The sequence below is a fragment of the Aegilops tauschii genome, chromosome 7, assembly GCF_002575655.3.
Source record: "Aegilops tauschii subsp. strangulata cultivar AL8/78 chromosome 7, Aet v6.0, whole genome shotgun sequence".
NCBI lineage: Eukaryota > Viridiplantae > Streptophyta > Magnoliopsida > Poales > Poaceae > Aegilops > Aegilops tauschii.
The window spans coordinates 523,115,638-523,187,191 of record NC_053041.3 but is presented as its reverse complement, the minus strand read 5'-3'; the positions used below and the strand labels follow the sequence as shown (position 1 = coordinate 523,187,191).

The following is a 71,554-nucleotide window of genomic DNA, read 5'->3' as shown; positions in this document are numbered from 1 at the left end:
AGTTGACGGGGACGAAGGGCTTTGTCAACTTAGTCAATATGAACGATTCTAGCTCCAGTGACCGTACGATGTCCATCCAACGGCCGTAGTGCTTCTTCAACCTCTCGTCTTCTTGCTCCAGCCGCCCAAAGCAGCGCCGGTCGTGCCGCAAGCTCCTGCCTCCCATGGCCGGCTATGCTGCCACAGAGGCCTCATCGCCCCTACTATTCCCACCGCTGGCCAGGCCCTGCGGCGACGGTAGCCTCACACCGCAGCCGAACCAGTGAACCCTCGTACTCCTCTCCGCGCGGGCTTGCACTGCCGTGTCTTCCCCGGCTCCGTGTCGTCCCCTTCCTAGGCCTCGCTGTCGTCCACCGCGGTGGTGCTCTTCGCGCGGTGTGGTCAACGTGGTCAAGGAACGACTTCCATCGGAAGAGTACTGTACGTGGAGAGGCTGACAGCTGGGTCCACGGCCACAGCCCAGTTTTTTTGTGATTTGCCAAGTAAGTCGCTTTGTCAGGCCTGTTGGGCTGCAGATCTTTCAAGACGAGGAGAGCTTTCATTCGGCTGGCCGAGAAAATGGCCCATCAGTAATGAGAAATGGGGTGTACATTTTTAAAACACATCAAACCGGCAATTAGTTTCAAATATCTTTTTTTCATTTCAAGATTTTAAATTACATTAATTTTTATGCGTAGAGAATTTGTTGGATTTTATATTGATATACATTTATTTTTAAATCAGTTTGAATGTGAGTCGAAATTTTAGGATTAAAAACAGTTCCGACCGCACCGAAATATGCAAAATTTCGTATAATTTTTTAAATGTGGCCACAATATGGGCTGTAATGCTAACAAAAAGAATATGGGCTCCAAAAAAACCTTAAGAATTAGCAAATGGGCTATAAATTATTAAAAATAATGGCAGATGGGATGTATGCTGTTTTCCACAGATTTGAGGCTTTCCTAAAAAAAGGTTGACGCACAAGCAGTGACTGTTGGATGTCCATCCAACGGCCGTCGTGCTTCTTCAATCTCTGCTCTTCCTGCTCCAGCCGCTCAAACAAGCGCCGGCGGGACTGCCTGCTCCCTCCTCCCCGCGGCCGGCTGTGCTGCCACGCAGGCCTCACCGCCCCACTGTACTCCCATCGCTGGCCTAGCCATCCCTCTACTCACCCACACCTGCTGTTATTCTCCGGCGACGGCAGACGAACCAGTAAACCCTCGTACAGTCGTACTCCCCTCCGCATGGGAAACAACTGCCGAGTCTTCCCTGCCTCCGTGTCGTCCCCTTCCTAGGCCTCGTCGTCATCCACCGCCGTGGTGCTCTCGGCGTGGCGTGGTCAATGTGGTCAACGACCGACTTCCATCAGAAGAGTACTGTGCGTGGAGACGCTGGCAGCTGGGTCCACGGCCGCAGCAAGGAAGTGCCTCCTTATTACGTGCAAAATAATTATTCCTCCACCTGACAGCGGGGACCCACCAGACGGGCCACCGTATTTTGCGAAAAAACGTTCCCCCCTGACTGCTGGGACCCACCAGCTACACCTTCGCACGCAAGGAAGTGCGTCCGGGCAAAAAAACAAAACGATTCGCCCCCCTGACTGCTCGGACCCACCAGCTACATCTTCGCACGGAAGGAAGTGCCTGACAGTCGGGACCCACCTGGTCGAAGCGTACGTAGCGTTGTCATTCTGGTCGCGAACGTGTACGTACATATATACTGGTGGATGTAGAGGCGCGCACGTGTCGTAGTAGAGGCGCGCACGTAGCATGTACACGTACGTACAGTGGCCAGGGTGCAAGAAAGAAAATACGGCCACGTATGTGTACATACGGGCGGGGTCTCGAACGCCTACTCACGCATACGTACGGCGAGGGCTCGTTGACATGGCTGGGTCGGAACATAGAAACAGCGTCGTCGTCGTGTTCATGGGGAGGCAACGGAATGCGTCGTGTTCATGGGGAGGCAACGGAATGCGTCGTGTTCATCGGGAGGCAACGGAACGCGTGGGAGCCAACCGGCTAGGTCGGAACGGAATGCGTGGTCGTGTTCATCGGGAGGGCTTGGACGGAACAGGCGATGGAAACGAGGCCTGGCGTACCGCACAACGGAGGAAACGGACCTCCTACGTTCGGAACAGGGTCCTGTTGATCGGGAGGGGTGTGGCGTACCGCAAAACGGAGGAAACGGACCTCCTACGGTCGAAACGGGGGTCCTGTTGATCGGGAGGGGTGTGGCGTACCGCAAAACGGACGAAACGGACCTCCTACGGTCGAAACGGGGGTCCTGTTGATCGGGAGGGGTGTGGCGTACCGCAAAACGGACGAAACGGACCTCCTACGGTCAAAACGGGGGTCCCGTTCATCGGGAGGGGTGTGGCGTACCGCAAAATGGGACTCCACGGGATACTGTTCATCTCCACCGTCGACCTCCTCCATCCTCCACGGGCTCCTGTTCATCCAGCCTCCACCGCACGCTACACCACCGGCTACTGTTCAACCACCCCTCCACCGTCTACTGTTCATCCAGCCCTCCACACCACGGGGTCCTGTTCAACCACCCCTCCACGGGCACCCCTCCACTGTCTACTGTTCATCCAGCCCTCCACACCACGGGGTCCTGTTCAACCACCCCTCCACGGGCACCCCTCCACCGTCTACTATTCATCCAGCCCTCCACCACACCACGGGGTCCTGCTCATCCAGAGGCAACGCCACCACTCACTATTCATCCAACCCCCCCCCCCCCCCCCGCAACGCTCACTGTTCATCCCAGAGGCAGCATCGATCGGCTTCAGTTAGCAGCAGTAGCGAAGGAATCGCTCAATCGGGTTCAGTTAACAGCCATTGATCGATCGCTCGGGTTCAGTAACGCGTAGCCTGCAGTGCAATCGCTCGGGTTCAGTTAGAGCCCAACGCCTCGCTCGGGTTCAGTTAGAGCCAACGCCTCGCACACACGCGCGTACGTGTATGAGAGAAACGCGCATCGCTCGGCCCCCGACCTCCCACCGTAACCGGGAACTCCCCGAAATTTTCCTCGCCCTCGCTTCTACCACGGGTTTTTTCGTCATGGACGGCCCAAAGAATGTCATGCAGCTGCGTCTCCGGCCCGCCCAGGACGAAAAGCCCATTTTCTGTCATGATATTTTGTCATAGAAGTAGGATCCCACCACATCTATGATGATACCGGGTTTTGTCACAATTATCGTCATAGAAGTGTCATATGTATGACAGAAAAAAATTTGTTCGGCCCAAAATGTTACGGATCTGTCTTTTTTTTGTAGTGTTTCCTTCCACTCCAAGGAGAGTCCCATCCGGACACGGGACGAAGTCTTCAATCTTGTATCTTCATAGTCCAACAGTCCGGCCAAAGGATATAGTCCGGCTGTCCGAGGACCCCCTAATCCAGAACTCCCTCAGTAGCCCCCGAACCAGGCTTCAATGACGATGAGTCCGGCGCGCAGATTGTCTTCGGCATTGCAAGGCGGGTTCTTCTCCAAGTCCTGAGTACCTGTCGAGTAGTGTCCGGCTTCCCATGAATGTTGCACTCCTCGGCTTCTGCGCCTAATAATGGCTATCCTCCACGTGTCGAGCGAATGCGAGAAGTCGGGGCATTTTTGCACTTGCCACCCTAATCGTGTGAGTAAATCGTCTATTTAAGGGACCGGGGATCCTCAGATCTAGATCACACCATCCTCCCTTAGCGAGTATCCATCGGAGCGCGCCCGGAAAAATCCATCCTATCATGGCCGATCGTCGCAGCTCCTCCTCTCGCTCCCGTAGCCCTAAGCCAGGCAACTGGAAGAAGTGTTTCGTTTCCCACAGACAGTTAGTAGAGTTATAGACCCAGGGGTTTCTTCCTCCTGCGTACATGGTCCCCGTCCGAGCTGGACTAGCCACTTACAATGGCGGGGAACAAGCGGAGAGCTTTCCCAACCCGTCTATGGGGGAGCGGGTATGCCTTGTCCCGTACTTGTTAAGGGGACTTGGATTTCCAATCCATCCGTTCCTCCGCGGGCTCCTGGAGTTCTACGGCCTCCATCTGCATAATTTTACTCCTGCCTCCATATTACACATCGCAGGCTATGTCGCCCTTTGCAAGCTGTTTTTGGGCTGTGAAGCTCATTTCGAGCTATGGAAGAGGCTATTCTGCCTCGTACCCCATACACAGGAGGGGTCGATATATCAAGTGGGCGGAGCTGAGATATGGCGCATCGCCGGGACCAGATACATGTCCGGTACTCCGAAGAAGACATCCGAAGACTGGCCTTCGGAGTGGTTTTATATGGAAGACGTCCCCCTTCCGGACCCTGTTCGGATGGGCCTTCCTGAGTTTAATAACGCCCCTTTGAAGAAACGCCGCAGCTGGCGCCCTCGGAGCCCCCAGGAGGAAGATAACAGAGAGGTCCTTTACCTGATGGGCCGGATACAAACGCTGGCCAAATCAGGATTGACAACAATCGAGGTTATGTCAATATGTATAATGCGGGGGGTGCAGCCACTTCAATATCGGGGACAACCCATGTGGCACTTCAATGGAGAAGACGATGCCACCCACTGCGGTCGTAAAGGTCCGGACTCCGTCGATGCTCTAGCGAAAATACTGTCCGATTTATATAAAGGAGAGGAAGAGGAGTTCATCCGTATCAAGCCACGGGATGGATTCTCCATGTACAACCCCCCAAACTGGGTGAGCTGCTACTTTTTACTCTAGACCTTCCCGCATTCTTTGTCAAAAATATTTACCTTGCTATTTCATAGCAGGAACTGCGAAAAGCTGTGAGGGAGATCCACAGCCCGCCTCCACAACCAGAGGACCCTGACCGGGCCCTCGACGCCGGACTCGAAGAGGATCCGGACACATTTGTGGAGCTTATTGACAGGACGTTCTATCAATTGAGTTGCGACGATGCCATGGTGGCCATCATAGCCGATTATCCTGGACTACTCCCTGCATCGCATGTAAGTAAAACCGGAGTCCCAACTTCCGAGAAGGATCCCTTTTTTTGCACTTCACCTACCACACACATATGGTGTCTTACAGGGAAGGCCCTCGGGACGCCATGCCGAACCCGCAGTGACTCACCAACAAGGGGCACCGAAGCCGGGTAGGCTTAAAAGGAAGGCGATCAGGACTGAGACGCCGTCGCAGAGGTATGAAAAAGAACCCCGCTCCGTGGTTGTCGTCTTTTAAAATATAATAATGTCCATGTTTCCTAGTAGGAAAAACGCTCGCCGGATTATATCCGGAGAGGTTGCCGGCCACGCCTCCACCAGCTGGGCTCCAGAGCCGGACTTAGAGGCGGATGCTAACATGGGACCAACACCGGATGTTCCTCCTACAGAGGATGCGGATAGGCTGTCCGCTACGAATTCCGAAGTGGAGAGTGCCATGAATCAGAGGCGTCGCCGGGCCGTACTCCGCGACGCTTGTTTCTCCCAAGAGGCGTTTGATGCCTTTAACTCAGGAGACGCGTACATCTGAGCTGCTCAAAATGGTCTTGCCAGAGCCACGGACCAGTATGTAAAGGATATACGGGTAAGAAGATCAAATAATTATGTATATCAGTAGCCCCTGAGACTTGAAACAGTTGGCACAACTGATTTAAGGATCATTGTTTGCATAGGTTCTTACGGAGAAGAATACCCTGTTGTCTCAAGAGCTGGAGGAGTGCAAAGCCCAGCTTCAGGCCGCAGTTGCCGCAGTGAAGGAGTCCGAGAAGGCCCCATCTGGTAACACTTATTTCTATTGCAAAGAAAGACATGTACCGGGTAGTATGCGGCGTACATGCAAATCTAACAATAGATTCTGCAGATGACTCCGGAGTGAATCCGGGGGTCGTGCGAGGGGATGAGCAACATGCTCAACGACAGCTAAAGGCTGGTGAGCGTGTGCTTACACGGGTTAGGCGGGAGAAAAACGATCTCCAAGACGCCAATACCCGGCTGGGCGTTGAACTGAAAGATGTTCAAGCCCAGCTTGCTGACTCCGTGAAGGAGAATAAGAGGCTTCGACGCGGCATTTTCAGTAAGTGCTTGAACAAACTTTTAAAGAGTTTGGCGAAGAAACCGGCTAACAGAGTTATGTCTGCAGGTATGCTGACGGGTCGTCCCGCGGAGGAGATGCCCGAGTCTGCGGGTGATCTTCTCCCAGAGCTCTCACAACTGCACGAACAAGTTCGGCAGGTGATGGAGGGCATTGCCCAAGCCTTGTGGCCATCCGCCTCCCTACCAGGAGGCATGGGGGAGCTTGTAGAGAAGCTCAAGGGAGCGCGGCGGCGATTCCGATTATGGAAGATATCAGCCTGCCGACAAGGTGCGAGGGAAGCCTGGGCCATGGTGAAGACGCGATATACCAAGGCTGACCCGAACCACATGGCCAAGGTCGGACCTGTGGGGTCCGATGGGAAAGAGATCCCCGTCAGTTTGGTGTATGACCAAGTAGAATTAGCCGCAAAGTATTCCCAACAGGATTGTAGGCTAGACAGCCTGTTGGATGGTATAGTAGAAGAATTTAGTCAGTCTAAGTGACTGTGTACTTCAAGTGACATGTATTGTCCCTAGCCGGATTGTAAATCATTTGTCATGGCGGACCTTTTCGCTTCGACCTCTGGACCCGACAGTCCAGAGTGTATCCGAATACCCGCTCAGTTATGTAAAAACTGGGGTACGCGTGGAAACCAGGCGTAGGGGTCATAAGTGCTTGAACAGACAAGTACCCAACTAGCTATGTTACATTACATGGATAGTAAGAAACATCTTCCAGGGAGAATAGTTCCGTTAGGGGTTCCTTTCCCTGGGTATGCATGCATTAATGTGCATGTCCGAACTGTGAAAAGAGACGCAGGATATAAACATCTGGGGGCATGTATTACAATAAATAAAGGTCATCTTTTGTTCACCGACCGAATATCCCTTAAGAACGCTAGCTTTCGGCTTCACCCAGTCTGAGGTACACATCCAGCTGACCCGGCAGTAACAATCGCAGAGGTGCTCCCCTTATGCCCTAGCCGAATTAACGGGAACGTAGGGCATAAACACAAGAGCCAGGCAACCCAGTTTGGCCAAAACTTAAGTCATATCGATGCATATAATGGCGAAAAAAGGTACATGTGGAAGAATAACACATGTGTGGGGCATAGAGCCCAGAAAATAGATATATTAAGCTTCTGTATAAAAAGCCCCCAGGTATAATGAGCGCGGCTAGCGCGCCAAGATTGTGTAGTCAAGACACATTTTAGCCTTTTAAGGCCTTGAAGAAAAAGGGAAGAAAGATAGAAAGAAAAGACAGATAACGGATATATAAAAAAATTGACGGAGGTAAGGAGACGAACATAGAGTCCGGCACTAGGCGTAGAACCTTCGGAGTCTGGCTGCGTTCCATGGGTTTGGCTCGAGTCGATTGTCCGATGCATCCCGCAGACGATACGCTCCACCGGTCAGAACTTGGTCAATAACGAAGGGACCTTCCCATTTGGGCTTGAGCTTGTTCTTTTTCTTCTCCAGTAGGCGTAGAACGAGTTCGCCAATGTTATAAGTTTTGGCCCGTACTTCTCTGCTTTGATACCTTCGAGCCTGTTGCTGATAGAATGCAGAACGGGCTTTTGCCATGTCACGCTCCTCCTCCAGGGTGTCCAAACTGTCCTGCCGATCAAGCTCGGCTTCTTTCTCTTCATACATGCGCACTCTAGCTGAGTCATGAATTATGTCGCAGGCAGTACCGCCTCTGCGCCGTATACCATAAAAAAGGGTGTGTATCCGGTAGTGCGATTCGGCGTGGTCCGCAGCCCCCATAGTACGGAGTCGAGCTCCTCTACCCAGTGCGCATCAGATTCCTTCAAGGATCGCACTAATCTGGGTTTAATGCCGCTCATGATAAGACCATTTGCTCGCTCGACTTGACCGTTAGTTTGCGGGTGATAGACAGAAGCATAATCGAGCTTGATGCCCATGTTGCTGCACCAAAGTTTTACCTCGTCGGCTGTAAAGTTCGAGCCGTTATCGGTGATGATGCTGTGGGGAACGCCATAACGGTGTATAACCCCGGATATGAAGTCTATCACTGGTCCGAATTCGGCCGTTTTAACTGGTTTGGCTTCTATCCATTTGGTGAATTTATCCACCATGACCAATAAGTATTTTTTCTTATGGCTTCCCCCTTTAAGGGGTCCGACCATATCAAGCCCCCAGACCACAAAGGGCCAAGTGATGGGGATTGTTTGGAGAGCGGTAGGCGGCATATGGCTTTGATTTGCAAAAAGTTGGCAACCTACGCATCGTTGAACGAGATCCTGTGCGTCTGCTCGGGCCGTCGGCCAGTAAAAACCTGTACGGAAGGCCTTGCTTACCAGGGCCCGGGCTGCGGCGTGGTGGCCGCCAAGTCCAGCATGAATTTCTGCCAAAAGTTGTCGTCCTTCCTCGTCGGAGATGCACCTTTGAAGGACTTCGGTAGCGCTTTTCTTATAAAGCTCTCCCTCGTGGACCTTGTAGGCTTTAGACCGCCGCACAATGCAACGTGCCTCGTTTGGGTCCTCAGGTAGTTTCTGCCTAGTTAGGTAGGCCAAGAAGGGTTCTGTCCACGGGGCGATGACAGCCATAACCACGTGGGCGGAAGGTGTTATTTCGGTGGTAGAGCCTCCGATTACGTCAGGGTGTTCGGGATCTGGCGTTGTGTCCGGGTCCGGACTATTATTTCCGGCCTCTCCTTCCCATACCACGGATGGCTTAAACAGCCTTTCCAAGAAGATATTAGGTGGGACCGGGTCGCGCTTAGCGCCGATGCGGGCAAGGATATCTGCCGCCTGATTGTTTTCCCGGACCACATGGTGGAATTCAAGCCCCTCGAACCGAGCTGATATTTTGAGGACGGTGTTGCGATAAAAAGCCGCCATTTTTGGATCCTTGGCGTCGAAGTCTCCATTTATTTGAGATATTGCAAGGTTCGAATCCCCACGCACCTCTAGGCGTTGAATGCCCATGGAGACTGCCATCCGGAGACCATGTAACAGGGCCTCGTATTCTGCTGCATTGTTGGAGTCTGTGTATAGTATTTGGAGTACGTATTGGACTGTATCTCCGGTGGGGGATGTCAGGACGACACCATCCCCCAGACCAGCCAGCATTTTAGAGCCGTCAAAGTGCATGATCCAATTGGAGTATGCGCCGTACTCTTTAGGGAGTTTGGCTTCTGTCCATTCGGCGACGAAATCAGCCAGTACTTGTGACTTAATGGCTCGCGTGGTTTGTATATTATGTCGAACGGGAGGAGCTCAATAGCCTATTTAGCAATCCAGCCTGTGGCCTCGCGGTTGTTTATTATGTCGTTGAGTGGTACTTCAGAGGCCACCGTAATTGAACACTCTTGAAATTAGTGTCGTAGTTTCCGGGATGCCATGAAGACCGCGTATGCTATCTTTTGATAATGTGGGTAGCGTGATTTGCATGGAGTGAGGACAGTGGATACATAATATACCGGCTTTTGAAGCGGGAACTTATGTCCGTCCGTCTCTCGTTCGATGACAAGCACTGCACTTACAACTTGGTGTGTTGCCGCTATATATAACAGCATTGGTTCGCCGACATTTGGCGCGGCCAAGATTGGGTTTGTGGCCAAAACGGCTATTATTTCCTCTAGTCCGGCCGTGGCCGCATCCGTCCACTCGAAGTGTTCGGTGCGTCGAAGAAGGCGATAAAGAGGCAGTGCCTTTTCTCCTAATCGGGAGATGAAGCGGCTTAAGGCAGCCACGCATCCAGTTAGTTTCTGGATTTGCTTGAGGTCTGTTGGGATGGCCAACTGTGACAGAGCTCTGATTTTAGCCGGATTTGCTTCGATTCCTCTGTTGGAGACGATGAAGCCTAAGAGCTTTCCGGCGGGCACGCCGAAGACGCATTTTTCCGGATTGAGCTTAATGTCGTATGTTCGGAGATTGTCGAACGTGAGCCTCAAGTCGTCTATTAACGATTCGACGTGTCTGGTTTTAATGACCACATCGTCTACGTATGCCACCACTGTTTTTCCGATCTGTGTCTCCAAGCATGTCTGAATCATGCGTTGATAGGTTGCACCGGCGTTTTTGAGCCCGAAAGGCATGGTGTTAAAACTGAAGGGGCCGTATGGAGTGATAAATGTCGTTGCGGCTTGATCGGACTCCGCCACCTTAATTTGATGGTATCAGGAGTATGCGTCGAGGAAACACAATGAGTTATGTCCTGCGGTAGCGTCGATAATTTGATCGATGCGAGGGAGGGGAAGGGATCCTTGGGGCAAGCCTTGTTAAGGTCCTTGAAGTCGACACATAGGCGCCAGGATTTGTCCTTCTTTGGTACCATCACCAGGTTTGCTAGCCAGTCCGGATGTTTTATTTCTCGGATGAATCCGGCCTCAAGTAACTTGGCTAGCTCCTCTCCCATGGCTTGTCGCTTAGGTTCAGAGAAACGCCGAAGAGTCTGCTTGACCGGCTTGAACCCCTTTAGAATGTTAAGGCTATGCTCGGCTAGCCTGCATGGGATTCCTGGCATGTCTGAAGGATGCCAAGAGAAGATGTCCCAATTTTCACGCAAGAACTCCCGTAGTGCGGCGTCTACTTTGGGTTTAATTGTGCCCCGATGGATGCTGTTTTGGTAGGGTCCGTTGGGTGGACTTGGAATTTGACTATTTCATCCGCTGGTTTAAAAGAGGTGGATTTGGATCTTTTGTCGAGTATCACGTCGTCCCTGTCCACTGTGGAGCGCAGCGGCGTCAGTTCTTCGGCCGCGAGGGCTTCGAATAACGCCTCGAGGGCTAGTGCGGCGGTTTTATTCTCGGCGCGGAGTGCTATGTCCGGATCACTAGCTAGAGTGATGATTCCATTGGGCCCGGGCATTTTGAGCTTCATGTACCCGTAATGGGGTATAGCTTGGAAGATCGTGAATGCCTCCCGCCCAAAAAGGGCGTGGTATCCGCTACTGAACGGGGCCACTTGGAATGTGATTTCTTCGGACCTATAATTCTCCAGCGTGCCGAATACCACGTCTAGTGTGATTTTTCCCGCGCTGCTTGCCTTCCGACTAGGGATGATTCCTCTGAAGGTCGTGCTGCTTTGCTCAATGCGGCTCCTGTCTATTTCCATTTTGCTAAGAGTTTCTTCATAGATGAGGTTTAATCCGCTGCCGCCGTCCATGAGCACTTTAGTAAGCCGGAAGCCGTCCACAATTGGACTAAGGACCAAGGCAGCTGGTGCTCGGGCTGTTCGGAATTTAGGTTCGTCACTAGCATTGAAGGTGATAGCCGTATCACTCCATGGATTTATTGCTGCCACGTGGTAGACTTCGGCAAGGCTGCGGAGTGCTCGCTTACGCCTATTATTTGAGGCGAAGGTATCGAAGACGGTCAATACTGTATTACTGTTTTCTGCGGGATGGTGCTCTGCGGTATTGTTGATGAGGAGATCCTCACCGCTCTTGGCCACCTGCCGGAGTACCCAACATGCTCTAAGGATGTGTGTTGGCATGGTATCCGCTGTACTGTGAATTTTGCATGGCCCATTAAGCCATCCCTCCAATACGGTTCCGTGTCCTGTAGTGGGCTTTTGTTTTTTTGTAATTGGATCGGCTGACTTACGAGAGTACACCCTTTTAGTTCGAACGGGGGGTTTTGTGAGAGCCGGAGGATCCCAAAATTTTGTTTGGGTTTTCCCGGCGCTTTCCATCGCACAGTACTTCCGTACTATGGCCGCCAAGTTAGCGAAGTGTGCTATGTCACGGCGACTTATGGCGTTGAGGATTCCCTTGTCCGTGCAATTATTGCAAAAGAATGAGATTGCGTCTTCCTCGCGACAGTCCTTAACCTTGCTCATTACAAGGAGGAATCTGGCCCAATAGTGGTGTACTGTCTCTTGGGGCTCTTGTCTAATGTGGGAAAGATCGCTTATATCTGGGTGGGTGGGTGGATTTAAGTCCAAACCCTGACCCGATCAGAGACCTAGGGGCGGAGGAGTTTCCGAGCTTGGCAGTTCGGGCTCCGGGATGTTGCTCAACAGGTCTGGCCTGCTGCCTGATTCTAGGTTCAAGGTTTGGGCCATGTCCTCCCGTAAACGGGTATCCGGCTCGGAGAGCTCGGGAATCCGGACATAGTTTGTCCTCAAGATAGAGGAAGAATTGCTGCATTGCTCCTCCACCACCGCTATCTGATGGGTGACCGGCGGGGACTTAATCTCCCTTTGGTCGGGTTTAAGCCCGATCTGATCATAGTCCGTAGCGACTCCCAAGGCAGCGATACGATCCAAGAGCTCGTTCAAGGAAGAGAGCTCCATTGGATCCATCTGCTTGGCGAATTCCGAGCCGACGCGGAGGCTGTTTTCAATGACCCGAGAAGTCATCGTCGGCGCAACGGCCGAGCGGGCGGTCATGACGAAGCCGCCTAGTCGGAGAGTTTGGCCTACAGCCAGGGCTCCCCCAGAGGTGATGTTGTCCTTGACAATGAGACGAGCCATCCAGCCTTATGATGACGACACAGTGGAACTCTCAATGAAAGAACCAATGTCGATGTCAAAACCGGCGGATCTCGGGTAGGGGGTCCCGAACTGTGCGTCTAAGGCGGATGGTAACAGGAGGCGGGGGACACGATGTTTACCCAGGTTCGGGCCCTCTCGATGGAGGTAATACCCTACTTCCTGCTTGATTGATCTTGATGATATGAGTATTACAAGAGTTGATCTACCACGATATCGTAGAGGCTAAACCCTAGAAGCTAGCCTATAGTATGATTGTTGTTGTCCTACGGACTAAACCCTCCGGTTTATATAGACACCGGAGGGGGCTAGGGTTACACAGAGTCGGTTACAAGGGAGGAGATCTACATATCTGTATTGCCAAGCTTGCCTTCCACGCCAAGGAGAGTCCCATCCGGGCACGGGACGAAGTCTTTAATCTTGTATCTTCATAGTCCAACAGTCCGGCCAAAGGATATAGTCCAGTTGTCCGAGGACCCCCTAATCCAGGACTCCCTCAGCAGGGGCGACGGCCGGCAAGGTCGAGGGTGGGCGCAGGGGCGACGGCTGGCGAGGTCAAGGGCGGGCGCAGGGGCGACGCCCGGCGGCGGCGAGGTCGAGGGCGTCGACCGCGGCCGCAGGGCGACGGCCGGCGACAGAGGAGGGAGAGGTGGAGATTGGGGGATGAGACTTGGTGAAATTTTGAGCCCACGCGGCGGGGGGTTAACTCAACATAGCGGTAGCGCTGGTTTGGAAACAAGTGCTATAGCTAACTTAGCTATAGCGCTGGATCCTAAACAAGCGCTACTGCTAACTGTTCCAATTTTTATTTTTTATTCTAAAATACAAATAGCAGTAGTGCTGGTTTGGAAACAAGTGCTATAGCTAACTTAGCTATAGCGCTGGATCCTAAACAAGCGCTACTGCTAACTGTTCCAATTTTTATTTTTTTATTCTAGTTTTTAGTTTTCTTTTCTTTTATTATTTTCCTTTTCTTTTCGGTTTACTTTTATTTTTCTTTTGTATTGTTTTCTCCCTTTTGTTTTTGTTTTTTTGTTTTTCTCCCGACGACGGCGTCTCCCTCTCCCACACTGCGCGAATATCACCGGAACCATGCATGTGGTGGTAACATATCAGTTGACCGATAACGGTTACTTAAGTGCGTACACAAAATAGATACATATATAAAAATGATGGTTTCTCAGTTGCGTCGACGACGTTTCACATTGAGCTTCTTCCCTTTCTTGTTTGTTGCCGAATAACTGAGCCCCTCCTTGTGACTTTTCCGAAACCATGGAGTACGATCTTTCTTAAGTAATGTAGTATTGATTTTTGTTTTCACGTATGCTTCATCGTCATCGTCATCTTCCCTCATTGGGTTGCCGTATTGGTCGTAGAATTCCTCGTTGGTGACTCCATCCATTCCGACGATGCTCCTTTTGGATCTCCTCACGACAACAACACGACTGGGATTGGCCGGGTCGGTTATGAAGAAGCATTGTGTCACGTGCTTAGCGTGTACCCATGGCTCATTTTTGGCGATGACGTTAACGTTCATGGGAGTGCTCTTCGCGTCGGGTATAGACATGGTAGTGAAATACTTGTTTTCTCTTACGACATCCTTGCCCCATCTAACACGGAACATCGTCGCATCGTGCATTCCAGCATAGTCAAGCTCCCAGGTCTCTTCGACCCTTCTGTAGAATCTTTTGGTTGTGTCGTTGGCGTCGGTCACGCATTCAATTGTCACCCCGGAGTTCTGGTAATCACTGTCCATGTCTTTGGCCTCCGTGTAGAACGTGTACCCGTTGATATCGTATGACTGATAGGTCGCGAGCTTGGGCGTGGGGCCATGTGCTAAGGCGTGTATGAGCAATCCGTCCGAACTGCCATCTTCCGGGGGATTTTCAAGAACTTGCTTTTTGAACCAATGCAAGAAAGTGGCGTTGTGCTCTATAGTAACTATGTCGTCCGTCTTGAGCATCCCCATATCACGGTACTTCTTTGCGATGCTTTCTTTGTGACGTGCCACATAATCATCTACCACTCTGGGTGTTGTAGCACTACTAAGTTAGCCCTGTCAAAGTCGTTCCGTTGATCCGAGTAGTCCACATGCAATTCCCTCCGGCCGTTGTTGTGACCATCTCCTTCGAGCTTCCCATCGTGCTTCTTGACGGGGAAACCAACAACTGGGTCTCCGGCGCCTATATAATTCTCGCAAAAGGAGATGCACTCATGTGTCGGATACCCCTGGACGATGCTCCCATCAGGATGGGACATGTTATGAATGAATCCTTTGATGACCCCATTCATCCTCTCGAACGGCATCATGCTGTGAAGGAATGTCGGCCCGAGGTCGATGATGTCGTCCATGATGTGGACACACGGATGCACCATGACGTCAAAGAACGCGGGCGGGAAGTACATCTCAAGCTCACATAGTATGACAACAATCTCATCCTGTAGCCTTCAGAGTTGCTTCACACTGATGGACTTTCGAGAGATAACATCGAAGAAGTTGCAGAGACCAGTAAGCGTGTCACACATGTGCTTCTCCATTATCCCTCTAATGGAAACCAGGAGTATCTGCGTCATCATCACGTGACAGTCATGAGACTTCATCCCGCTAAACCTCTTCTTGGGGTCTAGAAATCTGCTTATCTTCCCACAGTAACTGGAACTGACATTGATTCCCATAAGGCACTTGATGAATTGATCGATCTCCTTCGCACTTAAGGTGAAGCAAGAAGGGGTACAATAATTCTCCTCCTTCTTGTTGACTTTTCTGTGCCGCTTTCCCCCTCCTCCGTCTCCGTCTCTGTCTCCTCCGTCAGCTTTTTACGGTGGAGATCTTTCTGATCTTCAAATCTTCCAAGTCTTTCCTTGCCTTCGGCCCATCCTTGGTCTTCTCCGGCATGTTCATCAGTGTGCCAAGCAAGCTCTCGAGGACATTCTTCGTGATATGCATTTGATCAAGGAAATGAGGGGTCTCATGATTGGGCCAGTACTCCAAGTCCCAGAAAACAGACCTCGTTTTCCATACCTTCAGCAGCGGCTCCGACGCCTTTTTCATCTTCCCCGGCGCGGGGCACTGTTCCCAGTTTCTCAACAGCTCGTCGATTTCGGCGCCGCTCCTCTTACGTGGAGGTCCTCGATGCTCAGCCAACCCATTGAATAGATCTCCACGCTTTCTCCACGGGTCATCCTTCTCGAGCCATCTACGATGCCCCATGTACACGATTTTCCCGGACTCACCATCTTTCGTTGACGTAAGCTGCTGAGACGTTGTATCATCCATGCACCTCGTGCATCCACAATATCCATGGCACACCTGGCGTGAGGTGTACCTATAACCGAGATAGTCATGCACCGTCATCATCAGCGCGGCTCTCGTATGGAAATACTCTCCTTTGCTGGCGTCCCATGTCCATGCCGGTGTTTTCCATAACGTGTCTAGCTCCTCTTGTAGAAGCCCCATATACAGGTTAATACTATTTCCCGGTTGTTTCGACCCTTGAATCAGCATGCTCATGTGTATGCACTTTGTCTTCATGCACTTCCATGGGGGAAGATTGTACATCCATACAAACACGGGCCATGTGATGTGGTTGGTGTTCTGGTTTCCAAACGGATTCATGCCATCGGTACTCGCACCAAGCACGATGTTCCTTGGATCTTCTACAGCAAATCCATATAAGGCGTTGAATGCTCTTCACTGGCTACCATCTACAAGGTGTCTCGGCTTCGGATCATCTCCATCGTCGGGCTCCTTCCTCTTCACGTGCCAGCGCATGAGCTTTGCTTCCTTAGGATCTACGAAATACCGCTGCGGACGAGGAGTGATCGGAAAGTACCATACAACTTTCTGAGGAGCTTTCTTTCCTGTCTTCTTGTATCGAGAAGCATTGCACACTAGACAGCTGGTTTTTTCCGCGTGCTGCCCCCGATAAATGATGCAATTGTTGATGCATGTGTGGTACCTAATGTGCAGAAAATCAAAAGGGCAAATGATTTTCTTGGCCTCCTCGACACTATTAGGACACAGGTTCCCCGCGGGAAGAACTTTATTATGTAGATACTTCAAATGCTCATCGAGGCTTTTGTCTGTCCATTTGTTTTTGGCCTTCGTCTTTAGAAGTTTGAGCGTGAAACTCAAGCGGGTCACCTCGGGATCGCAACCGTCAAACAATGGAGTCTTCAAATCTACTTCAAGTTGCGCCAGCTTGGCCTCCTCTCTAGAAGCAGCTCTCTCGCTAGTCGTACTCTTGCGAAGGAGGTCTTGAATATGAGGGTCCTGCACGACTGCACTTAGTAGCGTCGAAGACTGCGGCGTGGTCGCCGCCTCTTCTCCGCCATGTCCAGACTCTTCTTCGCCGTGTCTGGAATATTCTCCGCCGCCGTCATTTCTGGACTCTTCCCCGCCGCCATGTCCGCCGCCATCGTCTTCGTGTCGATCGGTCATCTCTTCGTCTAGCCCCGCCGCCATGTCGTTATTCCCTGCCATGTGGACGTCCTCATCATCATCTTCTTCTTCACTTATCCACCAAGTATAGCCATCCATGAAACCATTCATCAGCAGGTGCACCTTCAAAGTGCCACGATCAAAAGGGTCCAAAAGGACTCCTTCTTTGCATCTTGCACGCGGACATCTAATCCTAGTCCGATTATTTGTATACATGTCCATCACCGCGGATTGCATGTATCGCTCCACGATCCATCCACACCTTCATGACCGACTGCACGGTATAACAAGAAAAAGGGTTATAAACAAAATGCATGCATGCTTCAAAGTCATATAAAATTTTGGCATGACCTTGCCTAAAAATAGGACATATCGAGTTTGCTCGAAATTCACCGAAACGGAAATAAATCGACATTTCGGTAAAACATAAGCAACTCGGGGGCATGTCACTCGCACAAATCTCTCCATATCCCAAACACACATATTCTCATTCACACACATATTCCCATTCTTGAAATGAACAACTTTTTAGAGCACGGTTCGATGATGCGGCCTTTCGCTACCTATATGGATCGATAGTGTGGATGGCTAAATAGCTAGCTAGATGAATCTAGCTAACTAATGGAGAGGGAATTATGGTGGAGGGGGCATTAATGGGGAGAAAAGAGAGGTAGGAGAGGAAGAGAGAGATGAGAGGCCATTTATGAAGGAGAGTTATGGTGGAGGGGGACATTAATGAGGAGAGAAGAGAGGCAGGAGGAAGAGAGAAGAAGAGCAACAATGTTGGAGAGTGGAGAGGGGAAAGGAGGGGGGAGAGGGCAAAGTGGAGGGGGAGGGGGAGGGGGAGGGGTGAAAAGGTGGCACCAGCTGCAACTAGCAGTAGCACTGCTTACCAAAACGCGTTGCTGCTATGGGACTTGGTAGTAGTGCTTTCCAGGAAAAGCGCTACTACTAAGTGAGGCCAATTAGTAGTAGCGGCTCAATAAAATAAAGCGCTGCTACTAAACTGTTAGTAGCAGCGATGGATTCTGTACAGCGCTGCTACTACAGCTACCGTCGGTGGCCTCGTCTAGTCCCACATAGTAGTAGCGTGTTTTTGTTTTCCAGCGCTACTGCTATAGGGTTACTGCTAACTAGCAGCAGCGGTGACTATTTTCCAGCGCTACTACTAAGCTCTTATGTATAAGTATTTCCCTTGAGGCACATGGCCTACGACCCCCGCGTCGCCCTCCTCTGGCGACACGGGGGGAAACCCTAGCCGCGCCGCCGGGGGGGTCCCGCCCTCCTCCCCCGCTGCGCCGCCACTGGAGGGGGCGCCGGCGAAGCCGGGCGTGCCCTGGGAAGGTGGCGGCGGGGCGATCTCGGCCTGGTGGACTTGGGCAGGATCGCGGCAGTCCAGCCAGGCGGCCCGTGCTGCTCGCGGGGCAGTTCCTCTCGCCGCAGGCTGGGTTGGGGCGGGGCCTCGCGACGGCGGGGCGTGCGGCGTGCCTGAGAGTTCGGCCGTGAGGACGGCGAGCCGCAGGCGTGCCAGATCTGGAGGTATTGCCCCCTTCCCTTCCATGCGTCCCTTCCCAGTCCCCGGTTCGGTTTGGATCTTCCGGATTCACCTCCGGTGTGTTCTGATGGAGCAGATCGGTGTCCGGGGGAAACCTTGGCCGCCTTGGCTGGCCGGCAGCGGCGACGCCGATTTTTGGCGCCGTTTTCCTCCTTGGGGGCGCTGCTGAGGGCACCATCTCTCCTCTCCGAACCATGTCCGGGTGAAAGCCCAAGATCCGTTGCGGATCGGGCGTCGGCGGCGCCCTATGCACCGTTACCTTCCTGGAGGCGACGCCAAGGACATTGGGATCGGATGGAAGGGTCTGTAGGTGAGGGGTGGGGGTGTGCTGCCTCCCTTTCGGTGGAGCGGTGTTTCTTTATACATATTCTTGGCGGCGGCTCTTGGCGGCATGGAGCAGCGGAGGCTTGGCGTCAGATGTGTGGTGGCGGACACGCGCAGGAGGTCGACGTTGTCTGGCGTCGTGGTGGCGTCGGCGGCAGCGAGACCGGGCAAGGCCGTTGCAACAGTACAGCTCTGAAGATGGATAAGTGGTAGGTGGTTGTGGCGGCCTCATACTCGGCAGGCGGCCTGGTTGAGGAGCACGCCGGACTGGTGGGTGCCCATACCCGGCAGGCGTCCAGGTTGGGACCTCAGGTCTTAGATGTTAGGTTTGGCTGCGAGGTCTATTTGGTATTAGGCCCAGACCATCAGCGCCCCTTCATCAGTTAGATAGGAGTAGCGACAGAGGTTGCGAAGATGGTGGCTTTGGTCTTACTGTTGTACGACTTTGTAAGGTTTTGTGCTAATAATTAATAAAATTGGCCGTATGCATCGATCAGATGCAGAGGCCGGGGGTATTCCTCCTTTTCAAAAAAAATAAGTATTTCCCTAGTAGTGACACACACACATCCTTGATCCTTTAGTGACTCGTTGTTTTCTTCTAACCATACCGTGGGACGCCATCCTGATGGGGGAACTGATCACATGCTTTTATCGTGGTGTTGGAGTGGTAGTTCTGAAGTTTACTCAGAAAAGATCAGGCATCATGTCCCTTCAATAAACAAGTGTATTGTTAGTCGTTCTTTGTTTAATTTTATATAAAATCTAAGTAATAAACGAGGGCCTAAATGGGCATATACCTAAAGTGGATGTCAACATGAGTATCAAACAATCCCTACAACTTTGATCATCCGCATCGGTTAGGTTGATGCATGTCAGTGTTTTCTACAGATGGCAACACAACATGTTGAAAACATTTCAAAAAGGAAGTGAGCCTATCTTACTTGGTTGGGGGAGTGGATGTGCAATCTCACCACCCGTGTTCAATTCCTCGTGTGCGTGAACTCGAGTCCCTATTTGTACTTTGGATATCTCCATTAGTTTTTGAGGAATCAACAAACAAATACAAAGAAATTAAAACAAACAAAAGGGAAATCAAAACTAGAGAAAATATAAATTATATAAAAATACTCCATCTGTAAAGAAATATAAGAGCATCTAAACACTCTTATATTTCTTTACGGAGGGAATAGTTTATAAGCATTCATGAGAATCTGGAATTATTCAGGAGTATTCTCTAACTTCCAGGCTTCCCAGATATTTATATATATTTTTTCTAAATTTCCTATCTTTAACTATAAAAATCTCATATTCTCCCTAAGTTGTTTGGAATTTTTCATTTAAAATCTCCTATGTCTTTTTCATTTATTTATTTTTCACAAAATTTTCAATTCTGATTTGTTGACTATGCTACCACGAGTGGGAAACCATCACCCTCTTCAATTTCGGGGAGGGGCCTAATTTGTCATGTTCGAAATGTCGAGGGTGTATTTGTCTATCATTATAGGTTTACATATACATGTCGAAGGGCTAAGTAATTACTCGTTTCATATATGCTTTTTTTAGCAAAAGAGGGGCATCCCTCTCAGATTTTCATATGAATTAAAGAAACCATATGGTCTGCTCACAAACTACTACCAAACGCCCAAACTAGACCAAAAACTAACATGAACCGGCAGTTCTAAAAGCAAGGCTAGCCACTTCGGAACCGCCTCTCTTAGTTAATAAAAATGACAAATCTTTGGCCTCGTTTCAAAATAAATACTCCCTCCGTTCCTAAATATTTGTTTCTTTTAAGATTTCAAATGGACTACCACATATAGATGTATATAGACATATTTTAGAGTGTAGATTCACTCATTTTACTTCGTATATAGTCACTTGTTGAAATCTCTAGAAAAACAAATATTTAGAAACGAGGGAGTAAATAAGTACAACAAGCTAGCAAATTAGCATGGCCAGAAGGGCTCCACCAGTTCTGGCCTGCATGCACCTCCTAGCTCTGATCCTACATGCACCCACAGCTGCATGCATGGACGGCCTTTGCCACTTTTGTTGGTTAAGCTAGACGGTAGCCTGATTAGCTTAGCTAGCTAGGTAGGTCTCTGCTCTTTCCCTAGGGGGTCCCTATCAGCTCTTGGCAATACAGTGCGCGTCTCATGCACGATGCTGATCACAAACTCAACCCGAGTCCTTTCGTGCTATAGCTGCTAGCCGGTGCGCGGAGACCAAAGAACGAGAGCGTATGCACGCGGTGTTCTGCCTAATGAAAAGACGCAAAGCTTTTACATGTTCTCGAAAAGAAATACGCGGGTATATAGTATCATAGTATCAGAAAGCGTCTTACATTTTGGGACTACTCTTGCTGTTGTGCAGAAGTATTAATTCCAACGGAAAACATATGGACATCGTTGTGTCCTCGCGTGTTGCTGTGGATTTCAGTTTGTTTTCTTTCTTTTTTGAATTGAAGTGTTCCTTCAGAGTTAATGTACTGACATCTTTGTGGTCATATGATAAAGTTCTATGGTTTTATCGCACTATTAGAGATAGGCCAAATAATCGAGATTTGGCTTGTTGATTACAACATGCATGGTTGATCTAGAGGTTAATTTGTGTTGAGCTTATAGTTGTACAGCTAAGTGCCAATAATCTAAATGACAATGTGGACGAGAACATTTATGTGCTGCCCAATTACACAAGAGCGGTTTGGTCTAAACCATATATTCTGCAGGTACTGCAGAATATCAGCGCATATATTCGCTTGCTGCTTTTTGAGTGATTAATCATGACGTAATTCACATGTCTTCCTTTTTTGGACTCAAATAATTAACATGAAGGGCACACCTAGGATATCTGCATAGCACTGCGTCTGTAAGTAGGCCAAATTCCAAACTCCGTATTTGAAATTCTTTTGAATATTACCGCTGATTCTGAAACAACGATAATTGTGTACTATTTTCCCAGCTTTAAATTGAAAATGGTGGATACTTTCTTTATTATTTTCACATCATGTAGATTCGCTTTATAAGCTGGTCAAAGCATAAATCAGTTTTCCTCGAGAGCACCAAGTAAAGGACCCCGTGTGATAAGAAGCTTGCCTAACTTTTCTTTGTTAGTGCACATATGGACAGTGTCACAGTGCTCTACATGCAACAAACAACAAAGAGGCATCATGGGTCATTCAGCCAATGTAAAAGGAGAAGAGAATATTGTCCACTTTATTTATCCCCATTTCATGTGATGAGAATTATTACATATGCAGCATATTTGTGGTTGATGTCTTCCTCATGATGAGAGATTTGCGGTGTGACATTCAAAGGAACTCTTGATGCCCAGTTATTTAGCTATCTAGTGACTGTGGGATAGCCCCTATAATTCCCTCTTCTTTTCATTATCATTATTCCTCCTCCAAGATATAAATGCTCATCTTTTGTATTGAATATTTTCCTCCAAGGTACTGTAAGTCTTCTTTTTTTAGGAGGCAAAAGATTTGGCTCCTCCATTAATTAAGAGAAGAGAGAGACACTGGCATAAGGTATTGTAAGTTACTCAGACTCCTTGTGTCAGTGTGGTGGATTCTGACAAATTTGTCTGGTCAAATCAATTTAGTTTAGGTATACAATTGGGTGTTTGGTTGTTAAAATGCATGCAAATACGAGAACCAAGTTTATCCTTGGAAGGTCAGTGGAGTTAGTTGTACCCTTTGTGTATTATACAGGATCGGCTCTTGCCTTCATTTTATTCTTTGATTTTCTCTAGGATCTTCTTTATTTTTCTCCTTTGCTTTCGAGACCCATGCAAATATTACATGTAAATACTACTCCCTCTGTAATGTGATGTAAGACGTTTTTGCAGTTGAACATTAATGTACAAAGGTAGTACTTGTTAATACATGTTAATGAAGGATTAGCAGGTGACTCATGCATATCTTCAGTAACGGATCGCAAAGTGACTTGTGCATGTCTTCAGTGAAAAGATCAGTGTTCCCCAAAAAAAAAAAGAGTACTAGGCGAATTATTCATATCTTTTATTTAGTGGATGATTTATGCATATATCCAAAATCATTAAGTATGCAGGCTTGGTCTTTTTTACTACTCTCTCCGATGCATATTACTTGTCACAACTTTAGTACAACTTTATACTAAAGTTAAAGTTGTAGTAAAGCTGCAAAAAGTACTACATTCACTACTCCCTCCGTCCCATAATGTAACACGTTTTTTGACACTACACTAGTGTCAAAAAACGTGTTACATTATGGGACGGAGGGAGTAGATCTTTAGAAAAAATGATAATTCTGTCAATTTTCAAGCTATGCAAGCGCTGCTTTTGGTGTGCGAATTGTATTTGGTGGGTTTTAAAAAGAACAGGCACAAAATACCTTTGTTTCCACATCGAAGCGTGTAAGTCAAATGCGAGGGCCAGATCATTGGATAACTACTAACCATTAGGTACATGTGCACAGACATAGGAGAGGGAAAACCACACTGGGCAACCAACGTCTAGAATGTTTACCTGATCCCCGGAAAACCAAACTGGTTACCGTGGAACTCAAGCATTCCAAACCAACGTGCCCAGAGAAATACGGACACCTTGTGGCTCCATGGAACTTGCACCGGGGAAAATGTCTGCCGTAAAAGCAAGAAGCTGAAGGCCAGAGCTTCTCTTTTCACACTAACTAAAGCATTTGCATATATAGTATTTATTTTTTCCCTCATGCATGGTGTTGGGTGCAGAAAGGATTAAAAGGAGGCCCCTTAAAATTTGACGTTGACAGTGATGTGGGTGAGGCCCCAATAATTGAGTACTCGGCCGTGGCCGGCCCTTTGGCCTCCCTCGAGCCCTGTGCAATACACGAGTTGACTCTTCTTTTACTCCCTTTCACTCATTTCAGTCCCTTTCTGTCCCCATCCCCAAACCACATGAATGTGCCTTGTACGTATCTACTCCGCCTCCATGTGCGCGTATGCATGTCTCTACTGCTCCTCTTCCGCTTTCACATATGCAAAGGCATGGCAGGAAGGAGGAGAAAGCAAAAGCTATAGAGAGAGAGAGAGAGAGAGAGAGAGAGAGAGAGAGAGAGAGAGAGAGATGATGATGATGATGGTGATGATGCATGGAGGGGAGACGATGCCATAATGCCCAAATCCCCATGCTTAACTAACTCATTCTCGCCTTTGGGGTCTGGGGGAGACCTGGGATGAGAGGATGGTGCATGCCTAGAGAGGTGTGCCATTTGGTTCTTGAATGAATGACACACTTTGGCTAGCTAGTGTAGTGTGCTTGCTATGCGCTGGAGATGCCGCGTGCGGGTGCAGTGCAGGCCTCCGAAAATCAACCAGTGATTATTGTTCTACGTTATACGGCTTGTTTGAAAGGCGCCTTATAGCCAAGCACTATCTAGTAGTACAAAAGTTCGTTCGTCATCCCCAAATTATACGTACACACAAATCATTTTCAACTTTGAAGCTGCTCGTTCTTGTACTTGCATATTTGATTCCGAGATGGAAGCTGCTCATTGATTAATTTGTGCTAAGTGGCCCAGACTTATAAAAGGTTGCTGATCTACTCCCTCTGTTCCAAAATGTTACTTCTTTTTAGAGATTCCAACAGGGGACTACATACGGAGCAAAATGAGTGAATCTACACTCTGAAATATATCTATATACATCTGTATGTTATAGTCCATTTGAAATCTCTAAAAAAGACTTATATTTAGGAACGAAGGGAGTATATGGTCAGTTCAGGACGGCGATCGGTGACCCGGCGCAGCGATTTGATTTAAGACCTAACACATCGCATCACGTACGTGCGAAATGAAGCTGACAACACGTACTTGCACGAGTGAGCCTACGTACATAGCCAAACCATCATGAAATGACAGAAACTAGACAAAGACCAAGTAAATCCTTACTAGTTACTAGCAGGAAACTCTGAACCATCCAGCCTCTGATGAACCAATAATACTTTTTGCCAGGGATATCTGGCAGACAGGGGTATACATCTTGATGCATGCATGCATATATTTATTATCTGAAAGTATGGTGATGGTATATTGTATTGTATGTGTACTGACCGGCCGGCCGGTTGCGCTACTGTAGCGTAACAGTAGATTTCTCCAACCCCAAGCCGATAGCTGGAAGCAAACCAAACTGCCCGGTTTTCTACAAGCAAATAGATGCAATAGGGATACCCCTTGTCGCTTGACAAGAAAGCGCAATAGAAGCTGGACGTGATAGCCGGGCGGGCCAACCGTCACATGCATCAGCATGCATGCATGCCCTCCTCTCCTCTCTCTAGTCTCGCTTCACCTCTCAACTCAACACCTCCCCTACCACCTGTGCAGTAGGAGTAGTGGTATTTCTCTACGTACGCATACACCAAACCAATGCTCCAAAAAACCCATCACGCTCCCTCCCTGAGGTGTCCGTCCAGTGACACAACATGTGAAATTCAATGCGTTTGACCGTGCGAAGACAATGGTTTATCGACCTCGGACAGTTTTGCTCGTGATTCTAATGTATGAACATCCCAGAATGATTATATAAAAAGGCAAGAGTTTCATCACTTCTATACGTACAGTGCACTGTACACGCGTCTGTATCTTGTCATGTACGTACCACTCCTGCATCCCACGCGTAAATAAATACGGCGAGCTGGTTTTATTCAAAGCCCGCACCTACCAACGTGCAAAGAGACCGGGCAAAGAAGAAAAACAAAACTTACATGTCCAGTTCTGCATCGGCGCCACGGATTCCATTTGTAGCAACCCTGCCTGCCTCCACTGGGCCAGCAGTCGCGCAGCGCGGGGTAGGCCGGCCTCCGTAGCTCCTTGTGATCGCTGAAAGATATGCTCCAAAACGTATAAAATATTTCGCCCTAGGTCGCGGCAGTACAACATCACGCTTCACGCATCGGCGTCCGTCCCCCTACCGATCCATCCAGTCTCCTCCTCTGACCTCTGCCCCTACCAGTACAGTACACCGCATGCAATGATGCAAAGCTAAGTAAACAAGAAAGGAATTAGACAACAATGTCCGGGTGCTTGCTCGCAATTGCAAGCCTTTAATGGGGGCGTTAGCAGCAGCGGCAGCGGCAGCAGCACATGTCTCAATATCACTAGGCAGAGTATGTTAACCAAGGCTATCATCAACCCCCCGTCCTAGCACTAGAGACACCAACACCTGCCGTGTTGGGTCTAAAAAGGGGTCATTAGGGGGCGGGCAGGGCCCATCGTCGCCCCTTTTCCAAATGGTGCCGATCATGTGATGCTTGGTGCCAGCAGTGATAGTGGTGCTTAGTTAGTTAGAGTATGTATGTCCTAATCGATTGCCCGCCTCTCATGCATGCATGCCACAGCGACACTGCCTTAATTACCGTCCTTTGCATGGACGGTATACACAGTGGACACATGAGACTTTGCTCCATTTGCTTATGTGATGATGGTCCAAATTAAGCTTTCTCGGGGCAGTAGAAGTACAAGTACACCTACAAGGAGGTGTTCATGCCGGCCCTCGGCGCCCCTGTGCATGACCATGTAGCAACCACCCAGCAGGAGCATGCGATGCATTGTGATCGAGCGGTACGCGTACAGCGTTACAGCTGTGGGCACTGGAGAGGGTGTCCTCCGGTCCGGCGCGGTACGGTGCAGTGCAGGCATATCAAATCATTTGACCATGTAGGAGTACGTACCCTCGCAAACAGTTAACCACAACCTGCAGCCAGCGCACGGTAAAATCACCACGTCCTGGTGTTATTTCGCAGCGGAGATCGCCCAAATCCTCTTGAGAAGGATATGCTTATGGTATCATCATTCATCAGCACAGTGATGTGCTGAAAGAGATCGGCAAAAGCTAAGCTGTGGTGTACTCAAAGGAGGGGGAAAAGATGAGCAAAAGCTAGCAAGCTTGCTTGCGAGTGAGTGAGTGAGATGCAGTCACTGTAGCGGAAGCAGCGGCAGCTGTGGACTGTGGAGTTGGGTCGAGGGGATTCTGATTCGTGAATCATGCGCCCACACACACGGCCACACCAGCAGGCCAGCAGCTGCACTGCACGCGTCTCCCCGATGAACAGTGCGACGCCGGCCGGCCGCACGTCGTCCCCCGCGGGCACCGGCATGTGCGGTGTCCGCACGGCCGCACGCACGGCGCTGCGTTGCGTTGCGTCGACCGATCGATCGATCAATCACGACGGCCCCTTTGCTTTGCTTTGCGGTTCGGCTCCACAGGCGCCGCGTCAATCGACGCAACAGCTGCACGCACCAGCCGGCCAGTGGCAAGGCCGCATCTGCATGCATGAATGCATGATGGAACCCCCGGCCGGCCGCCCGGCCCAGGGCCATGGGGACAGGCTCACGCACACGTGCACACGCCCAGAGGCTCCTGTAGCCGCGGCCCGGCCGTGTCGATCCTCCTTCCTTCCTTCCCCTGCAGCCTTCTTCTTCTTCCCTTCTCCCCCTGGTCCGGACTCTGAAGTCTGAACCATGCAGTTGGTTGCAGTGCCCAACTGTTGATCGTTTTTGTCTGTCACGCTCAGGAAGCAGCATCAGGCGAGTAAATTGCGCGTGCACACATAACGAAATGAACCAAGAAAAGTTTTGTTGACCATACAGCCAAGCTGGTGACCAGGTCGATTACACTGTTCTCAGAATACTAAACATATTCAGACACTTCCGTCTAGAGGAATCTAGCTGTTGAACCTATTCTGTAACAAAGCTACAACCTGAGAGCATAGACAAGGTGCTACGACTACTAAGTGCCGACTGTTTAAAGAAAAAATAGAGATCCAAGACGATTCCAAGATGTGTTAGGAACGCACAATGGAAACAGTTAACAGTAACACGCAGATAAGAGCAGTGTCTGGCTTGTCTGGCCTTCTTGGCACCTATTGTGCAATCTGCATTCTGCATAGCTAAAACGGACAGAAATTCTACTGGGACACAAGACACGGCAACATACTTGCGCTAAGGATGGTAGCAACATGTTGACACTGCCATGCTTGCACCAAGGACAATGTTCGTCCAGGTTTTTTCAGAAGTTTAGCGGATGTCCACGTAGCGTTCCTGATGAACCTGGAACTTTTTCAGAGCAGCAACAGCACTGGGTTAGGTTTACCTGCTCTGGAGTTTTCGTTCTTTCTCCAATTCCTGGTACTGTGAAATGAACTAGTCCAAAGTATCTTTAGTGACAAGCTGGCAAAACCGACACTATATCACAGGTTATTGAGTACTGAAAATGATCTTAGCAATGTTCAAAACAGTTCTTTTTCCTGAAAATGGTCCACAGAACAGAATAGCTGAATCGCAAGGAACAGTAGTGAATAGTCTCAGGGAGAAATAGCAGCACAGAACATACTATAACACTGTGATACCACCCTCACGATCAGGTCGATGCAACTACGTGTCTGTTTTGCTTAAAGGGACGAATGTAAGAGCCTATTGCCATTCTGCCAATAATCTAAGCCCAACAAAATGGCAACATTACCTTCGAGTAAAAATACAGTGTTTTTACAGGAAGGTACTCCACTAGATATACCGGATAGGACCAAATAAAATATTTCAATCCCTGAAAAATAATTCAGCTACAGCAATAGACAGATCAATGTTGATGCACCAAGTCTCAGCGCTTTCACAGTTTCACTCATTTAGCAATTTTCTGCTGTTGATTCGCCGATTCCTTGCAGTTGCAGGTTGAGCTTCTGTATTTGTCTGAGATTAGCAAATTTGTGTTTCTTGAGAGTTCACAAGAAAACTAGCTTCTCCCTCTCAAACTTCATGTACGGCTTCACCGATTAAAGAGAGAAACATAAAAAACCAGTGAATGATTTTCTCCCGTTGTTGAGGGAAGAAACGTCGAGCTGGAAGGATGCTGGACAAGCTATCTGACTATCTCATCGTCCCACAAACTGAAGCAAAACTGATAAGCGCAGTTTTGTGCGCACGTTTTTCTTGTTATGTCTTTGACTATAAGATAGAAATGAACGTTGTACGCCTTATGTTGATACCACAAACTCATAGATTTTCTTCTTCTTTGTAACTCCTTTTTTTTCTATCGCCATGAAATTTGTTCTTTTTGTTGTCTACATAGTTCAATGTAATAGGAATCTTTCATCTTACTCTTTCTTTACAAAGTATTTCCTGATTGAGGCCTCGTGCAAATACATCTCTTTTCACAAACTATTTCTTAATCTCTTCTCAGGTGAAACACTAGTTTGTTCAACCAAACACCCGATAAAGCCTTTTGATACGATCATCAATTAACTATGAAGAAAATCCAGCAAATAAACTACACGGCCGCAGGTTACAAGGCTTGGTAATTCTGAAGATCATAGACAGTAAAGCAAGCAAAAAGAAGGGGGGCGGTTTAAGTGACACCGTTACGAAACATGTATCCGTTACTGGGATATTACAATTTTCATGACCACTGACAAGTTCAATTAATGACAAGCTACTGCTGCAGTAAGTTGTGATGAACTGAAGGGGAAACTTGGCATACTAAATATTAAAATGCCTGATCATATGCTAGGCTTGCTATCCCTGTTAGACATCGCCGATCCTAAAAGTGTATCTTTCTTTTACGAATCAGAGTATACTGACAGATGGGTAGTCTTATAGGTCTGTTTCGAAGTCAAATATGAATGGCTCGAAATTACAAACTTATCGCATATGCTGCTCCAGTGGTTACCATGTCAGAAAGCTCCAAAGGTTCAGTAATTAACAAATCATATGAACTGTCGATAAGTGTAAATCTCTTGACAGCAACATGCAATATTTTTTTACATCTGTATGTAAATTGAGGACTTGAAATTTTCAACAGATATAAATGGACGTGTATAGTAAAATATCATGCCCACTTCGACACTAAAATGGACGTGTATATAACTATATATATGAACTGAGTACTTATTTTCAACAGACAGAAAACGAACTTTCACATAGTTCTGCCGCTTGTAATATCAACAAGTGCAGTTTCCGAGAATCAGAAACAGGTTCATAGCTGCATATAAAGTTCGACATGATATACTACCTATGTTGTAGATTTCCTTTGGACGATAACCGTAAAATGTGTTCATAACTTCATCTCAGGCTCCTCTACACTGACAAGTCCCTTCATCGCTTCTCGGACATCACGCATCAGTGCGAGAATAGAATTCGATAATTTCGCACACGTACATGGCGGCAAGGGCACCCTTCCCATAGATTCGCAGCTAAGCACGCGCGACTGCGAGATAGAGGAAATTTGCCATCCAGACTAATGGCAACAACCGCAATTTCCTAACCTCGCAGTGGTAGAGAAGTGCAGGCAGGGGATAGGCGGGCGGAGAGAACAGACCTCGGCTGGGCGAAGATGAAGGCTCTGCTACGTGGAGATCGCACTCGATATCTCTGGCTAGGCGAAGATGAAGGCGCGCGACGGCGGCGGCGCCGGCGTGGGCAGCGGATCAGCGCAGCAGCGATGGCATGGTTGGGTTTTTTTTTTTTTTTTGAGACAAACGCATGGTTGGGTTTTGGAGAGGGGAGCGACTATGTATCGCTTACAGCGATGTAGAAGCACCAATCGATAGTGGGCAAGCCCAGTAACATGTTTCTTCATTTCTCCACTCAGTTTCGTCTTTTCTCTCGTTTTTAAATTTTATTTTCCCATTTTTTTCATTTTCTTTGTAATTTCCAAAAAAACTCAAAACTCTTTTTTTGATAAACTTCCAATCTATTCATCTTCAATCATGGCAGTACAACGAACACCAGAAATAAAAATTACATCTAGATCCGTAGACCACCTAGCGACGATTACAAGCACCGAAGCGAGCCGAAGGCGCGCCGTCGTCATCGCCCCTCCATCGCCGGAGCTGGGCACAACTTGTTGTAGTAGACAGTCGGGAAGTCGTCATGCTAAGGCCCCATAGGACCAGCACCTCAGAACAGCAACCGCCGCCGATGAAAAATAGTTTAGATCGGAAGGATCCAAACCGAAGACACACGAACGTAGACGAACAACGACGAGATCCGAACAAATCCACCAAAGATAGATCTGCCGGAGACACACCTCCACACACCCACCAACGATGCTAGACGCACCGCCGGAACGGGGGCTAGGCGGGGAGACCTTCATTCCTTCTTCAGGGAGCCGCCGCCGTCTCGCCTTCCTGAGTAGGACACAAACCCTAACAAGATTGAAAAAAACGACTAAAAACGAAGCCCTCCCGCCGGCCCTTGCCAGGATCCACCACGCCTTCATGGCCCTAGGGAGACTATGATTCCCCCACAAGTCGGGTTGAGACTCCGGACTAAAAAAAGGCCATAAAAAAGAGAAAAGGCCCAAATAAAAAAATAAGAGAAAAAGAGAGAAGGGACAATGTTACTATCCTTTTACCGCACTTGTGCTTCAAAGTAGCACCGTGATCTTCACGATAGAGTCTCTCATTTTGTCGCTTTCATATACTAGTGGGAAATTTCATTATAGAACTTGGCTTGTATATTCCAATGATGGGCTTCCTCAAATGCCCGAGGTCTTCGTGAGCAAGCAAGTTGGATGCACACCCACTTAGTTTCTTTGTTTGAGCTTTCATACACTTATAGCTCTAGTGCATCCGTTGCATGGCAATCCCTACTCCTTGCATTAACATCAATTGATGGGCATCTCCATAGCCCGTTGATTAGCCTCGTTGATATGAGACTTTCTCCTTTTTTGTCCCACATAACCCCTACCATTATACCTTATTCCACCATAGTGCTATATCCATGGCTTGCGCTCATGTATTGCGTAAGAGTTGAAAAGGCTGAAGCGCGTTAAAAAGTATGAACCAATTGCTTGGCTAAAACCGGGGTTGTACATGATATGAATATTTTGACGTGCTTCATCATTGTCATATTGCTTGCATGATCATGTAGTTGATATCGTATTTGTGGCAAAGCCACCATCATATTATTTCATACATGTCACTCTTGATTCATTGCCCATCCCGGTACACCGCCGGAGGCATTCATATAGAGTCATATTTTGTTCTAGTATCGAGTTGTAATCATTGAGTTGTAAATAAATAGAAGTGTGATGATCATCATTAATAGAGCATTGTCCTAAAAAAGAGAAAGGCCAAAAAAAGAAAGGCCCAAAAAAAGAAATAAAAAGGGACAATGCTACTATCATTTTTCCACACTTGTGCTTCAAAGTAGCACCGTGATCTTCATGATAGAGAGTCTCTTGTTTTGTCACTTTCATATACTAGTGGGAATTTTTCATTATAGAACTTGGCTTGTATATTCCAACAATGGGCTTCCTCAAATGCCCTAGGTCTTCGTGAGCAAGAAAGTTGGATGCACATCCACTTAGTTTCTTTTGTTGAGCTTTCATACATTTATAGCTCTAGTGCATCCGTTGCATGCCAATCCCTACTCCTTGCATTGACATCAGTTGACGGGCATCTCCCTAGCCCATTGATTAGCCGCGTCAATGTGAGACTTTCTCCCTTTTTGTCTTCTCCACACAACCCCCATCATTATACTCTATTCCACACATAGTGCTATGTCCATGGCTCACGCTCATGTATTGCGTGAAAGTTGAAAAAAGTTTGATATTACTAAAGTATGAAACAATTGCTTGGCTTGTCATCGGGGTTGTGCATGATGAGAGCATTCTTATGTGACGAAAATGGAGCATGACCAAACTATATGATTTTGTAGGGATGAACTTTCTTTGGCCATGTTATTTTGAGAAGACATGATTGCTTAGTTAGTATGCTCGAAGTATTATTATTTTTATGTCAATAATAAACTTTTGTCTTGAATCTTTCGGATCTGAACATTCATGCCACAATAAAGAAAATTACATTGAAGAATATGCTAGGTAGCATTCCACATCAAAAATTCTGTTTTTATCATTTACCTACTCGAGGACGAGCAGGAATTAAGCTTGGGGATGCTTGATACGTCTCCAACGTATCTATAATTTTTTATTGTTCCATGCTATTATATTATCTGTTTGGGATGTTTAATGGGCTTTATTATACACTTTTATATTATTTTTGGGACTAACCTACTAACCCAAGGCCCAGTGCAAATTGTTGTTTTTTTGCCTATTTCAGAGTTTCGCAGAAAAGGAATATCAAACGGAGTCCAAACGGAATGAAACCTTCGGGAGCGTGATTTTTGGAACAAACGTGATCCAGAGGACTTGGAGTGGACGTCAAGAAACAAACGAGGAGGCCACGAGGCAGGGAGGCGCGCCTGCCCCCCTGGGCGTGCCCCCCACCCTCGTGGGCCCCTCGCTGCTCCACCGACCTACTTCTTCCTCCTATATATACCCATATACCCCGAAACCATCGAGGAGCACCACGAAACCCTATTTCCACCGCCGCAACCTTCTGTACCCGTGAGATCCCATCTTGGGGCCTTTTTCGGCGCTCCGCCGGAGGGGGAATCGATCACGGAGGGCTTCTACATCAACACCATGGCCTCTCCGATGATGTGTGAGTAGTTTACCTCAGACCTTCGGGTCCATAGTTAGTAGCTAGATGGCTTCTTATCTCTCTTTGGAGCTCAATACAAAGTTCTCCTCGATCTTCTTGGAGATCTATTCGATGTAACTCTTTTTTTGCGGTGTGTTTGTCGAGATCCGATGAATTGTGGGTTTATGATCAAGATTATCTATGAACAATATTTGAATCTCCTTTGAATTCTTTTATGTATGATTGGTTATCTTTGCAAGTCTCTTCGAATTATCAGTTTGGTTTGGCATACTAGATTGATCTTTCTTGCAATGGGAGAAGTGCTTAGCTTTGGGTTCAATCTTGCGTTGCTCGACAGAAGGGGAAACGACACGTATTGTATTGTTGCCATCGAGGATAAAAAGATGGGGTTTATACCATATTGCTTGAGTTTATCCCTCTACACATGTCATCTTGCCTAATGCGTTACTCTGTTCTTATGAACTTAATACTCTAGATGCATGCTGGATAGTGGTCGATGTGTGGAGTAATAGTAGTAGATGCAGGCAGGAGTCGGTCTACTTGTTGCGGACGTGATGCCTATATACATGATCATGCCTAGATATTCTCATAACTATGCACTTTTCTATCAATTGCTCGACAGTAATTTGTTCACCCACCGTAATACTTATGCTATCTTGAGAGAAGCCACTAGTGAAACCTATGGCCCCCGGGTCTATTTTCCATCATATTAATCTCCCGACAACTAGCTATTTCTTGCGCCGTTTATTTTGCAATCTTTACTTTTAATCTTTAGGTTAAAATACCAAAAATATTATCTTATCATCTCTATCAGATCTCACTTTTGCAAGTGGCTGTGAAGGGATTGAAAACCCCTTTATCGCGTTGTTTCCAAGGTTCTTATTTGTTTGTGTAGGTACGAGGAACTTGCGTGTGGCCTCCTACTGGATTGATACCTTGGTTCTCAAAAACTGAGGGAAATACTTACGCTACTTTGCTGCATCACCCTTTCCTCTTCAAGGGAAAACCAACGCATGCTCAAGAGGTAGCAGGCCCCTCGGGCGTGGTATGATACTTTGAAGGAATTCCTCATGACGAAAGGCTTCAAACCCGGTTCACTTGACCCAAATCTTTTCACCAAAACCTATGATGATGATGAATTATTCGTGTGCCAAATATATGTTGATGATATTATCTTTGGCTGTACTGACCAACGCTCTAGTGATGAATTTGCCTATATGATGAGTGAAGAATATCAAATGTCTATGATGGGAGAATTGAAATTCTTCTTAGGTCTTCAAATTCATCAACGGCGCAATGGCATATTCATATCTCAGGAGAAATACCTCAAGGATGTATTGAGGAAATTCGGCATGCAAGATTGCAAAGGCGTCAAAATCCCTATGCCCACAAATGGCCATCTATGCACTGATGAAAATGGTATTGACTTCGATCAAAAGGTATACCGCTCCATGATTGGCTCTTTATTGTATTTATGTGCATCTAGGCCATATATTATGCTTAGTGTTTGCATGTGTGCCCGATTTCAAGCTACACCGAAGGAATCACACCATAAGGCTGTGAAGCATATTCTTCAATATCTAGCTCACACACCAACACTTGGATTATGGTATCCCAAGGGCTCGGCTTTTAATCTCATTGGATGTTCAGACTCTGACTATGCTGGTGATCATGTGGACCGCAAGTCAACATCAGGCACATGCCATTTCCTCGGACGATCCTTGGTCTGTTGGTCCTCGAAGAAACAGAACTGTGTATCACTGTCTACTTCTGAAGCTGAGTACATTGTTGTTGGTTCTTGCTGTGCTCAATTGCTATGGATGAAGCAAACCCTCAAGGACTACGGCGTCAACATGAAGAATGTGCCTATCTATTGTGACAACGAGAGTGCCATTAAGATTGCTCATAACCCAGTTCAGCACTCGAAGTCAAAGCACATTCAAATTCGTCATCATTTTCTTCGTGATCATGTGTTGAAGGGCGACATCTCTATCGAGCATGTGAAGACTGAAGAACAGCTAACCGATATCTTCACAAAGCCCTTGGATGAGAAGAGATTTAGCAATTTGCGGTGTGAGCTAAATATCCTAAATCTTCGAATGTCCTTTGAAAAGGACACACATCCTAACACTTATGAAAAATTGATGACTTAGATGTGCAACACATGAAGTAACTTTTTTCTTCAATCAATGAAGACTAACACCCTAAGTGTGAAGAAATTAACGAAGAATTTGATTCTCAAAGCCCTACGACAATTGTACGTGGTGTCTGAAATCATCATTCTTATACGGTGGGTCAAGCCACCAACAAAAGTTGAAAATCTTCAAATTTGAGTTTTTTTCATTTTTTGAAATTCCTCAGTTGTTCAATTTCTTCAACTTTGCATTGTCTTCACCCTTTCCGTTGTTGTTCTTCATTGGCTATATATATATATGAGTTTAGGTCCTCTACAACATTCACTTATTGCTACTTCTTCAAGTTGTCTTTTTATGCTAAGTGAATGTGATCGGACCCTTCCCCCTCTATGCTAAACTCAATCCAGTCCATTCACAAATTCTTCATATGCGTTCTATTTGAAACTCGTTCAAAATCTTTATTGTGTCCTTGTCAGCTGAAGCTATTGGATTTCCGGCTTTTGCCGCTCAAACCGTTCCACATTCCACGATGGATTTATCTATTCACCCACGATCTCGCACGATCGCCACCTCTCGGTACATGGGTGACACATGTCACGCGAATGAGAAGGGTCAGGGGCACGTTCGTCCAATTTCCTCGGGCGAGCGGTTTTTTCACCTCGACTATAAATACCCCTCCCCTCCTCACTTTGTCTTTACTCCGCTCGATCTCACTCCCTCGCTCGAGCTCTCAAAACCTAGCGCCACCGCTACTTCCATCATCGCTGGTGAGGAAGAGCTTCGCTGCCTCGACCTCGTCGCCATTGTACTCGCGCCAGCCGCGGATTTCTTCACTCCGCCGCCGCCGTAGCTGTCTTCCTCTGCCAAGTTAGGGCGTGGAAGATCTGAACTGACGAACTTCTAAATCTACACTTCACAGTTCGTCGTGTTCTTCGTCAAGGGTAATTAAAAGTTACTTTTACTGCCCTTGTTGATTCTGATGTTTTCTACAAAATCTTCAAAAGGTGTTTATTCTTCAAATCTTCACACACTAAACACCTCACACAACATCTGTTCTTGATTTGTTTCCCTAAGCAACATTTTTCTTCAAGATTCCTCAATTGTGTGGATTTTCAATCTGTACAACTCTGGAACCTAAGTCAAAGAACGCTTAGTGAAATTCCTCAAGACTCATCTGGTCAAATTCCTCAAACTTGTTCTTTTTGCAAAAACTTCTAAGAACGCATATGACCTCTCCAAATTCTTCGCAACTATATTCTGTTCATAGGTACACATGTCCGCTGCTGAATCACTAGGTTCTCATCAACTTAACTCATTTGCAGCATTCCTCGAAGAAAAGTTGCACACCTCATCTGAAAACTCAATAGTTCAATATCCTCAGCTGAAGAAAATGGCTGACGGCAAGAAACCTCAGAAGGGAGGAAAGAAACCTGAAGTCAACACTGTGTTTAAGATCCCTGATGACATCTATGCAGGGTACTGCACACCCCGTGAGGAAACAAAGAATGAGCGCAAGGTGCGCATTCAGAAGATTGAGAGGAGATGGGCCAGAGAATGGAGGGATTACAGATATGTAACTCCTAAGTACATGAAGAAATTTGTTGTACACCCTCCATGCCCAAGACCTCCACTGGCACCTGGTCAAGAAGCAGATCCCTCTAGCATCAGAAGAGGTGAAGAATTTTCAAAGGAATGGGTCAAGCGTCAAGCCAAGCTGGCCAAAATGGCAAAAGAAGCAGTGAAGAAATTCAATGAAGATTCTGCTGCCACTGCTGAGGCCTCTACAAGCAAGCCTAAGAAGGCCATGCCCAAGAAGCCTGCACACAAGCCCAAGGCTTCTGCACCAATGTCCTCACAGCCAAGCTCATCTGCAATGCCCTCACGGCCCAGGTCAGCAAAGCCCTCACGGCAAATTCCTCAAGCTGCTCCAGCTCCTCAAGTTGCAAAACCCTCAGCTCCTCCTTCCAAATCCTCAGCACATGTGCACCTCGCCTCGTGCCAAAGGACAACAGGCATCTCTATTGCCTCAGGAGCCTCTGCAAGTTCTTCAGCTCCTCCAAATTCCTCAACTGGCCCCACTCTGCTGAAGACCAAGGCCACTGCTAGACGAGGCACTAGACCAAGTCCTCACAAGAAGCAGGTCGCCTTTCAAGTACTGTCTGATGATGACTAAGCTGATGATGAGGAACTTGCCGAAATCATCAGAGATAGACAGTAAAGGGCCGCTAGAGCCAAAGGCAGTAATGTGCCATTGATGCTGGATCCAAAGTTGATCCTCGACTTCATCGACTCGTGGCACAAGGACCCCAACACACCTCTGCCTGAGATGAAACTCACTCCTGGTCAAAGTCATATGTTGACTGCCTTCATTGGTGAGGAGAAATGGAAATATGAACAGGGGAGGAAGGTGAAGAAAGCACAGTACAGGAAAGAGCACTTTCTGAAGCAAAACGTCTGGAAGCTTTCACCTGAAGAACTTGTCGCTCTGCAATCAAAGATCAAGAATCTTAGTGATGAATTTGATCACTACTATGCTGACTGGCTTGGAGCCAAAGTTAGATTTGTCAATTTGACCAAGGGATTCACCTCAAATGTTGCAGCCCCAACGCAACAAGAAATTCCTCAGGTTGAGGCATCTGCTGAGCCCACTGAAGAACATGCCAGCACCGCTGATGAAAATCAGGCTGCTGATGAAACTGCTAGTACCAGGGCTGATGACTGCATTCCAGCCGCTGATGAAACTGCTAGGGCAACCACTAGTGTTGCGCCTGAAGAAATAGTCAGGCCAACTGAAGCTTCAACCGCTGTGCCTGAAGAAACTGACCATGCTAGGGCAACTGCATCAGTTGTGCCTGAAGAAAATGAACCAATTTCATCTGCTCCTCCCGCGCCTACACGAAGTCCATTTCTTCCTTCTGCATCAGAAGCTAAGAAGACCAAGGCTGCGGAGCGTGCAGCAGTGAAGAAAAGGAAAGCATCAACTTCATCAGAATCTTCAGCTCCGAAGAAGATGAAGAAATTGACAAGCTCTTTTGAGAATCCTATTGATGTTGTTCCAGTCTCATGCATGCCATCAAAGGAACTCGTTCCTTTTGGTGAAGACTATGAGATCCCAAGTGGATCCGATGAAGATGTTCCTTCTACTGCTTCTTCAGAGCAGTTGGACGAAGAAATTGAAGTGGATACAATCCCTTCAACCCCAGTTGTCTCATCACCTATGCCTCAGTTCACAGCTGAAGAGGCAGGCTTCAAGAATTAAGTGAAGAAGATGAGGATGTGGACATTGGGAGCACAACACCAGTGATGAATGATGACTTTTGGGAAAGTCAGCACCCCAATTCTCCTTTGTTCACTCCTCTGCAACAAATTCCGCAGTCCCCAGTGCATACTAAAGTTCAAATGGGCTCTGAAGAACCTCGCACCACTCCATCCATTCATGAAGAAATTCCGGCCACTAGTGCTGATGAACAAGCTGCTGAAGAATTGAAGAACCAGGCTGCAACTGAAGAAGAAACTGAAATTCCTCAGCCTATGGTTCCTGAGACTGCGATTCCTGAGGTTGTGATGCAATTTACTGACACTCCTCAGCCCAAGCCAAAGGATCCTTTCTCCAAGAAGCAAAACTTCAAGGCTGATGACTTCTTTCACGAGCATGTGTTCTTCACATATTACAACCCATATGACTCTACTCATCTTAGAAGGAAGCGTTTCTGGACTGCCAGCCAAGCAAACTTCTATTCTTCGCTGCTTTTCAACAAGGACAAAGTCTTCGACCATGAGCATATTCCTCACGTGGACATGGAATCACTGCCTTGCTTCACGCCAGTCCTCAATGATCTTCACGATGCTGGACTGCTCAACTTTTGCACTGATATATGTGATTGGAATGAAGAACTCATTCTTCAGTTCTATGCGACGCTGCACATCACAGGAAATGCTGAAGATGTGAACTCTTGGGTGTTGGACTAGATGACAAAAAATACTCACTTCAAAGCACCGGCCTCTGAATTACTTCATGCCCTGCCTGTCAGTCCTCCCCTTGAATGTGCTTGTTGTATATACCATGAACCTGAGCTTACAGATCACTACATGCAAGTGTTGATGAAGTCACTGAAGCCCGGCCAAGCCCCAAGGACCAAATTCCTCGTGAAGGAATTGTTGTATGTGCCACGGACTGTCTATCGCATTCTGACGAAGACATTGAGTCCAATCAAAGCCACGACTCTAATGAAGAAGAGGTCGTTGGTATCATGAAGAATCTGCTATTCAACATCATTCATGGTGTTCCTGTCAACTACCATGATTTCTTCATGAGGACTCTGGCCAATGTTGCACTATGTCCATTTGAATTGAAGCCTTACGCTCCCTAGATTATGAGATTCCTCGGATCAAGGTCTTTAATCAATTACAAGGCTGACTTTCAAAATCATCTCAGCTACTTGCCCCCCATTGAAGTCCTCAAACAGACATTTTCCTCAGCTGATGAAAAGGGCAACGCCACTGCTGTTATTGATGAAGGCATCCGTCCATTGGATGGCCAGTTCCGCAAAGATGCATCTTACTCCACCAATGATGACTCTGCCACTCATGACTCTGCCGCCAATGCCTCAAAGCAAAATCCTCAAGGCACAGCTCCAAGGGTGATGACTGATCGTGAGCTTCTCCTCAGTCTTCACTAGAAGGTCGATCGCAACCACAAATGGGTTAAGCGTCAGTTTGGGTCTATTCTTCACAACATGACTGCTACACATAATGCAGTGAAGAAGAACCACTACTACCTCCATGAAGTCTTCGGTCGCACCTGGGTTGTTCTGTCTCATCTGTATGGTGAAGAAGATCTGAAGCAAATGGGTCTCGGGCAGGACTTTGACTGGTCTCAACCTCCAGCAAAGAAATTCAAGAAAGTCAAAGTTCCTTCCTTGGTGGCCAGCTCATATTCTTCATCGCGTGACATGGATGAGCATGAAGATTTGGACGACACTGCGGCAGGCCCTACTTCAACAACCGACCCCAACAACGCTGGTGCTCCTCCATCAACATGATATTCTTAAGGGGCTTTAGTCCTCATTTTTCGTCCCTTTTGGTCATTCGATGACAAAGGGGGAGAAATTTGAGTTAGTCTTCAAGTGGGTCTATATATGGGTGTTTTTTTTGCTAAGTTACAACTCTCATTCTTTTGAAGACTTTGTTGGATCGAGTTGTAAACTTAAACCCGATGGTGGTTTGATCTTCTGCATGTTATTTCCTCAGATATGTTAATGCACGCATGCTGAATTACATCAGTCACCATATTTCATCATGCATTTCTAATTCTTCATATCATATGTTAAATGCGTGTATGAATTACAAGATATAGGGGGAGATCTCCATGATTCTACGTACTCTTCAAATGTGCATTGCTTCAAAAGAAAATTCCTCACTATGCACATCTTCAGGGGGAGTTCTTCTATATCTTGCAATCAAATTCCTCAATATTAATATTTACACTTCATATGTTTTATCCCCGTTGAAAACTTAACCTATATTGTCATCAATCACCAAAAAGGGGGAGATTGTAAGTGCATCTAGTGCCCCTTAGTGATTTTGGTGTATTGAAGACTTATAAGTTAAGGGACTGATGCGTTTGTGAGTGTACACAGGTCTATAAGTCTATGAGGAGTTTGATATTTATAGAGAAAGTCAACCCCTAAAAATGAATGTCTTCGACTGAAGACTTTGGATTTTTTAGGACTTTCTAAAGACTTTGAAAGTGAAGAAATTGGTGTGACCATGAAGACTTGGTATTCATACGAGGAACATGAAGCGTGAAGACTTTTGTTTTCGTAGTTTCATTTTCTCTTTTTTGAGTCATAGGGAACACCGTATTGTTAAAGGGGGTCAAGGAAATACTAAGGAAAAGTTTCCAAGTGATGCTCATCTCAAAATCCTACACCTACCAATCCCTTCGAGTGAAGCCATTGGAAATCTCATACAGTTCAGTCAATTTCTTCAGTGACAGAGACGAAGTTCTTCTGGTCTCTGAGGAATTTGTTCTGACTGAGGAGTTAGGAATTCGCCAGTGTGGATTGCCTACAAGTGAGGAACATGATAGCCCTGAGGAATTTGAGCCTCAAATTTCCGACCGTTGCTGTGCTACGCGCCAGCTGTCCCAAAATATCTTATCCACCTAACGGTCATATCATTGAAGGGCATTTATGTCTTATCATGTCGGGTTGCTCCCTAGGCTATAAATAGCCGCCCCCTTCAACCACTAGCTGGTTGGCTGCTCCGAGAGAAACTGACACTTGTCATTTGAGAGCATCCCATCCTCCGAGGACTTTGAGCGAAAATCATCAAGTGAGGAAAACCCAAACCCAAACACCTACAAACCCAAAGTGATTGAGCATCACTGAAGAGATTGATCCTGCGTGGATCCGACGCTTGTTACCTTTGAAGACTGTGCATCTTCCAGACGGTTAGGCGTCATGGTCTAGAGCATCCAAGAGGAAATTGTGGATTGCCGAGTGACCGAGTTTGTGAAGGTTTGGAAGTCACCTGAAGACTTACCACGAGTGATTGGGCGAGGTTTATGTGACCTTAGCTCAAGGAGAATACGGTGAGGACTGTGTGTCCTCAGGTTTAAATACCTAGCCGCTCCAACCAGACGTACAACTGTCACAGCACTTGGAACTGGTCTACCAAATCACTGTCTTCACCAAGCCTACTGGTTCTATTTCCTCAATTCTTCCATTTCCTCGTTACTGTGTTGTGTGCTTGTTCATATCTGTTTGAAGACTTTGACTGAAGACTTTCTCAATTTCCTCAGTTCAATTTCTTCAGTCTGTTTGTCTTCGTCCTGTTTTATCCTGTGTTTACGCTTTTTGTACTCTTTGCTTGTTTCCATTTCATCATGATGACCATGCTTATGTTCTGTTATGTTTGCATCTGAGTACTTATTCCGCTACAAGTAGTTCTTCGCTTAGGAATTTCCTCACCATGAAATTCCTCAGTGAAGAATTCATAAAAATTGCCTATTCACCCCCCCTTTAGTCGATATAACGCACTTTCAGCATTTTTTCATCTGTTTGCTTGCGCGAGTTTCATCTAGATCTTGGTCCGCACAAAACTCAAAGCACCTATGGGCTTAGCCCTGGAGGAAAGATCAAATCAACCGTTTCTAGCGAGGCAGACCTGTCGTGGAATTGTCACGGTAGATGTCCTAGTGAAAGGACTTAATCGTGGAGCCATCGCAACTAGGAAGCTTAAAGGGGATAAAACGAGACAAAGGACACGAGGGTTTATACTGGTTCGGCCCCTTGCCGTGAAGGTAAAGGCCTAATCCAGTTTGAGGTGATATTGCTTATGTTTCAATTACTAGGGAGCGAATCCGCTTGACCTAGCTTTCGATCTAAAGTTACTTGTCCTGAACCGCCGCCGGGTCGTCCCTTTATATACAGAGGTCGACGCCCAGCGGCTCACAGAGTCCCGGCCGGCTCATAAACAGTGTCCGACTCGGTCTCTGACTATCTCTGCCTTACAATACAAGTTATGTACTTATGGCGGTTTATCTCTACGGGTCTTGAGTCACCTTTGGGCCTTGGGCCTTTGACTGAACCGCCATCTTCCAAATCTGTCTTGGGCTTCATGAATCGCCATAGGTATAACCCGGCCCCTCCTGGGCAGGTCATACCTAATAGTTATATCCCCAACATTAGGCCCCAGATTGATTTGAACTGGTTCATGTCAATCTTCAACACTTATAAAAAATCTTCTGCTCTTCATTGTGCGAGAATTTGTAACCCGCCATGACGCCATCTTCTGGATTTGTGATAACCCGCCATGACGTCATCTGTCATTACTTCACACTTTATCCAACATATCTCAACGGATCCTTATCTTAATGACCATCCCGAGAATCGAGGCGTCCTGGTAGCTGGATAACCATATTTTTGGCCTCCTCATTTTTCGCGCCCACTTAAGAGCCTTTCCTTATAAATAGGCACGACCGGTCTTCCCTCATCCTCCCCCTTTCCAGCGTCTTCTTCCTCTCGCAACTCTTCTGCCGCTTGAGCTCCGCCGCCGCTGCAGAGCACCTCGTCTTCCTCAACCTCGGTCGCTGCATCAACCTGAATCGATCCAGAGAACGGCGGCGATCCTCCGCAGTAGATCTGCAGCTATAAGTTTCTGCCTTCCCATACCTCAGATCCGCATTAGGGTTTGCGAGTTTCTCTATGTTCTTCGTAGTTCACCATAGTTCATCTTCCATGCTCGTACCGCGAGCTTCTTTGATCTGAAAACAGTGTACAACCAATGCGGCAGTTGTTTTATTTCCACTTTTGATATCAGTAGATCCCCTTTCCTGGAAGAAAAGATCTTGTGAAAGCTCATGAACTCATCTGTACTGGTTTTTAGGTCTAGATTTATTTTTCTTTTCCTGAACAGCCGTTGATCCAAAATAATAGCTGCAGCCTGTGAAACTTGTTTATGTAACACTTAGGCAAAAACTGCATTTGTTAGATCCATCTAGCCATGGCGGCTCAAATTGCCGACTTAAATTGAAATGCTCAACAAACATCATCCAACTTATCATGGCGGCTTAAATAATTTGCACTGCTCATGGCAGTTTACGTAACCTGACATAATTTAGTCATATACCATTAGGCCCCTTTGTAAGCCGCCATCTTGAATATGCACTGTTAATATTTTCCCTCTCCGGCTTAAGTTTGAACCGGCAATTTCACTCTTTGTTAGGCTTCCGTCTTCAAAATGCTGCCCAAAACACCCACTTCATGCAATTGGGTCAAGTCCATCGTCACGGATAGTACACTTGACGACTTTGTGAAGACTGGCTATCTGCCAAAGAAGGAAATCATGTCCTACCGTGCACCTGATCCAACCGAGGAAAAGCCTCAGCCCAAAGAGGGGGAAGTCATCGTCTTCACTGACCACATGAACCGCGGCTTTTCCCCACCCGGCTCAAAGTTTTTTAGAGACGTCCTACACTTTTTTGACCTCCGTCCTCAAGACATCGCACCCAATTCCGTGTCTAATATTTGCAACTTTCAAGTGTTCTGTGAGGTGTATCTTGGAGAAGAGCCCAGCTTGCTACTCTTCAGAGAGTTATTTTATTTGAACCGCCAGAATGAATGTGCCAACGGGCCTAGCTTGGAGCTTGGTGGGGTCCCAATCCAACGACGGAGAGACGCCATTTTCCCTTATGCGAATCCACCAAGTCACCCCAAAGACTGGAACCAGACATGGTTCTATTGCCAAGACACTTCTCCGGCTGATGAGAACCCTCTGCCCAGCTTTCGCGCCCCGCGCCTCGAGTCTAATCATCCTCTACCAGACAAGTTGTCCACTGCTGATCGCCAGAAACTCGCCCCTACCATGTCTAAAATCAAGGCTCTTTTGGGGAATGGTTTAAGTGGTATCGACTTGGTCCGGATTTGGCTTGCCTGGCGGATCATTCCATTGAGCCGCCGTGCTGGTTTGATGTGCACCTACACAGGCGAGAAGAATGATCCTCTGCGGCACAGCCCTGACAATTTACCCGACGACGTCATTGATGATATGACAAAGTCGCTCTTGAACGAAAGCCTAGTAGACTGTGGCAACGTGGGCTTAAGCCCTTTCTGCAAAGCTAACCCGGCTCCAGCGGTAAGCCGCCAAATTGAGCATTTTTACCTTCATCCTTGATGTTTTGTCTTTACTCAGACTTTTGCTGATTTTCACAGGCTAATGACAAATTTTGGAAAACAAAATACGATCATGAAGCTGCAAAGAGAGCCAGGAAGGCCAAGAGAGCCGCCAGGAAAACTGCCGCCAAGAAGAAAGGAAATAAGACCAGCGCCTCAGAATTGCTTCGACTAGAAGATACCTCTGAGTCGGAGGTAGCTCTTGACTCTCTAGGCTCCTTTTTAACCACCTTATTGACACTGATTATCATTAGGAGGACACGGGAACGAGTCACGGAGTGGATGAAAAGGTAACTATTATTTCCTCATACTCCGAGCCTTTGCCAAGACAGAAAATCCGAAGAGTAACCCGGAAAGTAAGATTTTCACATCCTTTAGCTTATCAAGATCCTCAATTTCTTTTGAAGCGACAGATTCATGAGAGCCGGAGGCAAACCCGGACCAGCAAGGACGCAGAACTCTCCTCTGGCTTACCAAATACACCAAGGAAGCGCCGGAACGAGGTCACCTCCGACTTAACTCCTTTTTATCCTTTGGCGGGTCTCACTCGTCAACCACTCAACTCTTCTGACTCGAATTATCAGGAAACTTCACCTTCCTCCGGCGACTCAATCTAGTCCAACATGCCGGCTTTTAAGACCGCTCCAGGGTAATGATAATTTACTTATCATGTATTCATTTCAATTCTTTATATTTGTACTGATATTTTGATCTTTATGCAACGGAAAAGCAAAGCCCAGCAAGAAGGTGAAGAAGAGCAAGCCGGCCGAAGAGCCCTCCATCAGCGAGCCAGAACTCCAGACGGCCGCACCGAAAGCCTCTGTTCCTGAGCCACCGCTTGAACCGGCTCATGATATGCCAACGCCAACCACTGACCCGCCTGCTGATCAAGCCGCCGACGGCTCTGTAACCCTTGAAGCTTCCAGCCCGGCCAAGACAGACGACCCACAAGATGCTGATGTTGAAATTACCAGGACCGGCTACACTGAGCTGGGGAGACCTACTATGCTAACCAAGTGTTCTGCCAAGGAAGAGCACCTGGAACGTCGTAAGGTCAGATTTGACATTGCTGATTATACTCACATGAGCATTGGGGAAGTTTTTTTCTGGATATCTTAGCCAAGTGCACAGCAACCGTGACCTCGAAGTTGATATGCTGAAGCAAATGCACCAGAAATTTGAGGTATAAACTCTTTCCCTTCACTGAATTATCCTTATTATGCTAGCCCCCAAGTCTATTGCTTATGATGAATATGTTGTAGACTTAGAACAGATGTATAAACATTAGTAATATCCTTTGGTCAAACCTGTAAAAAATCCGGCTTACTCCATAGTCCCCAAGGGCCGGTTTAATCAACATGAATGAGTCGGTCCTTCACATGCTTGTGCAGAATATAGTCCTTATGTAGATTTAACAGCAATATGCATTAGCCCCCAAGTGCCAAGTACTCTTGCTTGCAAAGTGCTTCGGACTTACTCTCATGAACCGCCACTTAGATAAAACCTTCGTTAAACATTAGCCCCCAAGTGCCAAGTGTTTGTTGCTTGCAAAAGGCTTCGGACTTAATATTGTATGCTAATATTCATGGATTTTGACCCGGTATTTGTACAGGCCACCACTACTCAACTTCAATCAGAACTGTCTGAATTGAAGAACCGCCTGGAGGCTCAGGAGACTGAAACTCAAAAGGCCAATTCCAAATTTGAATTTAGTGTAGCTGAACAAGAGAAATTGCAATCCGGGTTTGGGGTTGAGAAGAAGGCCTGGGCTGAAGAAAAAATTGCCTTAACCCAACGAGCTGAAACAGCAGAAACAGCTCTTGAAGAGGTGACCACTGAATTGTCCGGCTTAAAACGCCATGTATTTCAGATGGTCTCAGCAATCTTTGGTAAGTCGCCCTGCAAGCGTCAAATATTGAATCTTTCTAGTGATCCTATGAATTGTCATCTAACTCACCTGATATTGCTATGCAGGCCCCCGGAGCTCCAACCTCAACCAGGACATGCTGGTGAAGCTGAAGGCGGTTTACACGCTCGTGGAACAACTTTATATTGGATCTCAGCGTGCCTTGGCCACAGTTGCCCTGTCAAACGAAGTCCCCACACTCCTGGTGGATGTTCTGAAGAGGCTTTCTATGCTACTCCAGCGGTTTAATGAATTAAGGCGGTCATCTGCAAGAGCCGGAGCCGTGGTTGCTTTAAGTCGGGCCAAGGCGTGGCTACCGGAGTTAGACCCGGCCGACATCGCCATTGGATATCCAAGCTTTAAGGAGGATGGCACATCATTTGAACAGGAGGACTTCGCCGCTTATGTGAAGGAAATACGCCATGTGGCCACCCTGATTGCTGATGAGGCGGATCTCACTAGGTACCAGCCGGGTTATGATGCGGAGAATCGGAGGATTCCAACGCCGCATTATAAAGTGACCAGCCTGATCCCTCCAATCCGTAAGCATACCTTCGCCCCTGAAGTTGACCCGGCCGGACTAATTGATGATGAAGCTGAATTTGAAGCTTTGAATGGCATTAACTGGTCATCATCAACCTTCTAGGACAGGGAATAGGACGGAGGAGCGGAAAGGGTTGACCCGGAAGCTTCAGGCCAACAAGAGAATTGACCCGCCGGGCGGCTCATATTTGTACCTTGCTGGAAAACAATTTAATCATTTGGACTCGGCGAGTCATGTAATAGGGTAGAAATGACTTTGCTTTGTCGTGCCATCGTGCACGTTTTGGTGCTCAATACTGTTAAGCCGCCGCTTTATACACTCCCCTTTTTAAACTTATCATCTGTTTTCTTTATGCATAAGAAAGTCTTTGAACTGTCCTGTGATTTTGAATTTGCACTGCCGGTTCATGTGACCTGAACAGTAAGGGTGATAACCCAATCTTTTAGAAGCCAACACTTCCACATGTATGATGATTGTCATATGCTGGCTACTTATCGTCCAAAACCAAGCCGGGTTAAATTTAAACCATACTTATACTTAGATCTGGACAAAGAGCCTCAAGACAAAAACAAAGATTGTTTTCAAAAAACTTAAGCCAAATAGAAAGAAAAATTTGAGGCTTCTGATTCAAATACGATCAGTAAACCGGACCAAAGGGGTTAAGCTAGGATTCGAATACGATCATGTAGCCCCCGGTGGCTTTGGCGTTGCGCCGATCAAGAGGGTACCGATAGCTATGTTCTCTTTGGTTCGAATACGACCTATGTTTGAACAGGAAGCCCCCAAATGACCTTGAGAGTTTTGTTTAACGACTCTGATTCGAATACGATCAAAGTCGGACCCAAAAGGGGTTAAGCTATGATTCGAATACGATCAAGAAGCCCCCTAGTGAGTTTGGCATTGTGCCGATCAAGAGGGTACCGACAGCTATGTTCTCTTTGGTTCGAATACAACCTATGTTTGAACAGGAAGCCCCCTAGTGATCATGAGGTTTAACGGCTAGATTCGAATACAATCATGAGCCGGACTAAAGGGTTAAGCTGGATTCGAGTACGATCAGCCCCCAATTGGTCGTTTGAAATTATGATGATGAAGACATATGATCAGCCCTTTTATGAAGCTTCTGGTCCCGTTTGCACAAACTGGTGGTGAACACATGATACTGTCCACTATTCAGCTGCTTTGGATTGCTCTAATATCCAGACTGCTGCTACTGACCTCCCTGGCCAGATTGCTGATTATAGCCACCTTGATTTCCTTGAGAGCCTTGAAAGTTGGAATTTGAACCGCCGCCCGGGCCATGAAAACCGCCGCCACCTGAGCCGCCGCTCGGCCCATGATTGCCGTCAAACATGCTAGAGTTCTTGAAAGCCTTCATGATCATACAGTCCTTCCATAGGTGAGTGGCCAGTTTCTGCTGAGTACCGTGCCTTGGACAGGGCTCATTTAGCAACTGCTCAAGAGTGGGACCTGACCCGCCGGACCGAGGAGGTGGTCTCCCCTTACGTCGTTGATTGTTGCCCTGCGCATTGGTGTTAGCCACAAACTCTGAGCTACCGTCAGCCTTACGTTTATTATTGCCTCCTTGATTCGCTGGGTTATGCTGATGACCCTTGGCATTGCCGTTCTTCTTTCCCTTCCTTGTCTTCTCATCGTTAGACTCGGGATCCTTGGTACTATCAGAGTCGGCGTACTTGACTAGAGCCGCCATTAGCTGGCCCATGTCATTACAATCGCGCTTGAGCCACCCCAGCTTTTGTTTCAGAGGCGTAAAACGGCAATTTTTCTCCAACATTAAGACTGCAGAGCCGGCATCCATCTTATCACATGAATGTATTATGGCTTTGACCCTACGCACCCAATGGGTCATGGACTCACCTTCCTCTTGCTTGCAATTAGTCAAATCCACAATTGACATGGGCTGCTTGCATGTGTCTTTGAAGTTCTGAATAAACCGAGCCTTTAACTCTGCCCATGAACCAATGGAATTAGGTGGCAGCCCCTTCAACCAAGTGTGGGCCGTTCCATCCAACATCATGGTGAAGTACTTGGCCATTGCCGCGTCACTGACCTCCAGTAGTTCCATGGCCATCTCATAGCTTTCAATCCATGCCCCGGGCTGTAAGTCGGCCGTGTAATTAGGCACCTATCGAGGCCCCTTGAAATCCTTGGGCAAACGCTCATTACGCAGAGCCGGTACCAAGCAAGGGACACCTCCAGTCCTCGTGGTCACGCCTGCCTCAATAGAAGTCGTCAGATAAACCGGAAAAGACTGGTAAGCTGCCCGCTGAGCTGCCTGCTCAGCTACCTGCTGAGCCGCCCGCTCAGCCTCTTGGCGTATCCTGTCCTGATCAACCAAGTTAGGAGCTCCATCACGCGCCGGGTCATGCCCGCACGGCTGGTCATGGCGCCGGGCGTTGCTTTGAAACGGCTGCTGAATCTATATGCCTGCTATAACTCGGGCTCCGGCTTGGGCGAGGGATCGAATGAATCCTGTCTCGACTATAAGAATATGCCTCCTGTTGCGCCAGAGCCGTCTGAGGAAGTTCTCTGACCCTTCGTGTTTCAATCGCCGTCGGAGAGTCGCCCTCCACCGGGAGAGCCGTCAATCGTGCCGCCGAAGCGATCATGTTCTCCAAAGGGTTATAATAGTGACCCGGTGGTGTTGGTACATAATGAGGTGGAGCAGTATTCATACGAGGAGGTTCCATCACCCGTGGTTGAACCGGCGTCCCAACCCCAGGCGTTGCAACCCGGTTTACCTCCGGCGGGTTACTAGGGCCAGCACCGGGTGTGCGGAAGAGGTTTCTAGGATCATAAGTCGGAGGCAGACAGGATTGAGCCTTCTGGTGCCTTCTCCTCATGACCTCATTTGATGCGTTCAGATCCATCGTAAGCTGGAAAGCCTCTGATTGAATCTGCTGAGCTCGAGCATCCAAAGCCACCCGCTCTGTGGCCATCCTGACGTCCTCCGCTGCTAGGTTTTCCTTGGCTTGTGCTACCTCCTCACGTAACTGTGCCACTTCTGCATCATGTTGAGCCTGATCCGCCGGATTAACCACGACGGTTAACAGGGCTGTCATCCTATCCATGAGATCCATCAGCACCTGAGCCGGCGGGCGTGCAGGGCCTCCTGCCCCGGCTGCCGCTGACCCGGAGGTTATCGTTGCCGCAACCGTAGAGTTGAACGAGTTGCGTGCCAGCCATGAAGATCCCCACTCTGCTCGGCGGCTCAAAGGGGTCCGGAATACTGCTACCATCGGAACAGCCCCCAAGCCCACCGTCTTGCAATTGATACAATGAATCCGTCTCACCCGTGGACGACTCACCATCAGAGTAGATGGCCGTCTCACCGCCAGACACAGATCCTTCAGAAAATTCCCCTCCATGGATGCATCCCACGAAGACACGCTTCATGGCGGGCTGAGCCCGGGCGGGTCTCGCACGCTGAGCCATCTCGACGATGTCGATGCAGATGTCCGGCTCAAGGCTCGGCTCGCCGATCTGGCCGATGAAGACGTGGATTCCGCCGAAGGGGACCCGGTACCCGTACTCCATTGAGCCGGCGTCGGGGCCCCAGCCTGCATCGTCGATGTAGAGCTTGCCGCGACGACTCTTGGTCATCCGGCCCACAGCGTATCCCTTGAGCCCTTTGAAGCTACCCTTCAAGAACTCAAATCCACCGTGCGCAGGCCCCACGGTGGGCGCCAACTGTCATGGAATTGTCACAGCAGATGCCCTAGTGAAAGGACTTAATCGTGGAGCCATCGAAACTAGGAAGCTTAAAGGGGTTAAAACGGGACAAAGGACACGAGGGTTTACACTGGTTCGGCCCCTTGCGGTGAAGGTAAAGACCTAATCCAGTTTGAGGTGATATTGCTGAAGGAAATATGCCCTAGAGGCAATAATAAAGTATTATATATTTCCTTATATCATGATAAATGTTTATTATTCATGCTAGAATTGTATTAACCGGAAACATAATACATGTGTGAATACATAGACAAACAGAGTGTCACTAGTATGCCTCTACTTGACTAGCTCGTTAATCAAAGATGGTTATGTTTCCTAACCAAAGACATGAGTTGTCATTTGATTAACGGGATCACCTCATTAGGAGAATGACGTGATTGACTTGACCCATTCCGTTAGCTTAGCACTCGATCGTTTAGTATGTTGCTATTGCTTTCTTCATGACTTATACATGTTCCTATGACTATGAGATTATGCAACTCCCGTTTACCGGAGGAACACTTTGTGTGCTACCAAACGTCACAACGTAAATGGGTGATTATAAAGGTGCTCTACAGGTGTCTCCAAAGGTACTTGTTGGGTTGGCGTATTTCGAGATTAGGATTTGTCACTCCGATTGTCGGAGAGGTATCTCTGGGCCCACTCGGTAATGCACATCACTATAAGCCTTGCAAGCATTGTGACTAATGAGTTAGTTGCGGGATGATGTATTACGGAACGAGTAAAGAGACTTGCCGGTAACGAGATTGAACTAGGTATCGAGATACCGACGATCGAATCTCGGGCAAGTAACATACCGATGACAAAGGGAACAACGTATGTTGTTATGCGGTCTGACCGATAAAGATCTTCGTAGAATATGTGGGAGCCAATATGGGCATCCAGGTCCCGCTATTGGTTATTGACCGGAGACGTGTCTCGGTCATGTCTACATAGTTCTCGAACCCGTAGGGTCCACACGCTTAACGTTACGATGACAGTTTTATTGAGTTTTGATGTACCGAAGGAGTTCGGAGTCCCGGATGAGATCGGGGATATGACGAGGAGTCTCGAAATGGTCGAGACGTAAAGATCGATATATTGGACGACTATATTCGGACTTCGGAAAGGTTCCGAGTGATTCGGGTATTTTTCGGAGTACCGGAGAGTTACGGGAATTCATATTGGGCCTTAATGGGCCATACGGGAAAGGAGAGAAAGGCCTCAAAAGGTGGCCGCACCCCTCCCCATGGTTTGGTCCGAATTGGACTAGGGAAGGGGGGCGCACCCTTCCTTCTTTCTCCTTCCCCCTTCCCTTCTCCTACTCCCACAAGGAAAGGAGGAGTCCTACTCCCGGTGGGAGTAGGACTCCCCCCTATGGCGCGCCTCTCCCCTTGGCCGGCTGCCTCCCCCTTGCTCCTTTATATACGGGGGCAGGGGGCACCCCAGAGACACAACAATTGATCCTTGAGATCTCTTAGCCGTGTGCGGTGCCCCCCTCCACCATATTACACCTCGATAATACCGTTGCGGAGCTTAGGCGAAGCCCTGCGTCGGTGGAACATCATCATCGTCACCACGCCGTCGTGCTGACGAAACTCTCCCTCAACACTCGGCTGGATCGGAGTTCGAGGGACGTCATCGAGCTGAACGTGTGTAGAACTCGGAGGTGCCGTACGTTCGGTACTTGATCGGTCGGATCGTGAAGACGTACGACTACATCAACCGCGTTGTGATAACGCTTCCGCTGTCGGTCTACGAGGGTACGTGGACAACACTCTCCCCTCTCGTTGCTATGCATCACCATGATCTTGCGTGTGCGTAGGATTTTTTTTGAAATTACTACGTTCCCCAACAATTGCTTATGTTTCGATTACTAGGGAGCGAATCCGCTTGACCTAGCTTTCGATCTGAAGTTACTTGTCTTGAACCGCCGCCGGGTCGTCCCTTTATATACAGAGGTCGACGCCCAGTGGCTCACAGAGTCCCCGCCGGCTCATAAACAGTGTCCGGCTCGGTCTCTAACTATCTCTGCCTTACAATACAAGTTATGTACTTATGGCGGTTTATCTCTACGGGTCTTGAGTCGCCTTTGGGCCTTGGGCCTTTGACTGAACCGCCATCTTCCAAATCTGTCTTGGGCTTCATGAATCGCCATAGGTATAACCCGGCCCCTCCTGGGCGGGTCATACCTAATAATTATATCCCCAACAAGACCCGAGCGATGGGTGGCTCTGTGATGCGAGCTAGGTGGGTTTACACGTGTCTGTTCCACTCACCTTCCTTAATCCACATAACATAATCATGTCTAATTTACACAGTGGTGTTTCGATTCGGAATAGGCTCTACATGAAAAATATGTGCATCGACATTGTGATTCCATTCAGGCGATCACTTCCTAATTTTGTGGACTGGAAATCTTCAAATTTGTGTTCATGTTTAGTGCTTTTTAGACAAATCTCGACAAATTCTTCGCACACAGTCGACAGTTTGAAGTTTCCTTTCGTTACTAGCCTCATCTCGCTGTTTCATACAACTTCACTGTTGTACGTTTTCTGTTTTAACGGCCGTAGACGAATAGATTCACATCTCCTACTGCATTGCACTAATGTGCTCATGCGTGCATGTTATGAGCCAATGAATTTTAGCAAAATCTTTACACACGGTCAACAATTGAAGTTTTCTTACACGACTAGCTTTATCTTGTTGTTTCACACGACTTGCGTGTTGTAAGTTTTTCTATTTTCAACGGTCATAGACGAGTAGAACTACTAGACTGCAGTAATATGTTCAAGTGTGCATGCTATGAACCGATGAATTTGGGCAAAATCTTTGCATAGAGTAGATCGCTTGAAATTATGTTTCACCACTAGCTTCACCTTGTTATTTCACATGGCTTACGTGTTGTACATTTTGTGTTTCGACGATCATAAGTGAGTAGAACTACATCTCCCTCTAGATTGCACTAACGTGTTCATATGTGCATCTTATGAACCGACGAATTTTGGCAAAATCTTCGCACGCGGTCCACCGTTTGAAGTTTTCTTTCACCACTAGTTTCATTTTGTTGTTTCATACGACTTCTTGTTTTACATTTTTTGTTTCGATGGTCGTAGATGAGTAGAACAGCGTCTCCCTACTCACTGCACAAACGTGTCACACATGGGCGTCAGTCTCCTGGAAAATAATTTGCACCCATTTGATTTCGTGGCCGTTGGATGAGCACCCGAGGGCTGCCAAGCTGGCCTTTCTCTTCTTTTTTCAACACATGTTTTCATGTGAGGTAAGTTCACCACGTGGATAAGAGGTGAGGTTAATAATTCGTGCGTACGTAATCATGCATCAAACACGTTGCATCTGGGTAGAAAATACTTGTTACTCCCTCTGTAAACTAATATAAAAGCGTTTAGAAACGCACTTATATTTCTTTACAGAGGGAGTATTAAACAACCATGTGCGTGTTTTTTCTCATTAAGATTAGGGAGAATGCAAGAAAGCAATGTTGTGTAAAACATGGTTTTTAGTCTGTATTCGCTCAACCAGACACAACTAACTCATAAATACAAATACACCAAATGATGCAGACACGGATATATCAAAATGATGCAGACTACCAAACACACCCTTAAGATCCCGAAAAAGAGGTTTGTCGTTAGTACTGTATACGGATCTTGGGATGCCATTATGCCCCTTGCCCTCCTATTCAAGCATGGACCAGATCGAGGTATTTTGGTAGGTCGTCGCTGAATCCACCCATTCATTCATTCCAAGCGTGCCGTCCAGCAAGCAAACCGTCGGATGGTCACGTGGTTAGGTTCGACCCTCCTCGCAGCAAAATCAGCCAGGAGCTCTTAAACGCGGCAAATCCCTCGCAACGAAGCAAACCACACGCGAGGAGGCCAGAAACGGAATCAAGCCTCCTTTTCGCCTGGCTTGACATGCACGCAACTCGGACGGCCGGATCCGACGCCCCCGGGGCCATCCGACGGCTAGGGCTCGCAGAAAGGAACGTCGGTTCGTGCAAAAAGGCTCCAGCCAGACGTGCGGCGAGTCGTGCAACGACTCCTCCAAGCAAGCGAGCGCGTGCCGTTACTTCCATGCTAAGTTTCTTTTTGTGCGCGCTAAGCTTCGATCACCACACCATGGTAACCAGTTTTTTTAAGGTTTGTTTCATCTGCTACCAAACTAAACCCTTAAAAACTGCTCGGCTTCGATGTTATCATCAGATGACAGTGCAGGCCTAGCTGTGGAGACAAATGGACACAGGAGTCGTTGGTTTGTTAGTTAGTTATACAACTTGCAACCGTCTTTACACAAAATCCAAATCCAATACTACTCCCAGCAGTACTTTATTAATTGCAAAATGGCACGGGGATCGAGTCGGAAGACACCAGAATACGCACGGAAGAGGACAAGGATCCTATTACGGCAAACTGCGGGGACCAGATCGAGTAAACTGCCACCACCTGATTAGTCGATAATGATCCCCCATAGAGATTCCCCTAGTTTAGGAAACTTTACTAATACCCCCCTGGATCCTCCCTGCCTCGGCCGTTCTTCTCTTCCCACCTCATCGCCCAACCCAGCCAGACAGACGAGACCCAGGCGGGCGCCCCACTGTCTCTCCTCGGTATTCTATTCCTCTCCCGATTTCGCCTCGCCATTCCTCCCCTCCAATCCGCCCGGCGACGCTGCGCGCGGGGTCCTCCGCCTCCTACGGCGCCGGCGACAACCCGCCCGGTGCTAGGGCTCCGGTGACCTAGCCCCCCTGCCCCGGGCGATCGCGGGGGAGATCCATGTCCGCGGACACGCCCCCGCTCCCGCCGCCCGCGCCGCCGCTCGGCGCGCTGGATCCCGAGCCGGAGCCCGCGCAGCCGCTCGAGCCCCCCGAGGTGATGCACAAGACGAGGGCCGTTGACTTCCTCGGCCGCCGCACCCCCATCGTCTACCAGAACGACAACGGGCCCTGCCCGCTCCTCGCCATCTGTGAGAGCCCCCCGTCCCGTCCCCTCCTCCCGCCTCTCCTCCCCCGCTCGGGTTGGTGGATTCCGCGCGCGGCGCGGGTTGGTTTTGCTCCCGATTTCACCTGCGTGGGTTTTGGCGCGCCCGTTTTTTGGTTGCAGGTAACGTGCTGCTGCTGAAGAACGTGATCAGCCTGAACCCGGATGCGGGCGAGGTGTCGCAGCAGAAGCTGCTGTCCCTCGTCGCCGACCGCCTCATTGACTCCAACAGCAGTGCGCAGGTTCGGCCAGCTGATCAGCATTCCCGCCGTTAAGTTTGTGGCCGTTTGCGATGTTCATTTCTGAAAATAGGGTTGGGTTGCGACTCGCAGGGCAGGGACGAGGAGTACGCCCGCAACTGGGAGCACAACATCTCGGACGCGATAGACCTTCTACCGCGCCTCACGACTGGCATCGATGTGAATGTCATGTTCAGAAAGTACGTTTGAGGTTTCCAGATTGAGGGTCGATGTTTTATGGGTGCGAGTGTGTGTGTGCATATATATGGCATGTAGATTGTTGTTCTAAGGTGCATTTATGTCAACGTTGCAGGGTTGATGACTTTGAGTTCACCCCAGAGCGCGCCATATTTGACCTTCTGGATATTCCATTATACCATGGGTGGATAGTCGATCCTCAGGTATTACTTGTCCCTATGACATATTAGGTTTACATGTTGCTTTCCTGCAATGACAGAACACACTACGAATTGGCTGTTACATGACCAACAAGTAACCTTTGATTTTGCTTGGTACTTATTGAGATTGGTATAGCCTGTCTCACCTAACTTGCATACAACAGCCCTAATACTTTAGGTGAGATGCAAATTTTTGACACATGAATGGCCAGGTTCATAAACGTGAGAAGTCAGTATTTGTATGCCCGTGATCTTGATTAAAGGATTCAATGCTATCTTGCATATGGTCTTGGTACTTTTTCCATCCATGTTTATGTTTTTCAATTTTGGTAATCACGATATTACGTAGAATGATGTAGAATATACGCATATGGGGAATACTTAAAAAGTTAAAATATATGTGTATAAAGCACTGGCTGCTGTAGAGTGTGCAATGTCTTTTTGCTTCCGAAGGTATTATGCATGTGCAAGAGTGCAAGACTATACCATCTTTAAAATTTCGGTCACCCTGAGTTCTGAACCCTGTCAGCAATATTTACTACATACTTATAACACTACATATTCATTCTTAGAAGTCAGAGATATTTTTATTGTGATTGTTTGTGTGACTTTATATTTGGTCCCTGGAGTCTGTTTGCTTGCAATTGCATGCCCTTTATCTGTAGTGCAGAGGAGTTCCCTCTTCCCTGCTTTTACTAGCATTGGGATGTTCATGTGACATTAGTTTTCTTTCTTTTGACCTCTTGGTATTGGTAAAACGAACCACATTTTTTTTACGTTAGGTTGCTACCAACTGTATTCCAGTCTGCAGCCTAAACCATCGGTCCTAATTATGGCTATCTGTTGAGATGAATTGTCAACTGAGGGAACTGATTCTCTTACTCCGATGCCCCTCACTTTCACTCTTTGTGTTTTAATTGTCGCTTGGGTTGCTTCTGCAAAAGGTTATGCTTGCATACGGACATTATATTTAAATTCCAGTGCATGTTTGGTAGACTTATTTTTTGTACTGAAAAACTCAATAATTGATGACCTGTTTATATTATGCAATGCAATTCCACGAACAAAGACGCGTGACTAACACGGTTTCTGGCTGTACGTACGTGAATGCTAGATGCGCTCTTGTTCAACATCCATGTCCGCTTAAATGTGTCACGTGACTCATGGCTACAAAATAGATACAGCATCACTTTATTAGCTGTGCCTATAACACCAATGACATGCTAATACTGCTTCATATCAATTTCTAGGATACTGACACTGCTAGTGCCATTGGATCAAAGTCATACAATGCTCTTGCTTCTGGGCTTGCTGAATTTAAGTCAGAGAAACCAGCAGAAGATGATAAACATGTTGCAGAGGAAGAAACTGTTGATTTTGCTGCTGCAACAGCAGCAGCATTAGGGGTTCCGTCACCTACTGTTTCTCTAGGGATATCATTTGATGAAAGTACACTCTCAGATTCAGCTGAACTGCAAATGAGACGAGGCGACCGTGAGGAAGACGAGGAACTAAGGAGAGTCCTTAGTCTATCCAAAGCTGAAAGCACGAATGTTGTTGATGGATCTGTTTCCTTCAGCACTTCGCAGAGTCATTCATCCTCCAATATAGAGGATACACCACGTAGTGAGAGCTTTGTATTAGAGGCACCTGAGGTGGTAGGACCGTCAAATAAAGAGGAAGGTAGTCATGATTCTACATTACAGAACACAAATTCTGATGCTAATGTTAGTGAAGTTGCGTCTTCAGAATCTGAACAAGCTTTGACCTCCAAAGAAACAGAGGAAGATGGGAAAAGGGATATGTTAGTAGAGCACCTTGATATACCTGTTCAATCTTCAGAATCTACTGTTGCCTGCCCTTCTCATGAATCTTCTGTTCTCGATGGCGAAGCTTCTGCTCCTGCTCCTGACCTCGCTGAAGCTAGTAAAGAAACCTGCAGAGAATATTCTACCATGCAAATTCATGACACTCAGGCTTCTGATGCTGCCCCTCAGGTTTCTGATACTGAGAACAGCTGTGACTCGGCAACTGTAACTGGTCAAGCTACTCCTATGGGTGCTACACCTCAGGCTTCTGATACTGCCCCTCAGGTTTCTGATACTGAGAACAGCTGTGACTCAGCAACTGTAACTAGTCAAGCTACTCCTATGGGTGCTATACCTGAGCAGGATGAGAAAGTTGTTTCTCTAGACACTGCTGTGCTTGCCTCTTCAAACATTCAGGGGAACGAGCCAATCTATCAAGGAGAAGAGCACATACTTGGCAGTGGAAACATGGCATTTCAAACTGAGGAGCCAGTGTATGAGGGTGAGGTGGTTCTTGCTGAGCAGGCTGACAAGATAGGGGAAAGTAGTCAATGCTTGAAAAATGGAGCTGCAGATCATCAATGTGAGATATTTTCCAGTTACCAGTTGTGCAATTGGGTCATGAATATTTATTCACAATATTTATCTTTACACTCCTTTGTTTGTTTGCAGGGGACCTGATTGATAATTTTCTACAGAGCACTGCTAACCAGCTGACTGTCTATGGGTACATATCTGTTCATGGGTTTAAGCGCATGGATTTCTCTTGTTCATAATTAATGTGGCAAAATTTTCATCATTACAGTTTGTTTTGTCTACAAGAGGGTCTCAAGGAAAGAGAGCTTTGTGTCTTCTTCCGCAATAACCACTTCAACAGTATGTTCAAGGTATGATAATTAATTAAGTCAGACTATTTAATTACTGTATAAGCTATTAAGCTTGCTGTCTTTATTTTTTTCCATGCTTTTTGTGCAGTATAACGGAAGTCTATATCTCTTAGCAACTGATCAGGGTTTTTTCAGCCAAACTGATTTGGTATGGCAAAAGTTGGATGAGGTATGTAATAAGCCCTCTCCACCAACACTTCTATTCACTTGAAATGGAAGTTACTGATTTGTTTTGTTCTCAACTGGCAATCATTAGGTGAATGGAGATGGGGTTTTTGTCACTAGTAACTTCACACCATTTACGGCTGAAACTCCCAGAAATGATTCATGGAATCAACAGCAGGCCATGACGACTACTGCTGTATGTGCAACATCAATAAATTTTTGTTATTGTCATTGGGTTCTATTACCTCCGTCCCAAATTAGTTGACTCAGATTTGTCTAGACACGTTTTAGAGTTAGATACATCCGTATCTAGACAAATCTAAGTCAACTAATTTGGAACGGAGGGAGTATAAGATTATATAATCCATTGTTTGTTCTATCCTCAGGACTATATTGCTCAATTTGACAATTCCACTATGCCGAACTCATCTGGAGAGTATGCCCCTCCTACTCTTTTTTTTTTGCCAAGTTCTATGTTGGTCAGAAAGCAGATCTTATCCAAATTACTATTGCATAACATTTTAACCTTTGCAACCATGTTAATATTTGTATTGTCAGATATGATGTGATATTATGATGCCAGTTGAAGCTATGTAGTATTTTCCCACTCTGCTCTTCTTAGTTATGCCTTTTGCTGTTCCTGGCTCTGTTCTGCACTTCTGCTTGTTTTAGGCTTGCAATCCAGTCTGTTCTACTGAGTCTTGTGGCTATTTCCCATTCTAGTTCCTTGCCTGGTTGATGAGTTGGTTGGGGATCTTGAATTTTGTAGTGATCCTTTTGTTCTCTATACGTCTGGTCACTTAAAATACTGCCGGCAATCATAGTTTTAGATGCATTATCAGTAGGGTATGATCGATCACTGATCCAAGAGATGGTTGTAGGCTTGTAGCACCTGTGTGGTCTAGGTTAACCTGTTTAACAGGTTAGCATGACATTAGCCTGACTAGGAAAATGTGTATGAATTATCCTGTTCAACAAGATAGCATGACATTTAGCCTGATTAGGAAAATGTGCGTGAGTTATCCCATTTAACAGGTTAGCCTGACTAGGGAAATGTGCAATGATAAAGAAAACTGTACAATGCATGGTTGCAGGCAATAGGCGAACCCTCAAATATACTTGTATTTGCACGTGTACATTCCCAAGGCCTAACCTGAGCGCATGGTTTTCTTTTATACTGGCAGCTCGGATTTAGAGCTAGCTATCGCACTTCAACAACAGGAGTTTGAGCGACAGCAGCCTCCACCAGAACAGCAGCAGCCTCAACAACAACAACAGCAGCAACAGACGCAAACACACCAGACACCCAATCAATCATCAAGCCGGCTAGGACTTGTTGTTGGCCCAAGGGTATGTTTCCTTTGGCTTGATGCATGTTGCTAAATATAGCGAACGTCTAATCATCATGGCCAGTAAACATCTACTCCCTCTGTTCATTATTACAAGACGTTTTGGATATTTTGGTATGGACTACATATGGATTGAAATGAGTTAACAAACACACTAAAACACGTCTATATACATCTGATTGGAAAAAGGTTACAACATCTTATAATAGTGAACGGAGGGAGTAACTATCACGCATTGCCTGCTACAATTATTATATTCTTTATGTCCTGACAGCTGTCATCCCATTATTCCCATAGTTAAAGGTTAAATGTGGGAGATTTGTGAACCTGTATATACCATGTTGCAAAATGCAACAGGTACATGCCAGTTTTGACCTAGTACTTTCATTTTATTTGAGTGAAACATGACCACAACCCCTAACCCTGAAGTCACATTGGTTCTGCTTGTGAATCCTGAAAACTACTCCATCATACCATACTAAAGTTGAGACACTTGTTTTGGGACGGAGGGAATAACTACTATGCTTGAACCACTTTTGTACTCAAGTGGTATTTTAATGTCAACTTGTGAACCATCTATATTGTTGCTACAATGTCAAAAGCTACCTATTTTCCATATTTTACATGAAATTAATAATATTGCCCAGAACCAGTAATTATCCATTTAGTCATGGATCCTAAATAGTAAATTCCTCTGTAGTCCTTACACTGAAATTTATCATTCCTGGTGGTTTTTACCTACATTTTCACCGCTTATGGTATCAATGATTCACAATCGCTTAGTAACCAGGCGGCCTATCTTTGTCCTAGCCTACTTTACACATTTTATATCCTATATACTCCCTCCCTCCGAAAAAGCTTGTCCCTCAAATGAATGTATTTAGCACCAAGTTAGTACTAGATACATCCATTTGAGGGACAAGCTTGGGACAAGCTTTTTCGGACGGAGGTAGTATATATTTAGTAACAATTCTTATGCAGCCGGTTCATGCTTTCACTTGTCTGAATCACTTGTGGTTTAATTCTGCAGCAGAGGTCAAATGTCCCACCGCCTGCAAGAACCGAGTCGAAGAAAGAGAAGTGCATTGTAATGTAAAGATATTCCAGGAACAGAACAGGAGAAAGGAAAAAAGAGACAAGAAGCACCATACATATACTGTAAAAAAATCTTCTTGTCTCGTGCCACGGCACGGCAGACTAATTTTTTCAGCCAGCCTACTTGAAGCCGTTTCTTGTTTTAGCTCTCTTCATTTCTCCTTTGTTTTCCCTCGTGTAAATACCCTCCCGGAAAGCCATAAAACGTGAAAACAGAGGTGCTGTCGATGTGTTGACGCTGCAATGTGATTGATCAAACTCAACTCAACGTCCATATAAAACCGTGTTGCCTACTGAGTAGACTCGACTCACCGTCCGTCAAAAGCAGTATTCAGTATTGCCTACTGATGCCGTGCAACTTGTTTACTCACGCTTATCTCAGTTATAAGTGTTACGATCGTGCAGTACTTCAGTTATAAACGTGCAAGGGAAAGCCAGCATTATCTTCCCAAAAACTTCTATTTGATGTTACAGGTGCTTTCTATGTGCACATCCAATTCAACAACCATATGCAGAATCCATTGTGCCACAACACTCCTATCTACACATATCCCCTCGAAGAATAAATGGAACAAAATTGCCACGCTGTACTGGTTAGCCAGTTTGAGATGCGCAAAGCAAAGGTATAGCTGGACTTTGATCTGTCTACTAAACGGACCGTGGAGTGGCGCAATCACCCCTCTACACAAAGGAAGGGTAACAACTCCATCAACCATCAAACTGAGGGGTTACAACTCCATCAATCATCAAACTATCTCGATGTAAACCTCCCCGTTGATCCGGCCAGCGAAGAGGGCGATCATGAAAGGGAACCTTGCAAGGCATGCCACAAAGTCATCCCTGCTGATTTTGTCGTCGTCATCAATGTCAAACGTCTCGAACAGCTTCAGCATCTGGAATCGGAGAACAGACAGGGTGAGTCAAGTCGGCACACTAATGTTGCATCCAAGTGGACCTGAAGGTGGAAAACTCACCCCATCGTCTGCTGGAGGAAGCATGCCCGACCGCAGGGCGTCGGCTAGCTGTGCAAGGGATATGTCAGAGGTCCCGGGGGCCTTGCATTTCTCGAAGGCGGTTTCGCACACTCCCTCAAACAATGGCTGCTTCCTGAGGTGCGCACACCCGACCAGGAACTGTGTACATCAGGTAGTACCGTGGTAGCATGTTAGGAAAACATACAGCAAATAGCCTACAACGATACTGGGTAAACATATGGCCATATATGTAGAACCATATGCCAGCTGCGAGATAAGACTGCGTTTCAAGTCAATACCTGTCGGAATGTGACGGATTCCTTATTTTCAAAATCGAAGTAGTGAAATATCTGAAAACAATTATGCGAGTTCAGCAAAGATGATAGTTTCAAATAAGTTTTCTGTCAATTTTGTTGTAAGGAAATTAAGCTTGATGGCATTTGCAGGGAGGAGAGTGTTAGTACCTTCTTGCATAGAGGACTGCAATCTAGGCCAAAAATAGCCCAAAAATCTTGTGCTTTAACACGTCCACTGCAAGAATTGGTTAATTGTATTTATCACTACACTGCAGAATGACAGAACATAATAGGCGTGTCTACATATAAACAGAGAACCAAGATAATATTGCATCCTTTAAGCAAGCAATCCTTAATGACCAAACTTTTACAATCTTCTATGAGGCAATCCAATAGTTGTCACTTAAGGGACGAAGAACTTACTCACTGTCTGGATTCATAGCCAAAAAGTGCTCCAAGAGTTCCATTGCTTCTGCTGTGCTTACACCATACACCTGAAAACAGATGTAAAGAGAATCAGATACTACCACATAGCTGAAAGCAGTATGCACAATACTTTGGAAAGAGCCAACATGTGAAATAAAAAGCTGCGTGGATCATGGAAAAAAAATCAACTACGTACAAGTCTACAACTATCATTCATCTATCCTCACAGAGAAGAAAAATGTCTCATTATAGTGAAGCAAGAGATACCTCTAGATGCACAAAGAAGCAAACTTAAAGGCAAATGAAATCAACGTTGTACCATAACATTTTGTTCAATACTAGCACAACTTCACAATCTTATGATGTTTCTTTGATAGGTTTGTTCACCAAGTTCTACATACAGTGTAATTTAAGAAAGACTTACTTCTTTTACCCAAGCCATTTCCACCATATAACTTGAGCAGTTGGCCTGCAAACGGAAACTCAGCTTATTAGAGTCAAATTCCTACTTCCTACTCAAGGGGACGCATGCCCATCTCCAGTTACCGCCATTTGAAATTCTGGAAGATTCCATATGGTAAGGACTCCAGAAAACAAAGGTCAAAGCTGGCACATGAATTTAGAATATAGACCGTGTTGTAGGTGGCCTGTTACCTTTCCAGCTTCTTCTGCTCTTGACGCAATCATTGAATCAGCATATGAATAAGAAGTCGGTAAAACATTAAGGGCGTGTGCCATAGCATAGCTGGTCTGTAGAATAAAAATATTATGACCACATTGCTACAGAAAACCATAGGTGTTGAAAGGACGATTCATTTGAGTAAAACAGTATTACATTCTCTGCAAAATGAAGGGCATTCTCTTGCTTGATCTCAGGGGGGTAGACAATAGGGAGGTACTCTACCTGTAAAATCAATTATTCATATAAGGAATGAGCTTATTGTGTGAGGAATTGCTGCCAATAAACATGACAGATAGTGGCTGAGGTGTGCAAGAAATGCAGACCTCCATGAAGTTGTGAAACTGGGTGAACATCTTGAACATGAGTGCTATTAGTGATATGTTTCCCCTGAAACACAATGACAATTATGACAGGGAACAGCACAAAAAGAAAACAAAAGAAGAATGTATAATCTTAGAGATACTAACCAGGATTGGTCAAAGTGCACATGGGGGTAACGAACAACAACTGGTTGAACAGGGTAGCCAGGTATGAATGCTCCATGTTGGAATGAGATCAGGAATCTCCCATTTGTTGTAGTGCCTTCAGGGAACAACAGGACACGCGGAAAGCTATTGCCAGCTGCCTTTCTCTGAAAGCACATCCTAAAATGTACCATATGAACACAATAACTAATAGACAATCAAGTTGTTTGTCTTATGTTCTAGTATGAGTTGCATGGAATCAACTTTTAAAATTAGTTACGCTGTGCACTTTAGATGACAAAAGTAGGAAGTGCAGAACAACTATGGGGTCAAGGCCTGATGGGAAGCATCCTAACCTTTATTTCATTCACAGCTGACTTCCTTGAAGCTGGCGAGAATCTATCAACGTATATAACCTGTAAGATAGGTATAAATTGTCATAAAGTTTGACACTTGAAAGGAACTTGCAAATTGAGATGCTTCAAGAGGAGAATGTAAAGGAACATGCCTGCATTGCTCTTATGATTGTTCCAACAAATGGTATGGCATCATGGGAATCCGATGAAACAATGGTTGGGAACAATTCATAGAAGAAGTATATGGGATCTATGTATGATACATGATTGGAAACGACTATAGGTGCAAGCTCTCTAGGCGCAGGCCTTCCTTTTCGTGTGATCCAGTGATACCTGAGAGTACAAACGAGTGGCCAACAAATATCAGACAGTACTCAATAGCAATATAAGATGAGAAAATATGATAAGTATGCGGTCAAAACCAGAAACCCTCCAGTAAGTATAAACAAGCAGTAGAGCGCATTGTACAAATGATTTTTCGCCAGTTAGCTTTTCATTTTATTTCAGGGAAGGTTGGTAAGCAAGGTTCCTCACCAGTCACCACTTTGACATCGTTTTAAAACATTCAATGAATTGTACCCAAAACATTCAACTGAGCAATTGCCAGTAATGTAAAGCATAAAGCCGTACAGCACAAGAACTGTGCTTCCAGCATGGAATATCATCATCATTTGAATTATCACACATTATTCCCATTTGAATTATCCACAGTCACACACATTACGGACCACCTGATTCCTGCCCCCAAATAATAGGGGTGGAACCAAATTACCGGTAGTAGTTTTGTTGAAATAAGTGTCCTCCACTAATTCTTGAGGTTCTCTCTAGCAAGCTCCTCGTATCAAATTGGCGAGGCATCATCACCAGCAATGTTCTGATCTAAAAACCCAAGCAAAAGCTAAGCAGAGGGAGACGGGCCGTGCAAGAATCAGTTTCCAACCTACGGTGAACTGTGATATATTAACCAGATGGCCCTCCCGTTCCTGTCGGTCAGCCGTATTAAGTGCATGTCGTAACAAACAAAGTCACCCGCACGGTCCTTCACCTTCCGAGCTGATACGGCGTCGGCGTCGCCCCCACCAAACAAATCGCTGCCCACACACGTGCCGCAAGGCAAATCCCCCCCAAATTCTGCAAACCAACCAAACATCTCCCGATCGCGTCATCCATCCGCGGCAGCTTCGGCATGTGTCGCCTCGCGGCCGAAACCTAATCATCTAGTGAAAAAATTCGAAGCTTCCCAGCGGCTCATCGATCGAGCGCCAAACGTTCAGATCAGATCGAAACCCAATCCGAGCAGAGCTGCTGCTGCAGCTAACGGCGCTTGCTGAGGCGGAGGCACTGACCCGAAGGAGAAGAGGATGCAGCGCGCGGAGAGCCTGGTGACCCACATGAGCCGGCGGCGCCAGGCCGGCATGGGGCCGGCGCCCTCCCGCGGGCGCTCCCGCGAGTCGGTCCAGCCGCGCAGCGCCACCCACGTGGCTGCGTACCCGATCGCGATGGCCAGCCCGAAGAGCACGAGCCGCGCCGCCGCGACCGGCGCGAGCAGCAGCGTCCTGGCCCACCCGTACGGGCCGCCCAGCCACGGCGTCCTGTTGCGGAACGGGTCGGCGGGGGACGGGCCCGGCGGCCGCGGCGGGCGGCTGTCCTCCGAGAGGAACGCGAACGGGTCGCCGCCGTCGCACACCGAGGCGGCGGCGCAGAGGTCGTCGTCGCCGTCGTGGCCCCGCGCGTGGCCGTTGGCGGCGCGGGTGGGGGTGGTGGGCGTGATGGAGTCGGAGAGGAGGGGCGTGGCGAGGGAGGAGGCCGGGGTAGGGCCATGATTTCGAGAGGCCATGGATGGGGCGGCGGGGGGAAGGCCGGTGGGGACAGCGACGGCGGGAGGAAGCGGGAGGCTGGAAAAGAAGCAATGGAGGAGGCGAGTTATGGCTTATATGAAAAGCAAATTGCGAAGCGGAGGGAGGAGGAGGAGGAGATGATCATTTTTGTGGTCGTGGGGCTCGTGGCCTCGTGGGTTCCTTCTATTTTGTGTTTGCGTTTTGGCACTTTCAGATCTTGCTTTTCATGTATCGCCCCGGGTCAGAGAATGGTAGGAGATCCTTTTCAGAAAAAAAGTATAGGAAACTGGAAATATAAAATAAAATTTGACGCAAGTAAATTTGCAAGTAGGGGGGGGGGGGGGGGGGGTTGCAAAACCTGAAAACGGCAGGAGTATTTGTTTCGATAAAAATAGGGGAAATGCAAAACAAATATGGTCTCGTGAGAGATTCAAATTCCCAACAAATAATAATAATAATTTGGTATCGCAATTCTTTGATCTAAATCACTGCCATAGAAAAATACTCTAAATATATTCCTACAAAAGAAACATATACTTTCTCCGTTCCTAACTATAAGTTCTTTTAGAGATTCCAATATGGGCTACGTGCAAAGCAAAATAAGTGAATCCACACTCTAAAATATGTTTATATATATCCTTATGTAGTTCATATTGAAATATCTAAAGAGACTTATATTTAGAAATGGAGAGAGTAAATCTTATACTCTAGAGAGGGCCTTCACCTTTTGTCATTTTTTTAATGGAACATCTACATCTCGGTCGATTGAGAATTAGCCAACCCCAAGTTGAATTTACAAATTTATCCATAGATGCCTAAATTAATGTTTGCTTTCTTGTAAGAATTTGTTCATCTAGTACACAAAATGTGTTATTGTCTCGCTAGTTGATTTTTTTACGAACGCACACCAGGATTTGAACCCTGGTGGACTGAGAATACCACTGTCCCTCTAACCATCCAACCACAGGTTGGTTCACGTCTCGCCAGTTGATTTTACTAATATGTTGCCGCAGTTTTTAAAAAGTCCCCCTTGCTCACGTCAAAAAAAAGTCTCCCTTGTTGTACCATACCTGGCGGCAAGATAGTACAACAAGCAAATAGCGAAGCGGATGAAGGGGGAAGAGACGGTCATTTTTGTGGTCATGGGGCTCGTGGCCTATTCAGTTCGGTTTATTTCTTCTTTTTCTTGCATTCTGACACTTCCAGATTCTATTTTTTTCCTGTATTGCCCCCGGTCAGAGAATGGTCGGAGCTCTTTCTCAAAAGTTACTATAGACAATGAACATATAAAATAAAAATTTGACGCAAGTAAAAAGTGCAAAACCTGAAAAATGGAGGGAGTATTTATTTCCATAAACATAGGGAAAATGCCAAAAAAATATGGTCTCGTGAGAGATTGAAATTCCCAACAAAAAACCAACAAGAATTTGGTTTCGCATAAAATTTTTGTACTCTAAAGAGGACCTTCACCTTCTGTCATTTCTTAAATGAAGACATATACGTTCACCTTGTTGGGAATCAACCAACCCCAAGTTCAGTTTACAAATCTATCCATATATGCCTAAACTGATGTTCACTTTCTTATAAGAATTTATTCATCATGTACACACAATGTATTATTATCTCCCCGGTTGATTTTACTAAAATGTTCATACTGTTTTTTTTAAGTTCACCTTGTTGTACTTTAGACTGGTAAGCTATAAAAGGAAAACACCTTGTTGTGTTACTTTTTTCTTGAAGTTTAGAAAAAAAATATCTTACACAGGTTGATGATCGTGTCCAGTAAGAACGAAAAAAATCTTGAGCGATTGTAAATTAGCAGAAACCTTTTTGTAATCTATCTATGTGCTTCTAATTGCATTTTTTCCTGCACGCAATAGTTAATTTTAATTAATGGCATATTTAGTAACTTTTATTTAGTACACTAGCCCATGATTTACCTGTCCATATTACCGCGGTTGTGCAAATAAGCATTTACCAAAAAAATCATGCTCATAATTTACTTGCCAAATAAATTATTCGATTTGTAAACCCTTATTGTGTTACCAAAAAAATAAGATTGTATTTGGTAATTAATTAAATATGGGGTACCTAAAGTGTTTTTAGGTAAAACAGATGAAAAAACTCATAGATATGAGGGGAAAAACAAAATGGAGAGAAAAGGGGAATGTACTTAAGATTGTACTAAAGAAGCAGTGGACGACGGAACATTATGCTTGCTAAAAAGGAATTTAGATAAGTTTTGTTTGATGCTCGAACAAGGTGGGGTAGTGGGAAAATAGGTGTTGTAGAGGATGTTGAACTTCCGCAAAAACCTCCTCTGCCTCAAGGTGTGAACGCTACTTCTATAGTACTCATTAAAAAAAACCAAGAAATTATATGATTTCAGGCCCATCAGCTCATGTAATATAATTTATAAAGTGATCTCCAAGTGTCGTGTCTAGTGATTAGACCAAGGCCTGTACAGGATGATCTTATGTCCCAAGAGCAAGCCTTCGTTCCAGGTAGTTTGATCACTGATAATGCCCTTGTTGCCTTTGAGTGCAATCATTACATAAAGCAAGAGCTTCTATGCATACAAGTTGGATTTATCTGTGGCTTATGATAGTGTATTAGGGTGGAATGGGGTTTCTTGGAACAAGTGATGCAAAAGGTTGGGTTTCTCTCATCGACGGATTAACTGGATTATGACATGTGTCACATTGATGAGGTTTCTGTTAAATTAATGGGGCCCTCTTTGGATTCATTTGCACCAACACATGGGCTTCGGCAAGGGGGGCCCTTATCACTCTTTCTATTTCTTGTTGCCGCTGATGGATTCTCTGTTATTCTCAAGAATGGCATGAATTCCAATAATATCATGGTAAAAATCCGCCGAAGGGCGCCAAAAATCTCACACTTACTGTTTGTGGATGACACTATGTTGTTTTTTTAGGTTTCTCATGATGAAGCTACGAACATAAAAAGTGATCTTGATTTATATGGACTGGCTACTAGACAATGCCTGAATTATAACAAATGTTCCATATTATTTGGTCAAGCATACCCAGTTCCTATGCAAGAGCAAGTGTGGTTTTTTTAAAGATTACTAGCTCTTGTTTTGAGGGGATTATCAGTTAGTCGCACAAGCCTTGCCTATGTATAATATGGGAGTTTTTAAACCACCCTTCTCGGTGTGTGATGATTTGACTAGGATGGCCAGGAACTTTTATTGCGGATCGAAGAAGGGGTGGTGAAAGGTCCATTGGAAAGCATTGAATCACCTTCCTCGGACACACCGTTTTTCTGGTAATGTGTCATCTTCCTTGCTTGCGATTAGTCATGGCGTTGATATGCTAAAGAAGGACTTGCATAGTGTGTTGGTAACATAAGAGCCATCCGGATGTGGCGTGATAATTGGATTCCAAGACCGGATTCATATGAACTAGTAACAACGCAAGGGAGGTGCAAAATTCGATATGTTTCAGAGCTCCTGAATGATAATGTTTCCTGGAAACTTGATCTATTGATAAATTACTTCCTACCTTGTGATGTTCCAGAGATCTTAAGAATAAGAGCATTTGAAAGATCGTGGATGTCGCCTAGAGGGGGGGGGTGAATAGGCGCTTTAAAATAATTACAGTTTAGGCTTGAACAAATGCGGAATAAACCTAGCGGTTAATTTGACAAGGACAAAACCTACAACAACTAGGCTCACCTATGTGCACCAACAACTTATGCTAAGCAAGATAAACAACTAAGTGATAGCAAGATATATGACAAGAAACAATATGGCTATCACAAAGTAAAGTGCATAAGTAAAGGGTTCGGGTAAGAGATAACCGAGGCACGCGGAGACGACGATGTATCCCGAAGTTCACACCCTTGCGGATGCTAATCTCCGTTTGGAGCGGTGTGGAGGCACAATGCTCCCCAATAAGCCACTAGGGCCACCGTAATCTCCTCACGCCCTCGCACAATGCAAGATGCCGTGATTCCACTAAGGGACCCTTGAGGGCGGTCACCGAACCCGTACAAATGGCAACCCTTGGGGGCGGTCACCGAACCCGTACACTTTGGCAACCCTTGGGGGCGGTCACCGGTACCCGTCAAATTGCTCGGGGCGATCTCCACAACCTAATTGGAGACCCCGACGCTTGCCCGGAGCTTTACACCACAATGATTGAGCTCCGAACACCACCAACCGTCTAGGGCGCCCAAGCACCCAAGAGGAACAAGCTCAAGGGCACCAAGCACCCAAGAGTAATAAGCTTCTCAACTTGTAACTTCCACGTATCACCGTGGAGAACTCAAACCAATGCACCAAATGCAATGGCAAGGGCACACGGAGTGCCCAAGTC

The 71,554-nt window shown here is 46.7% G+C and overlaps 2 protein-coding genes across 4 annotated transcripts; one reads left to right on the top strand and one right to left on the bottom strand.

Annotated features, from left to right (window-relative positions):
• The first annotated feature begins 55,791 nt into the window (after nucleotides 1-55,791).
• On the top strand, nucleotides 55,792-62,459 carry LOC109769852 (uncharacterized). Of its 2 annotated transcripts, none has more exons than XM_020328559.4 (12): nucleotides 55,792-56,223; nucleotides 56,361-56,479; nucleotides 56,570-56,676; nucleotides 56,790-56,877; nucleotides 58,125-59,265; nucleotides 59,355-59,409; nucleotides 59,488-59,569; nucleotides 59,658-59,738; nucleotides 59,826-59,930; nucleotides 60,121-60,170; nucleotides 60,919-61,084; nucleotides 62,114-62,459. In XM_020328559.4, exons 1-12 carry the CDS (start codon nucleotides 56,034-56,036, stop codon nucleotides 62,177-62,179), a joined length of 2,250 nt encoding a protein of 749 aa, XP_020184148.1. In that variant the 5' UTR covers nucleotides 55,792-56,033; the 3' UTR covers nucleotides 62,180-62,459. The 2 variants fall into 2 exon arrangements, with proteins under 2 accessions (XP_020184148.1, XP_020184149.1); XM_020328560.4 differs by having other exon boundaries at nucleotides 55,796-56,223; nucleotides 62,117-62,459.
• Nucleotides 62,460-62,618: 159 nt separating this feature from the next.
• LOC109769853 (lysophospholipid acyltransferase LPEAT2) lies at nucleotides 62,619-67,410 on the bottom strand. Of its 2 annotated transcripts, none has more exons than XM_020328561.4 (13): nucleotides 66,723-67,410; nucleotides 65,529-65,709; nucleotides 65,377-65,436; nucleotides 65,024-65,187; nucleotides 64,880-64,943; nucleotides 64,710-64,778; nucleotides 64,529-64,624; nucleotides 64,299-64,343; nucleotides 63,872-63,942; nucleotides 63,617-63,683; nucleotides 63,452-63,502; nucleotides 63,153-63,311; nucleotides 62,619-63,071 (listed from the first exon to the last, which is right to left on the bottom strand). In XM_020328561.4, exons 1-13 carry the CDS (start codon nucleotides 67,211-67,213, stop codon nucleotides 62,925-62,927), a joined length of 1,665 nt encoding a protein of 554 aa, XP_020184150.1. In that variant the 5' UTR covers nucleotides 67,214-67,410; the 3' UTR covers nucleotides 62,619-62,924. The 2 variants fall into 2 exon arrangements, with proteins under 2 accessions (XP_020184150.1, XP_040250405.1); XM_040394471.3 differs by having other exon boundaries at nucleotides 65,024-65,200; nucleotides 66,723-67,371.
• Between the last annotated feature and the right edge of the window lie 4,144 nt (nucleotides 67,411-71,554).

What these genes read in the sequence shown, in the direction of transcription:
- LOC109769852 (XM_020328559.4), top strand. Translation starts at nt 56,034, where the DNA reads ATGTCCGCGGACACGCCCCCGCTCCCGCCGCCCGCGCCGCCGCTCGGC. An exon ending in TGGAGCTGCAGATCATCAAT is followed by an intron (nt 59,266 to 59,354) that starts GTGAGATATTTT and finishes GTTTGTTTGCAG; the next exon opens with GGGACCTGATTGATAATTTT. An exon ending in ATGCCGAACTCATCTGGAGA is followed by an intron (nt 60,171 to 60,918) that starts GTATGCCCCTCC and finishes TTATACTGGCAG; the next exon opens with CTCGGATTTAGAGCTAGCTA.
- LOC109769853 (XM_020328561.4), bottom strand. Translation starts at nt 67,213, where the DNA reads ATGGCCTCTCGAAATCATGGCCCTACCCCGGCCTCCTCCCTCGCCACG. An exon ending in TGCATCCTCTTCTCCTTCGG is followed by an intron (nt 65,710 to 66,722) that starts GTCAGTGCCTCC and finishes TTGTACTCTCAG; the next exon opens with GTATCACTGGATCACACGAA. An exon ending in CAATCATAAGAGCAATGCAG is followed by an intron (nt 65,437 to 65,528) that starts GCATGTTCCTTT and finishes CCTATCTTACAG; the next exon opens with GTTATATACGTTGATAGATT.